This window comes from Setaria viridis, chromosome 5 (genome assembly GCF_005286985.2).
Source record: "Setaria viridis chromosome 5, Setaria_viridis_v4.0, whole genome shotgun sequence".
Lineage (NCBI taxonomy): Eukaryota > Viridiplantae > Streptophyta > Magnoliopsida > Poales > Poaceae > Setaria > Setaria viridis.
The window spans coordinates 27021731-27092178 of record NC_048267.2 but is presented as its reverse complement, the minus strand read 5'-3'; the positions used below and the strand labels follow the sequence as shown (position 1 = coordinate 27092178).

Below are 70448 nucleotides of genomic sequence, written 5' to 3'. Positions count from 1 at the left end.
TTTCATATTAGTCCGCAATATATTATTGACCCATTGAGAAAGGTTATACATCTCAGTACCCTTGGCCCATGGAATGTAAGCAACTCCCAGGATTTGAGTACAATAGCCCATTATATAGGGTTCAGATGAGCAAACATGCCAAATTGGAGATGAGTACAGAAAAGCTCTAGTGTTTCAGATGAGATTATACAAGTCTGAGAAAATAAGTGTCACGTTTAATGCCAAGCTACCATCAACTCTGCAGTGATATGCATTCCCATGCATTTATATTATCCTAAAAGTGCACAGCCTACTGATGCTGTGAAGCATCAATGTAACATAAAAATTAAAAACTATTTTAGAATGGTAAAAAGCTAGGCCAGGGCCACAGAGAATAGGCAGGGATGCTTAGCTCTATGCAACTCACTGGCCTTAATACTTAAGATAAAACATGTACATACTTCTAGCCCCACAAAACTTCCAACTTAAAAATTATACTGGGAATTGCACAATGAGATCACACCAAAGCATAATCCTTTGGTAAAGCATAAAAAAGGTGAACACAACAGAATATAGAAAAAACAAAGTATATCATAGAAAACTCACACATTTAGTAACTTTGAAGGAGCGGCATGTAGAAGAACTAATGCCTCCTTCCAACTCCATTGCCGCTCGGAAGGAGGTTGAAGGCGTTTTAGAACAGATAGACGCCAATCTAAGTCTTCAATGGAATGTTTGGCATGTTTGAGCCTCCATTCTAATGCTTGCCTACCAGCAGGTGACAGACTAGTACTGGACAGGTGATCCATATCAGGGCCTTTCACTTGGAGATTATGACTAAGTATATCAAGTAGAAGCCCAACAAAATATATCACCATGTTCTTTCCCTCAGATTCAATATTACTTTCATGGCATTCATGAGTGACATAGCACTCAGAAGGGACTGCTTGAGACAGTTTCACACAGTCATCCATATGTAACAATGATAATATAATGCTGACCATGAAAATCTGCAAAACAACATGGAAAAGTGAAGCTCAATAGCATAGGAACCCCATTGAAATTGCAGTTTGAGTCGGCATGATCTTCAAAACTAAACTTTTACCATCAAATTCCCTATAGCCTATTGTTCATATCAACAAAATCATGAAGGGAAGTGCTTTCAAATATGAGTTCAATGATGCCAATCAAAAAGTCAACAAATTGTTAGATTTGTTATTTATCAAAAATCATGAAGTCTGAATCTTGAAAAACATAAGCTCCTTTTAAAGGAAAAAGAATAAATATTAGGTTGCTCCTAAGGTATGTAGAACTGATAATTCCATGGCTTTGCTACTTTGAGGAATAAAAATATGCATTTGCCAAAAAAAAACATGCACCTGAATAAGAACATATCACAGAAGACCCAACCTTTCTTGGAGTACTTTTGATAGCCTCCACAAAATTTTGCATCTCCCTCAGATATGATAACGCTTTATGATAATAACACTCATTCCCATCAGCTGCACACTTCTCCATCTCTCCTAGAGCAAGCACAACTGACTGAAGAGAATATCGCATGTGCATCAGTTCAATATCATGCATCCTGTCACACGAAACAGACCGCTCATTGGAAAATAAAGCCAAACATAAGTGAAGAATACACAAAAATATTTCATTCTTCTTTTGGCGTAGTAGTATTAAGAAAACTTCTAACATGGCTTGACCGCTAAAGGCATTAGCAAAGTGGACAAAAGGCAACTCAACGACTGCTCAAGAAGGTTAAATATGGGAAGAAATTTATGCATCAGGGAGCATGAAGCATAATAGTTGAGATTACATTGCTGATTGTATAAACCCCAAATAAAGAAAATAAAACATAGCAGCCAACAGAAAATCGCAGCAGAGATGTTTATGAACCTCTTCCAAGCTGCAGTTGCTGAAGGAAGTGGCTGCATACCAACAAGCTCGATTGCATCTTGAAATTTTATTCCTGGGACTACGTCAAATAGCACCTGATAGTTAAGGAAAAGTAATTATGAAAGAACATCACGCCATCAGCTAGGAAAAGAAAGGTTCCTTTCGAGCCAAACAAGACACAAGAGGATAAATGATACAATCATACAAAAGTACTAAATAGGTAATATATATGCAAATGAGCATGCAACATGTGAAGCACATGTATGAGATGAGAGAGAAATTAGAACTCACTCTCATGGGAGTCTGAACAGCTAGCCGCTCAAGTATCAAGTTCTCGACAAAAGGGTCTAATATTTCTGCATTGTTAACATCTGAACCTTGATCTTGTTGGGGAAACAATAACGAATTCCTCAAATTCCATGGGTGGCCAGAATTCACACTTGAAACAAAACATGCAAGATCCAGATGAAAGCATAAAAGATCACACAAGTACTCCTCGCAGGATGTCTGCAAAAATAAATTGCCACAATCCTCACATATCAAAGAAGAAGAAGAAGAAAATCAGTGACAGAGGAAGTACCTCATCTGTCTGACTACGGTAATTTGAATATTCCTGTAGTCGTAGAGCTTGGGATTTGCTTGTCCAGAACAGCTGCATTAGCTTTCTCCGTAGAGCTGTTTTACCCTTCAGAATATCCCACCCCAAGACAGCAACCAATGGCTGGAGAAGGGGGAACAACGAAACAACCTGCAGAAAGCCACTTGCCAGAAGATACTAATGAGGCGACTAACTGGTGGAATTTGATATGAAATGTTCATAGCAGAAGGAAAAAAACCATGGGGGTATCCCGTTGAAATTTGACATACATCAACAGCTTCTTGAAGCTGCTCCCTCTTAATTGATGACAAAGCAGTTTCCAAGACAACTTCAAGCATATGCTTTCCAGAGAGTCGACAATAATGGTAGAGATCTTTCTTGCAGGATGTTATAGCTGCATCCAACAAGGTCCTGTCATCTGAGTCAGTACCCCTCTCCAATGACAATGTTTCCACAAATTTTGTGAAAGGGAGAGGCATCCCATTAGCATCAGAGACATTATGATCTTCAATTTCTTCAGAAACAATGTCATCCAGAATGAGCTAGAAATAATATAAACGAAAATTAGCATCATCCAAGAGTAAGCATGCAAAAAAATGCAATCTAGAAGGTAATAATTGATATTATGTTAGAGGCAGTGGTATTGGGGTCACAAGAAACCTGGAATTTCAAGGAATAAATTCAAAACTGTGGCCATCTACATCTAAAATTTTGGCCTAAAGTACAAATAAATATCATAAGAAACAAACAAAAAGGCACTCAGGAGTCAGGATATGTGCTATTCAAGGCCTAAAGTGCGTATGAAAATGTTAAAGAGCCAAATTTATGTCACAAATGGGGGAACAGAATGGTTATATGACACGAGGTGCAGGTTATCAATCAGGAAAGGAAAAACTGGAAGAAATTGAATAGGCAAAGGGGTTCATAGTGAAGAATGCCAGCAAGAGATGATAGGAGAATTTGTAATTACCTGAACGAGTTGCACCAGCTGGGGACTAGTAGACTGAAGAGCTGCGCCGTACATTTTAGTTATTCTATCCCGCAACTGAGACCACCTTCCACCATAATTGGATGCTTTTGTCCAACCCTTTCTGAAAAGCTCTGATATGATAACCCTGTGCACGAAGAAGTTGATTTCAGCAATCTATTAAGTGTATCCATATTCCAGATCCATCACTAAACTGAGACCAGTACACATGATATGTAATTAGATTGATCGTTTTCATGTCTTAATCTGGAACCAATTGAACATGTCTAATCTGAAACCAGAAACATGAATGTGATGGTTCTTTCTCAAAACCTACAAATGTTATAGAATGCTGCTCTGCATGGCTCTAGCCATTACCAGTTTACATATGCTGCTACTAATGGCTGTAAAACGATATTAAATCCTGGCCAACTCCACTACGAAACACTAACTGTAACTCAACGCTACTACTGTCCTTACTATTTCCACAGATGATTCTACATGTTTATTAAATGCTCAAGTTGCACTAGCTAGTGTTGAAATGTTACTTAAAAAGATGTATACTCGATTAATATTATTTAGAGATTACTTGTAATCATCCTCCTCCACGCCATGATCAAGACAAAGAAACCGGAGATGACCAGCAGCACCGTCAAGATCATCCTCTGCAAGGAGTGTCTTCATGGAGTCCAAGTGGGCAAGCTGCACGTTCTGCCGCAGCCACAGGAGCACGTCCGCGCCGAAACCCCCGTCCAAGCCGATCTGCCTCGATATGCCCACACACAATGCGTCAAGCACAAGGGCGTTATCGAGGAACACCCCCCACAGCCTCCTCAGATCCTTCTCGGTGACAGGGGCCTCCTCGACAATAGCAACGGCCTCCCCTCCGCCTCCCTCGACCTCGCGCCTCAGCCTCACCACCCCCAAATCAAGCAGCCTCGTGAGGGTCTCCCTGGCCTCGGCGCCAACGGCGGGGTCGTCGGCGATGGGCTGGAGGAGGACGAGGAACTCGGCCTTGAGGCGCAGCGCCTCGGGGTTGGGGGTGGAGGGGAGGGCGGCGAGCTCGAGCGCGGCGAGCCAGGCGAGGTGGGACGGGGACGGGCAGGCGGGGGGCGCGGACCAGAGCACGCCCGGGACGCGGCCCCCCGCGGCGACGACCGCGCGGAGGAAGTCCGCGGCGAGCCCCGGGTCGGCACGGCGGCGGAGGCTGAGGAGCGCCGCGCGCAGGGCCTCGAACTGCCCGAGGAAGAGGTGGTTCGCGGCCACGCGCGCGAGGAGCGCGGCCTCCCGCTCCGACGCGGCCATGGCGAGGAACCCCCGAGAGCGGCTAGGGCGCCCGGGATCACGATGCGGCGGCGAGCATGTCGGTGCGCCCGTGGGGATAGAAGCGGCAGTGAGAAGTAGTAGAGAGTTCGAATTTGTGAAGGGCCTGCTTGCTTGTGTGGCGCGGTTTTGGGGAGAGACGGAGGAGGAAGAAGGCGATGCGAGAGACGGGAGCGAAAGGCCTGGATGACTGGATCCTCAGGATCTGTGCGCGGTGAGCCTGTGCCGGTCCTTCCTCGTTTTTTTTTCCTTTGAATTCTTTTTCCCCTTCCATGGGCAAGAAGCCAAGATCTGCATATCAACGGATGGATGTCTCTTTCTGGTACTGGATGCCAGCTGGGGCAATCGCGGCTGTTGATTTGCGGATGTTTATGGGAGCGCACCTTCTATTGCATTCTTGATACTTTGAACTCCAATTATAATTTTACCCTCATTTTTATCGGCTTTGTGATTTTACCACCTTCTTTTTGAATTTGAAGAGAAAGTTTACCCCTACTCCCTTAGCAGCATCTAACGGTGTCGAAAGAGCTGAGATGAGACAAGTTTGCCCTTGCGAATATGCCTCTATTTTTTTTTAACTTAGTGATTTTACCCCTATTTGAGATCAAATATTTAGACAATATTAGAATACTTGAAAAACAATCCCTACTATCCAAATTACCATCACTAAACTTTAAGTACACTCGGTTGCTTGCTTAGATTTGGCCCATGAACTCTTCTGTGATTATCAAAACTCTAGAGAACTAAAGTTAAGATGTGCTGAGATTCTAGAGAACTCTAATAGCCTTCACCCTGAAAAAAAATAGCGGCGCCTTCAGATTGCCCATGCGCTGGCCTCGCACCGCGCCAAATCCCCCCGCCTGCCATGCGCCCAGGACCCGGCTGCCCGCGCCTCGCGTCCAATCCCGCAGCTGCCCATGCGCGTAGGACCCCCGCCGCCCGCGCCCCGCGGCCCATCCCCCGGCTAGCTGTGCGCCCAGGCCCCCGGACGCCCACGCCTCCAGGCCGCCTGCCCCTCATGTCGTTCGCCGCTCTCCAGCCACTGGAATCAGCCTTGGTCGCCTGCTGGCCGCCGAAAATCCCGCCGTCGGCCGCCCTAGTCGGAACCACAGCCGCTGCGGCTGCAAGACCAAGAGAGAGACGTTGGGAGAGAGACTGGGAGAAAGTGAGGCATCGAGAGGGGGGACGGGGAAGAGAGGGAAAAAGAGGCAGTTTTGTCTTTTCAACATATTATGAAGGATTTTTGTAATTTTTTTAAATCGTTCATTCTGAATGCAGCTAAAAGAGTCAGAAATAGGAGTAAATAGAGCGTTCATTTTGAAAAAGCAGGGGTAAAATTACAAAGTGGACAAAAATGAGAGTAAAATCACAATTGGAGTTTAAGGTAGGGGTAAGAACTAAGTACTCCCTTCTTGAAACGGCTGTTGATTTGAGACTAACGCTCTAGTTTTCCCTTTCTTCTTCTAACGAAATTGAGGCTGAAGTTATAGATATATAGGATTTCTGAAAGTTTTGTTGATTCTAATTATGAGTACTGGACTTTTCTTTTACATGTTATTAAGTCTAGTTTAAGAAGTTAAGAACTAAGATTACACACATTTCTGCCTGTACTATTGCGGTTGTCAATTACAAGTGAGCCAAGAGCATAAAAAGTTAGATAAACATCAGAGAAACCTCTATAAATTTCCCCATTATAGTAATATTCTATTTATTTGTGATCACATATCATTCAACACTAGGTGCCATTTAAAATTGTTTTGCATACAAGTATACAGCTCACACTATGCAACCTGGACGTACCCTTGTTTTCCCACTTGTTCTCTGGTCATTGGGTGGATGGTTTGCAGTGATGAAAAATTACTAACGTAGGCATTTCCAACACGCCTTTGAGTTAAAGCTTAGGCCCCCTTTGGTAGGGCTTCCTGACCGGCTTCACCACCGGCTTCTGGTCAAGCCCTGCCAAAGGGCTAGAGAAGAAATGGCTTCACCATGGGAGCCCTGCAAAATGCGGTGATCGGAGTCGTTCGATCGGGAGGAAGCCGAAAAAAGTGGCTCCCCATGGCTCTTCCCCGTCCGCGGGGGCAAAGTTCCAGCTTTGGCCCCTAGAGTAGGGAGGCGGGGGCGGAGGCGGAGGCGGAGGGGAGAGGGCGAGGTGGTCGCTAGCCGACGAGCGTAGTCGCCGACAGCCGATGGGGGGCAGGGGAGGCCGGACCCGGCGGATGGCCGGCACAGCCCGCGTAGGGGAGGTGGCATGCCGGCGGGTGCTGGGGAGGTCGGACCCGGCAGTTGGCCTGTGCAACCGCGTAGGGGAGGCCTGACGCGGTGGCCAGCGGGCGCAGCCGCGCAGGTGAGGCCGGCGCAGGGGAGGTGGGAGGCTGGCGGGCGCAGGGGACGACAGTGCAGGAGAGGCGGCTGGCGGGTGGAGAGGGACGACGGTGCGGGAGAGAATGGATAAGAAAGAGAGAGAGGATGGGAAATATAAGGAGGGAAAAATAATAGGAAGGGAAAAGAAAAAAAGGGAAAAGAGATGAAAAAAAGAAGAAAAAAGAAAAAGATACGGATGCTACGGACATTTCACATTTATATCCATTTTAAATAGCAAGGAGAAGTCATTTTGCCATACATTTTTCCAGCCACATAAACCGGAAAAAACCCGCTCCATCAGAGAAACCATAGCCACAGAAGTCATATGAATTGATATTTTAGTAAATAATGATATAATGCAAGAGAAATTTAGAGTAAAAAAGTATGTCTCTAAAGACTTTTTATATCATAATACAACTACTAATATAAAAAATTAGACTATATTTTCGAACGAATGTAGTAGAACTGTACTCCAAAGTCAAAGAGACAAAAAAAAGATCATGGTTCTTGATGCATCGAGAGCACCCCCTACTCAACTATACCTTATTGTACTTCCAATAATTTAGCATGAAATATGATAAAAATGGCAGTAGTAGACTAGTACTCCTTCCATTCCAAAATATATATAGATTTTGATATGTATCTATATATAATATATATGTAGATCCATAGTAAAAATTATGTATACATATAATTTGAAATGTACGGAGCAGTATAATTGTTCTAATGGTAGGCGAGGATCACTCGAACTAATTTTTATTATATCAGCAGTAATTTACGGTTAAACATCCCACATTTTACACTTTTGTGGGCGCTTTTAACAATTTATTCGTAGGTCTATGATAATTTTTTTGAGGGGGTAGGTCTATGATAATTAAGCATGAAAAAAATACTTTTGTTTCTTTAGCACACAGAGACTCTTCTCAGATCCTTAAGCCAAAAGTGAAATAAGGTTTTCCTTAAGAAAGAAAATGTATCAGATTTTATTTTGAGTAACACGGTAATTGCGTCGCGGGCCTTGCTAAGTTTCTGTTCAAACCCCGCTTCAAAAAAAAAAAAGAAAAAGAAAAAAAAAGAGAAAGGGTTCTGTTCAAACCGGGAATTCGGACTGCAGCAGCCCCTGTCCGTGCGATGCGGCCCATGTGTGTGGTTCCGCGACCGTCCAACAACGCCGTCTCGGCCTCTTGGGTGACCAAAACCCCTCTTCCTCTTCGGCGCGCACTCTCGGACTCCTTCCCTCGCAAGCCTTGCCCCATTCCCGCCCACACCTCCTCCCGCCGCCGCCTCTACCGCCTCCGGCGGCGAAATGCCGGTCTACAGCATTCGCGGCGTCGATGTCGACTTCCCCTTCGATGCCTATGACTGCCAGATCACCTACATGGATCGCGTCATCGAGTCCCTGCAACAGGTAAGCAATCCCCCCCGCTGCCAAATCCTCCAAATCGACGCGCTAAACCCTACCAAAAATTTGGCTCGGTTCTGACTGCTTCGTGCTCGCGCCTCCCCGCCGGATCGATGGCCAGGGGAAGAACGCGCTGCTGGAGAGCCCGACGGGGACGGGGAAGACGCTGTGCCTGCTGTGCGCCTCGCTCGCGTGGCGCCGCACCTTCGGCGAGTTCCTGCGGGGCGGTCGCGGCGGCGGCCGCGGCGGCGGAGGGAGCCAGCAGCTGCACTACGGGAGCCAGCCGCTCGGGAGCCAGCAGTCGGGGGACCCCGAGTCTCAGCAGCAGCACTCGGGGTACCCCGCGTCTCAGCAGCAGCACTCGGGGTACCCCGTGATCATATACGCCTCCCGGACGCACAGCCAGCTCCGGCAGGTCATCAAGGAGCTCAAGGCCACCAGTTACAGGTCAGCAACTGAACTTGTTCTTCAGTACCCTGTTCTTATTTGAGAGCTAATTGTGTCGGACTGTGTGCTGTCAAGTAATTTCTCATGAATGCCATGGAGCTGAGGGCTGGAACTGTCTTCAATAGTTGCAGTTGTAGATTGACTGATCTCAGAACCTCTGATGGCTCATAATTGATTTGGTGATTTGGTGCATAATGTTTCACAGGCCGAAAATGGCAGTGCTGGGCTCCCGCGAGCAGATGTGCATCCACAGCGAAGTGAGCAAACTCCGTGGAAGAGCACAGAACAATGCCTGCCACTTCCTCTGCAAGAAACGCCGGTGCCAGCATAATAATGTTGTCGCTGGTAATTGCAACAGAATTGTTCTTTATTAGATAAGCCATAAAATTGGCCCTGCAGGCTGCACACCAAGATAAATGGCAACCATAAAAGAAAACACACATGCATAATTCTTGCCTGTACCTTGATCCATTCTGATTGATACAAGGTGTATCTCACTGAATACCATGATTATTATTTGATTCTTGCAAATGACTCTTCAAGTGGGAGACCTGTCCACCTTTAGCTACTTAGTTTTCCTTCTTATTCTAAACAAAGCAAATGTCATCAATTAACCATATATTGCTCATGAATGGCACTTCCTGCAGAGTTCATGAAAAACAAACCTGAGCTTGGGAGCAAGCCTTTTGACATTGAAGATTTGGTTAATATTGGGAAAGGGAAACCTAACGGCCCGTAAGTTTCATATTTTTTCTCTGTAATTTCCATCTTTATAGATAAATGGCAAGCGTGTTTATGTATTTTTTTGACCCACTAGTGGCATCTTTTCTTTATTATTTTAGATGCCCATATTACATCTCCCGGGAACTTTCGAAGTCAGTTGACATCTTGTTTGCTCCATACAACTATCTTATTGATCCGGGAAACCGTCGTTCCTTAAATAGCATACCATGGGACAATGCGGTACTTATATTTGACGAAGCACACAACTTGGTAAGGGGCTCCTTCTGTTTAATTGGTTACTGAACTCTCAATAATGGCCTTAAATTGAGAATTCTGAATGCAAAAGCAGCCATACTTTGGACTTAAATTTACCATAACTCTTTTATGCAGGAGAGTATATGCGCAGATGCAGCCTCTTTTGACTTACATCCAAATAACTTAACTGCTTGTGTGGCAGAAGCTCATGAATGCATCAAACTGTGTTCAGCAAAGAGGTCCATTGAAAATTCTGCTGATAAACAATTTGACCCTGAAAATTATGCAATCCTCAAAGGTGAACCAAAATTCTTTCAACTTCTCGAAGTTGTACTTGGATCCACGTGATTCTGTACTCCTATGCCTTTATTTTGTTCTTATGTGGAAGCCTGTACCTTTACTTCGAGGATTTTGACAGTGATCCCCTGTTGGTACTATCAAAACATTCTTTCCAGCTCTCTTAATGGCACTTGAGAAAAAAATTGGTGAGTTGGTAATTGAATCCAAGGAGTTGGGTTACACAAAAGCTGGGAGTTACATATACGATTTTCTCTCTGAACTGAATATCACATCAGACACATCCAAAAAACTAATTGAGACAATTGATTGTGCTTCACTACTCCTAGAGGAAGGTAATTGATTTTTCTGGTATTATTCTTTATATTACAATACACTATTATTCTTGATAATTAGTGGGGGTCAAAGTTGTCCATTTTTGGGAGTTCTGTGCCTCTGTCGTGTTAGTTGAACACATTGAACTTTTAACAAATATCTCGATGGTTCATGCAAAGTGGTTCAGTAATGTGTTTTGGTCCTGCATATTTAGGAAATTCCGCTGAAACTGGACCAGGGGTCCAAGCAAAGACCACAGTGTCTAGATTGGAGTCGATTAGGGAAATTTTAGACATAATTTTTAGGGGCGGTGGTCAAGACCATGCAAAATATTATCGAGTAAGTTTCTCTTCAGTTCTGTGTTTCTCTCTGATCGCATAATCCATTCATTTTCAATGTGTGTTCATCCAATTAAGTTATTTCCATCCAACCCTCTCTATTTGTATTTGCAGCATAAGCTTTGCATACTTTACTGTACTCTTACGATCATACTCAATCTTTCCAGTTTCATGTGAACGAATTTCAGCAAACATCTGGAGACGCATTGAAAGTTCTGGGTAAGTTCAAAGTTGATATGTAACATATGTTCTTTATATGAACGAAAAAGTCTGTAATCCCTGATACAGTTCATTGCTCACTATGGACAGCATGCATAGTATTATTCCACTGACTTCTTCCAGATATAGTTGATTATTTAAAGGAAAAAACACATGTGATACATGGTACATTTCATTGCTCAATTCTAAACTGCATGCTTAGAATAATTACATTGATTCCTATCAGACATGGTCCCTTCAAATAAGATAATGTGTACTCTTTACTTAGCCTCCTCAGCAACTGAATAACTATACATCCAATTGTCTACAATTTTCTTGTATTCGCAGGTAAATCTTCAAGAACCCTTAGTTGGTGGTGTTTCAACCCAGGGCTCGCAATGGAAGAATTTCTCAAGTTGGGTGTTCGCTCTATTATATTAACTTCTGGCACTTTATCCCCCCTGGATTCACTAGCCATGGAACTAAACCTGTAAGCAAATCTATTTAGTTAATCGTTATCGTTGACTTATAGCTTTGTTGGTTGCTTATCGATATTGGTTTCTCTATTTGATGTTGATTATCAAGATAAGTTTTCCATGAATCCAGTGAATTCCCAGTTAGACTAGAGAATCCTCATGTCATTTCCCCAGATCAAATCTGGGTTGGAGTTGTGCCTGTGGGCCCTTCTGGACATGCACTTAATTCTTCTTATCGCACGCGTGAGACTATACAATATAAACAAGAATTGGGTAATGCTATAGGTAGGCCAATAGTAACAAAATTCAGTTGCTTTTATTCTGATATAGTTCTGCTGACATATTTGCTCATTTTACAGTAAACTTCGCACGCATTGTGCCAGACGGACTCCTTGTTTTCTTCCCTTCATATTCTATGATGGATAAGTGCATCGAATTCTGGAAAAATAGGGTATTCCTAATTTCTGACTCATAGTTCTAATCACTTGAAGTACTTATCCTTAGACATTTATAATTTAATCTCTTACAGAACCATTCAAGTTCAGCAGCTGAGAACACGATATGGCAGCGAATCTGTAAGCACAAGCAGCCAGTTATAGAGCCTAGGCAGTCATCAAACTTTCCAAATGCAATTGAGGTTATGAAATATGTTACTACATACACTTGAACTTTAAACACTTCATATGCTCATATAATTGTGAACCATTTGATTTGCAGGATTATGCAGCGAAATTAAATGATTCTTCTACTTCTGGGGCAATATTTTTTGCAGTTTGTCGTGGCAAAGTTTGTTCTTTTTCACCGTAACAGCTTCCTTTGCTTTCTGTTCCAACTTCTCTTGATTTTAGGTTCACTTTCAATGTTCTTGTGTTGAATGATTTTTTTTGCAAGTCTGTATGATTCAAATTTATTTTTTATAACTGCTATGCTTACTTCTTTTTTTGTCTGCTGAAAGATAAAACATGCTTAACAGCATATAGTAAATCTTTGGGTGCTGTAATGATGATAAATGCATTACATTTATAAAGCTAAAAATTTCGTTAATGCTCTGCGGAAAGGATGAGTACGAGACCATGAACACAGAAGGCTTATTTCTGATCTTATGAGTAAAATACAAGTCATTGAGCTATAGAAGTAAACAATGGCGGGGTCACAAAAGAATTGATGACGAAAAAAGGACGGGGGTAATTTTCTAAGTCAGTTTAATTTGATGGCAGGGGCCAAATAGTGTACTAATGGAACAAAAAAGTCTCAAATTATGGCAGGGGCCAAATAGTACAATTGTGTGGTGTTGTATGGGTTCCAAATCCTGTCTTCTTGTTAATATAATGATACGTAGCTCTCCTGTGTGCTGGGAGTACCACTCCCAAAATGTTTCTTTTTTCGCTAATCTTTAAGTTTACCTCCCTCATTTATGCATTTTTGTACTTTCACAGGTTAGTGAGGGTCTTGATTTTGCTGACCGTGCTGGGAGGGCAGTAATAGTTACTGGAATGCCCTTTGCTACCCCAACTGATCCTAAGGTTTATTTCTATCTGTATTATGCTGAATTGTCTAACTAAAACTTTTCTAAAAGGCAAGAATGTCCCTTTTGTTACTTTCCTATTGGTGCGTTTGGCACTGGCAATTATGTACCGAAAATATTCAATTTTGCTGGCTTTGTATGTTGAGCTGGGTTCATGTGTAGATATTCACACACACATACTTCATTGGGTTTTTGGATAAGTTGAATTAATGCTAAGTCTGGAAGGATTTTGTCATCATTTTTTGGGTTTTCTTCTGATAAAATACTTTTTTCTTTGCTTCCTTGCTCATTAACCTGCACGAGCTTTTTACCATATTGCACAAACTTTTATGCTCTTTGGCTTTCGGCAAGAGTAATTGGCCTAGTTAATCTTGCAATTTTCCTTTGTGTCTGTTCCAGGTTCGGCTGAAGCGTGAGTATTTGGATAAGCAGGGCGCAGCATCTAATAATAACACAAAGGTTCAATAATTTCATAGTAAATTGTCAAGCGGACCTTTGCTGGTCAATTTTACAAAAAGTTCTTGTGATTGTTTTGTAGATGTTGACAGGACAGGAATGGTATACACAACAAGCAGCAAGGGCTGTGAATCAGGCTGTTGGACGTGTTATCAGACATCGCCATGACTATGGAGCTATTATCTATTGTGACGAAAGGTAGGCCTAATTATAGTCCTCTAAGCAAGGAATCTAAGCATTGTTGGTTTTGTGCTCGACTTCCACAGAAATCTGTTATTTATTGTGCTGGGCTGTCAAATATTTCTTGATGTTCCTGGTGTAGTAGATGCTAGCACAGTCTTTGATCTCAAAGGGGATCTGCTATAATTTCGGTCATGGTCGGCGCAACCTGCCGTGACATTTCACACATAAGGAGTTGTTTCTTGGTTTTGTCCAGTCATTATAATTTGATTTTTTTAGTTAATACTCCCTCCGTTCTTAAATATATGATACCATTGACTTTTTTTCTCAAACTTTGACTAACAATATTTATTTAATCAATTAGTTAAATAATGTAAAATGGGTACTCTACTGCTGGATCTATCATCGAAAGGACTTTTGGTTTAACTTGTAGATTTACTATTTGCATAATTTTTTGTAGAAAAGACGAATAGTCAAACTAATGAAAAAAGTCAATGGCATCATATATTTAAGAACGGAGGTAGTACTAGATACAGAGAGAACATTAAGGGCAACTATAGCGTATATCCTTTACACAGGGTGCAAAGGGAGGCAGGTCAGCAGGTGCTTTGAAAGTAAATAAACGCTCCAGCGTTTGGTTTGCTTAAGAATTCTAAATGTGGGCCCTAGTAGAGATAAAATACTCTTCCCCCATCAACCATGCGCACTATCTCTCTCTGTTTGCATGCTGTGGCGGGTCCCGTGCTATGCCTTTTCCGCTCACACTGGGTGCATATTCAGGCTCCGGTGCTTCGTTAGCTTTACCCGAAGAAAAACGCTCCAACGTTTGCACCTCCTCAACCATTTTCTCTCTCTTCTTCGCACCTCCTAAAATCGCACTCTGGAGCTGCCCTAAGGAGTCCTATTGAAACCAAGAAAGAGTTCACTTTTTTTTTCTGTTATTCATGTATGTTGCAATCAGTGTACTACACTTTAGGTTCCATATTGTAATCCCTAGAGTGATACCCAAAAAGGATCAACACTTTAAAAATCTCAAAATAGTCTTTCCATTTTTTTAGCTAAGTATGCAATTTTAAGGAACATGTGGTTATGCACAAGCTTTTGCATCTCGAACCATGTTGCTTGTTTCAGTCAAACTTCTACAGAACAATTAGCATTTCAAATTAACAAAGTTGCTTTACATTGCATGTTGGCTATAGGTTTGCGTGGTCAAATTATCAATCTCAGATGTCGTATTGGCTCCGACCTTATATAAAGGTGCATTTATTTACTGTCTTCCTACAATGCTCTTTGCTGGTATCTTTACTATGCTTTATATTCTTTCTGCAGTGCTACTCAAAGTATGGGGAAGTAGTCCAAGGATTGACCCGTTTTTTTCGAGATAAAGCTACTTCAGATCCTTTAAAGCTAAAACAAACAGATTGTAATGGTAAAGATATAGTTTTGAATAGTGTGATAGACTTCTTTATCTGTTTCTATCTTTTTTATACACAAGTTCACATACACTTAAATATTTTAAGTAATTTCCTTTTGAAACTTAACCCAGTGTGCTTGTTAATGATATTTGTTAAGGGTTGTAGGAGGTTACCCTGTCAAACTTGAGATAACAGTCCACAACTCCATGTTAGTATTAGTAGAAGTGCCATTAATTCACTAGCCATATGTTTGTAAGGGCCCATTTAGATATATGTAGGAAGTTTAGGATCAAGAAAATAGCAGTGAGCTAGAAGGGCTTGATTTACAAACTTGAACAGAACGGGACTAAATCAACAAAATTCACCTACAGTGGCTGCCTTTTACCAAATTGATGCCTGTGGGCTTACACTCCTTTCTATTTTCTAGCAAGCTGTGGGGATTCAAATTTTGCATCTTGTATGCTTGTAATTTAAAATGCCATTTTTAGTTCCTCATGATGTGCTTGTAACTGAGAAGGATTTTTGTCAAATTTGAATACATAATTTGAACAACATTTAATCTAATTTATAGCTGTGCAAGGTACGAATCAACCTATGACTCAGAAGAAAGAATAATTCAATTCATGATTATACATATTTCAGTTTCTTATATTTATGATCCCAGCAAGAGTTTCTCTACAGATAGAAACACAGTGCCAGCTCTACTCCACCGAATGGTGTTGATTATGTTTTGAATATCTACAGCATGAGTTATGTGATCCAAACTGTGTTTTTTTTTGTATATGCAATGCAACTATATAAAAGGACAACCAGAATTTTGTGCAGCCTCACTTGATTTGTTTAATTTTGTTGACAGAATGCAATATGGAAATTTGGCATTTAATTACTTCTCTTTGTGCTGCTTTGCTATTTCTCTTAGCAATTGTTATTTATGTGCTACTTGTTTTGAAAATGTTGTTACATGCAGATTGTATAGCACCAGTTACAAACAAATGCATGCCTCAAGAGAATCTATCAGATTCGGTAAATCCATTGCATTGACATAGCTGAGCATGATTTAGTTTAATGCCCCTTTGGCTTACAGATGCTGTCTTTCTTGTGCTAGGCTGCCAGGGCACAAAATGAGTGCCCACAAATTACATTATCAGTAAGTTCGACCACGAAGAGGAGTAACTTTATGAAGTTGGCTCAGATCACTCCTGCCAATCGTTCTACCCTTACTACAAAGCACAACTCTACATCGATGTCGCAGCTCTTCTCTGAAGACCAACTGTCACAGGATACTAAGGTTGTTAATATGACTGATGATGTGGCAGTACATGGGCATCTGAAGGAACATACCTTCAAACCTTTAGGGCTTAAAAAGGCTAAACTAATGGATAGATCCAAAGATGCTGTTGGCTCGGATGACATCTCTGCCAAATCACCTCAAAATATTGAGTCAAGAACTTTGGCCAGATACCAGGGTGAAGGATCTACACCTCAATCAAAGAAATGTACCACAGAAAAAGCATGTGGAAAGAATGAGGGTATCTGTGAAAAATCTGAAGGCCAGGAATCTAACTCAGGGACAGCCTTCTTGAGGCTGGTATGCTGCTCTTTCACTGTACTTGGATCTCATGTCATGCTTTGTAGAATAAATGCTATATTGTTAATATGATAATCTTTGCATCATTTACATTGTTGTTCCTTCAATTTGGGTATGTTTACTAGGCTCGAGAAAAGCTTAGTGGCGCAGAGTACAAAGAGTTTGTTGAATTTATGAAGGCCTTAAAATTGAAAACTATGCATATCAAAGACTCACTTGAAGCAATAGCAAAGCTTTTCTCCTCTCCAGGAAGACTTCCACTTCTTGAAGGGTAACATTACATTTCTTGGCATTTTCACTTGTTATTGAATCTTCCTTTGCTGTTTGTTCCCTCATGCTACTGCACCTTTGTTTATACCCAATTGTTCCCCTTTCCTTTACAGGTTCAGGGTTTTTGTTCCAAAGAACCATCTTCCATTATACGAGCAGCTTGTTCAAAAATATAGTGTTTGCAGTGCATGATGACAGCCTTTTCTCTTGTATAAAGGCACTTCTGTTGTTTATGCATCATATTTTTATTAGTGATAACTGCAGGGCTAGTTGTACTTGACACATAACTATTTGTCAACAGAACATGCTCACATTCTTGAGATGCATGCAATTATTTTTAGAATGTGATATGGCAGTTCTGGAATCCGAGGAAAAAAAAGCACATGCCAAAATCCACTTTAAGCTTGTTAAGCACATAAGAAGAGGATCCATTGACCTTTTTCAAATATAATGGGAATTCAGGCTTCCTATACCTTTTCTGGTTACACTCTTGCCATATCATCCTTCATGTCTATGCCCGCATGAAATTTAATTTTCCCCTTGTATTCCTGAGAAATAAGTCTATCAAGTTCCTCTGACAAAAGATCGTCCTGTTTTTTTTATCAAGCTGAATTGCAGACAATTGCAGGTATATTTATTAATATGATAAACTTCTGATCGGCAAGGTTTAGCTTATTCAATGTAAAAAAATTCAGATCCAGTGCTGTATTTGTTTATATATTACTTGTCTGTGGCTGTATTTTCTTCTCTTCACAGTTGGAATTATGCCTTCTGGGTAATAGAAGTATGCTTTATGATATGTCACTCAATGGCTGAAACAACATGATGGCATCCTGTGATACTTTGCTGTTAAACGCAGAATACCATGAGCAGCCTCCCGTATGATGATTGGATCATGAATCAAAGCATTCTTGATGTATGCTGTAAAACTGTTAGGAGGGTTAAGTTAGCTTCCTCTTTTTATCTGCCTGCTGCTCAAATCTGATTCGCCCCCCAAATTGATTCTCTTCTGTAGTATGGTCAGTTGACCGAGTGTCCGGAAACTTGAAGGTTGAAATGCAGCATGCTGCTTGCTGTTTCATGCCTGTACCCTTGAAGAGCAAGCACAAAACACTGAATGGATGTCATTTCTTGCTTTTGAGTTGTACAATTTCTGAATTAACAGTTACCATCCGTCCATCCGAACTAACGTTTCCTACTCCTAACGCTCTTGTCAGCCCACTGGGCTTTTCCAGGGGCTGAACTGCCCTTTTGATGAGTTCCGGCAGTCAAGTCAGCAAAGGCCTTGAGGATGTGCTTGTGCACAGCCTGATCGTTGAGCTGCAGGTAGTAAAAGAGCAGCTCCTCAAGGAAGTCCCAGTCCAGTGGCTGTGATATGCGGCCATGGTGCATCTTTATCATGTTCCCCATGGATCTCCGGAAGTCTGTGTACGGGTCCATGGAGAACACCACTATGGCCGTGTTGTCGCCGCTCTCCTCACCTGCCCTGCAGGCTTCCTTGTTGATGTCTTCCGCGATCGACTCCGACGAAGACAACGTCTCTGCCTTTGGTTGTGTCTCGTCGGCAAGCGATGTGGATGTGCCTGGCGACGATGACGGGAAGCATGGATCTTTGTTGTTGTTGTCGTGGATGTAGAGGGACCGGAAGTTGTCGAAGAGGAAGCGGTCGACGTCGGAGAGCGTTGCCGCCTGCTCCTTGCCGCTCTCGTTAACGGCGGCGGTCGTGGCGGCGGTGATCACGCCGCCGTCCATGTCCACCGACGCGGTTCTTGGGAACCTGCATGTGGAGAGGAGGCGAGCGCCGGCGATGTTCGCTGGAATGGCCGAGCTGGGGATGTGCATCGGCGGGATCTTCTTGAGCGTCCTGCTAAGGTAGAGCTGCAAGGATTTGCGGAGCTTGGTTCTCTTCCTCTCATCTTCCATTTGCCTAGCGTGTGGTAGCGAAGGGAACAGTGAGGGATGTGAAGCTGCGTTAAACAAGAGGCACGACCGGTGGCGCCTGCCCTTTTTATCGTGCTAGTGGGAGTTACAACGGGGTGTTTTATGGTGGATTGAATGGACAGGGTGTTCATCTGGGGCTGCTTAATGGGCCCCGTTTTCCTCCCCTGAAACGTATTTCCCTCCTGTGTGTGTACCCACCGCTACACAGATGTGGCATGTCGTGTCAACTCGGCGAAGAGGCCATATCATATTCCTAATTTAGCCAAGCCCAGCAAAGACTCCAGAGGAATTTTTGAACAAAAAATCTGACCCCAAAGGCTTATTTGTTTTTTAATACAATTTTACGATGCTCCATTTATTTCTAGCGAGTACAAAAGTTGAAATGTAGAATTATATTCAAGCTTTCAGTAGGTTATGATGTCATGATGTAGTCATATTGCAAATGCACCATTACAATTATGTGAACTCTTTAGTCGAGTCATCTATATTTCTCGGGGATCTCTGTACCAATCTTCTTTTTGTTTTTTTTCTCATCTAATAAAATTCGCAGCAAATCTCTTGCCATCCTTTCGGAAAAAAAAAACTATATGTAGCAACTAGGTCCGTCCACAGTAGTTCCTTGAGATGCCTTCATCACGAATGAAGTGCATATTGCATGAAAGACCAATATATAGTCCAATACTTACTATCTTTTTTTTTGAACGAATGGGCACGGGACAATGCCTATTTCATTGATAGAGTAGATGATTACAGAAGTGTTTCAAAATTTGTACACTCGTTACACGATTACTCTCTAGATGAAAAACCCGCTAAAGCTTTTGCTCCTGCTAGTATCCATGCACCGGCTTCCTCCTTGATTTTGGCCACCAGTGAGAGTGCTGCCATCTCTTGTCGGTTGAATATTCGCCTATTCCGCTCCTTCCAAATTTCCCATATAACCAGCAACGCCATGGAGCATGTTCCCTTCCGAGTAGCTTCGGTTTTTGTAGTCATGTTCATCCACCATTCCAGGGTGTTGTCGGTTGGACGCCATTCTGAGGGTTGTATGCTTGGCTGCGACGTCCATGTGGCTACTAGGCTCCATATTCGCTTGGTGTATCTGCACTCAGCCACTAGGTGATGGGCCGTCTCCTGTTGTGCTCGGCATAAGGGGCATGCAGGGGAGTGAGGCTATCCTCTTCGCGCAAGTCGATCGGATGTCCATACACGGTTTTGGAGGATTAGCCATGCGAAGAACTTGCACTTCGGGGCGCCCAGCAATACCATATTGTTTTGTAATGTGGTGCATTAGTGGATCCTAGGAACTGTGCCTTGTATGCTGAGGCCGCTGAATATTTTCCGGTGGACGTGAACTTCCATCGAATTGTGTCTTTCTGTTGCGGTTGCAGCTGCACCATTGCTGCTAGACGCCAGAGTGTTACAAATTCTTGTAGATGCCGCGTTGTCAGTCCTCCGTGAATGTTTATGTCCCTAACCCAGCTGTTGTCGCATAAGGCCTCTGCTAGCTTTCTTTTTTCCCCTCGGATAGTGCATATATGTTGGGCGCAATGTCCTTTGGTCTAACACCTTGCCCCAGGCTGAATGCCAGAAGCTTGTTTTGCGTCCATTACCCACTGTGATTGTTGTGCATGCCGCGAACAAGCGATGGTCCGTGTCGTCGCATGGTGTCCCTGTTCCAGTCCATGTTTTTTTGCGGTGACTCCCACTCGTGCCAAAGCCATCGCAGTCTCAACGCTTGAGCAAACTTGTGGAGGTTTAGCACTCCTAACCCGCCATTTGCTTTTGGTAAGCAGGATTTGATCCAGTTGACCTTGCATTTTCCACCTGTGAGCGTTTTGTCTCCGGCCCAGAGGAATCTTTTCCTTATTTTGTCTAGTTCGTCTAGTACTTTGTTTGGCATTTTTATTACCGTTAGCAGGTATAATGGTTGCGCGGAAAGCACCGCTTTGGTGAGGCAAACCCGTCCTGCTTGAGTAAGGTTGTGTCCGTGCTATCCGGAAAGCTTATGTGCTGCTTTGTCCATTAGGGGCTGATAATCTAGTTTCTTTAGGCACCTTATCGCAAGTGGTAGTCCGAGGTATCTTATTGGGAAGCCTGTGCGAGTTACCGGCAACTCTGAGAGAATTTCTTCGAGGTCCACGTTATCGCAGCTGATGGGAGCCACAATTGTCTTTTGTAGGTTTGTTTTTAAGCCCAGTTGCCTCTCCGAAAAGGTTCAACAACTTTGCTGCGTTTGCGACGTCCGCTTGTGTCAGTTTTATAAATATGACCGCGTCGTCAGCATACATGGAGATGCTTGTGCGTGGTGTACGTCCTCCGAGCTTGTTGAGTAGTCCCATTTCCGTCGTCTTGTGTATTAGTTGGTACAGTGGGTCTATCGCAAGGATGAAGAGGAAGGAGGATAACGGGTCTCCTTGTCGTAGTCCTCGTCCATGTGCGATTGGGTTGGACGGGAGTCCATTGACCAGGACTTTTGAGGTGGATGTGGCCAGTAGTGCAGTTATCCAGTCCCGCCAGCGCTTGGGGAAGCCTCTATGTTGCATTAGTGAGAGTAGGTAATCCCAGCGCACGGAGTCAAAGGCCTTGAGATGTCCAGCTTCATTAGCAGTGTTGGCGTTCTGTACTTGTGAAATCGGCGCACCATGTTTCGGACATACATGAAGTTGTCATGAATGCTTCTTCCTTTGATGAAGGCGCTTTGGCTTGGTGATATCAGTTCCTCCATATACGGCTGTAGTCTTATTGCAAGGATTTTGCTATTGATCTTTGCAATGGCGTGTATGAGGCTTATTGGTCTAAAGTTCCTGATGCTTTCGGCACCCTCCTTTTTGGGTATAAGGACAATGTTGGCTGAGTTGACTAGATTGAGGTCCTTGCATCGGACGCTGTGGAAGGCGTTTACAGCCGCTATGACATCACCTTTGATTATGTTCCAGCACGATTTGAAGAACAGACCAGTGAAGCCGTCCGGTCCCGGCGCTTTGTTTTTTGGCAAGTCAGTTATTGCTTGTAGTATTTCCTCGTCCGAAAAAGGGTTGTCAATTCCGTTAAGTCCACCTCTGGGAATTGCAACTTGTCCCAATTTATATCTTTGGCGCGAGTGGTTGGCATGGACATCACGCTTTCGAAGTGATTTTGGATTACCTGCTGTTTGTCTAGGTGAGTTACTGCCCAGCCGCTTTCTTTCTTTAGCCGTTGGATGAAGTTTTTTCTCTTTCTAGCGTTCACCTTGAGATGGAAAAACCTTGTGTTAGCGTCGCCCTCGCGCAGGTAGGTTATCTTGGAGCATTGTTTTTTCCTTATTTTTTTTTAGGGCCGCCCATCCCAGGAGCCTTTTTTTGAGCTTGCTACGCAAGTCGTGTTCCGGTTCAGTGAGTGTTCTTGTTTCCTCAGCTATATCGAGGTGCAGGATGACTTCTTGGACCATGTGCATTTTTAATTGGGCATCCGAGATGAGCAATCGGCTCCCGGATCGCAGTGCTTGGGCCGTTTTGTGCAGCTTGTGTCCCAGTCTGTGGAATGGTTCAGTGTGGACCGTTGCCTTTGACCATTCCTGGGTGACTACTTCATAGAATCCTAGTAAGCGCGGCCAGAAGTTTTCAAATTTAAAAGGCGTCAGCTTACGAGGACCAGATTGTTGTGCCAGTAGCAAAGGGCAGTGATCCGAGTGTGAGGAAGAGAGGGCGTGTAGGACATGATCATCGAAGTTTAGGTCCCAAGGTTCGTTGCAGAAGACTCGGTCGATCAGCGATAAGGTTGGTCGATGCCTTGCATTGCTCCAGGTGAATCCTGTTTTGTAAGTGTATTTCTTTGAGGCCGCAGTGATTTAGCGTTGCTCTGAAACTCCTCATTAGCCTCCGGTTTAGGTTGTTGTTATTCTTGTCTCTTGCGCTGTATATTAGGTTGAAATCGCCTAGTACGAGCCACTTGGCGTCATCGTCAGGTCTCATGGCCCATAGGTGGCGTAGGAAAGTAGTCTTTGCCGAGTGTCGTGATGGGCCGTATACCGTCGTGAGTCGAAAGTGCATGTCATAGTATTTTACTGTTGCTGTTGCTGATATAGAGAAATGCCCCCGTTTGGATGTTCTGCATGTCGAAGACCCTGTCATCCTAGAGGAGGAGGATTCCTCCCTTTGTGCCTGAAGCCGGTTTGTATGTAAATTGATTTAAACGAGGTCCCCCCAGGAGGTTTGCTAGGGCCGCGTCAATATTTTGCAACTTCGTTTCTTGCAGACATGCTATGTGGCACGTTGTCGTCGCAATAGTTTCACGGATTGTTAGACATCTAGCGGGGGCATTTAGGCCTCTCACGTTCCAACACATAATTTCAAAGTTGCCGATCATCTAGGAGATTTTTGGTGCGCTTGCTTTCGTACGGCACGATTGCGGTTGAGGAGCATTTGTTATGGCGTTGACGCTGTAGGGATACGAGGTAGGCTACGCTAGCGCAAAACAAAAATCTACCGCGTATAACCAGGAAGAACTGCCGTATAAGGATCACGGGATTACCACTCGACGCACTACTGGTGCGGAAGATGTAGATATGCGTCGGTGCAGTGAAGACGATCACGTAGTCGTACGTAGTCGAACAACGTAGTCGTACGTAGTCGATCACGTCCAGCGGCTCCTCAGCAGCTCGTCCACGTGCACAGCAAGATCGCCTCCGGTGCCGCGGCTCGTCGTGGCTCGTCGGCGGCTCGTCGATGGCTCGTCCAAGTGCTGCAGGCGCAACACCTCCAAGGTATCCACACGTGCAGGGAGGAAGCGTCGCAAGCCGGATTGCTAGATCCGCGAGTTGCAACAGGCGAGGGCGTGGGAGGCGCGGCAAGTGTGTTCAGCCAAAAGGTGTAAACCCTAGGGCGCCCCCACCCCTCTATTTATAGAGGTTCCTGATGGGCCTCTGGATCCGAGGCCCATTAGCACTCCTAAACCTAATCCAACTCGGATCAGATCCGAATTGGGCTTCCAGCCCCTTAAGTGTGTGACCCTATGGGTTTGGATACGTATAGACATGGCCCGAGTACTCCTACTCGGCCCAATAGTCGGTAGCGGCCTCTAGCAAGACGTGCCAACTCCTATACGCATACGAAGATCATATCAGACGAACCATCACAACATAATATACATGCTATTCCCTTTGCCTCACGATATTTGGTCTAGCTTCAAGCTGACCGCTCTTTCTCGATCCTGTGATTCGGAATCCCTTTGTAGGTTAACTCTTAACCGTACGTAGCATGGCCATGCATTTTCGGATCCGATCACTCGAGGGGCCCAGAGATATCACTCTCAATCAGAGAGGGGCAAATCCCATCTTGATTGACCATGTCTCATAGCATGCTTCTTGACAAACCCGAAAGCTACCTTTATAACTACCCTGTTACGGCGTAGCGTTTGATAGCCCCTAAGTAGGTCGATCCACATCTAGAATACATGCGACAATCTCAGGTCTAAGGACAAAGCGTATATGTTGTTTAAAGAGAGAACTACTTCTCGTGTTGGGTCAGTCCTAACACATGTCTCCACATGTGTCCACATTATTAGTTCAACATCTCCATGTCCATGACTTGTGAAACATAGTCATCAACTAATACATGTGCTAGTCTGATATTCATGTGTGTCCTCACATGAACTCCGACTAGGGACAACTTTAGAATAACCATACAAGTAAAGAGTTTCACATACAATTCACATAATTGCAAATCAATTCAAGTAGCCTTTAATGGATATTCAATGAACACAATATACAAATCATGGATACAAATGGAATATCATCATCTCTATGATTGCCTCTAGGGCATACCTCCAACAGTCTCCCACTTGCACTAGAGTCAATCTAGAAGGTACCTAATACCCATAGCTCTTACATGCGCATCATGCTTAGCCTGCGGGAGTGGTTTTGTCAACGGATCAGAAATGTTCAGATCCGTGTGTATTTTGCATATCTTGATCTCACCCCGGTTAATGAAGTCTCGAATGAGATGAAATCGCCGCATTACGTGTTTGTTCTTCTGGTGGTTCCTTGGCTCCTTTGCTTGCGCAATTGCCCCATTGTTATCACAGTAGAGATTCAATGGGCTGGACGCATTCGGGAACACACCAAGCTCAATGAGGAAATTCCTAATCCAAACACCTTCCTTCGCGGCTTCCGAAGCCGCGATGTACTCGGCTTCCGTCGTAGAATCGGCCACCGTCTCCTGCTTGGAACTCTTCCAACTAACAGCACCACCATTCAGTGTGAACACAAATCCTGATTGTGACTTTGAATCATCTCTGTCGGTTTGGAAACTAGCATCGGTGTAACCTGTTACAACGAGCTCCTCCTGACCTCCATAGACGAGGAACATATCTTTAGTCCTTCTCAAGTACTTAAGAATGTTTTTCACCGCTGTCCAGTGACTCTCACCTGGATCAGATTGGTGTCTGCTTGTCATACTTAGCGCATATGAAACATCTGGGCGAGTACTTATCATTGCATACATGATAGATCCAATAGCCGAGGCATATGGTACTCTACTCATGCGATCCCGCTCATCAGCAGTCGAAGGACACTGAGTCTTGCTGAGATGTATGCCATGTGACATAGGCAAGAACCCTTTCTTTGCCTCTTCCATGCTGAACCGCTTCAACACTTTGTCAATATAAGTATCTTGGCTCAAACCTATAAGCCTTCTCGATCTATCTCTATAGATCTTAATGCCCAGAATATATGCCGCTTCCCCTAAGTCCTTCATCGAAAAACTATTTTTCAGTGAAGTCTTTACGGACTCAAGCATAGGAATGTTATTTCCAATCAGTAATATGTCATCCACATATAAGATTAGAAATACTACAGAGCTCCCACTAACCTTCTTGTAAACACAAGACTCTTCTTCGTTCTTGGTGAAGTCAAACCCTTTGACCACTTCATCAAAACGAATGTTCCAACTCCTAGATGCTTGCTTCAATCCATAAATGGATCTCTGAAGCTTGCATACCTTTCCAGCATTTTTCGGATCGACAAAACCCTCGGGCTGTATCATATACACGTCCTCAGCTAGGTTTCCATTCAGGAAAGCTGTCTTGACATCCATCTGCCATATCTCATAATCAAAATATGCAGCTATAGCTAGAATAATCCGAATGGACTTAAGCATCACTACGGGCGAGAAGGTCTCGTCGTAGTCAACTCCTTGAACTTGTCGAAAACCTTTTGCGACAAGTCGTGCTTTATAGATGTGAACATTTCCATCCATGTCCTTTTTCTTCTTATAGATCCACTTGCACTCTATGGCTTTAACACCATCAGGCGGGTCAACCAAGTTCCAAACTTGATTGTCTCCCATGGACTCTATTTCGGATTGCATGGCACTCTGCCATTTTTCGGAGTCTGGGTCCATCATTGCTTCTGCATATGTCGCAGGCTCATCATTGTCCAACAATAATATTTCTCGCATTTCGCGGAGCCTTGCCGACCTTCGTGGTTGTGGCGGTGCTTCTCTTGCCATGGGTATCTCAACTTGTTCTGCTACGTTAGCATCACTCATTGATTCTTGCCCGATTGGCTCATCTTGAACTTCTTCAAGATGCACTGTCTTTCCACTCTTTTCTCCTTTGAGAAACTCTTTCTCTAAGAAAACCCCGTTCCGAGCGACAAACACTTTGCCTTCTGATCGGTTGTAGAAATAATATCCCAAAGTTTCCTTTGGATATCCCACGAAAATGCATTTATCCGACTTGGGTGTGATCTTGTCCGACTGAAGTCGCTTGACAAACACTTCACATCCCCAAATCTTTAGAAAAGACAAACTGGGAACCTTTCCAGTCCATATCTCATATGGTGTCTTAACTACGGATTTAGATGGTACCCTATTTAGTGTGAAAGCTGCTGTTTCTAGAGCGTATCCCCAAAATGACAACGGTAGGTCCGACTGGCTCATCATTGATCGAACCATGTCTAACAAAGTTCGATTACGTCGCTCGGACACACCGTTTCTCTGAGGTGTTCCAGGCGGCGTAAGTTGTGGAACAATTCCGCAACTCTTTAGATGATTGCTAAACTCGTGGCTCAAATACTCGCCTCCACGATCAGATCGTAAGGCCTTAATTTTCTTGCCACGCTGATTTTCAACTTCATTCTGAAATTCCTTGAACTTTTCAAAGGTTTCAGACTTGTGTCTCATCAAGTAGACATAGCCATATCTACTAAAATCATCAGTGAAAGTTATGAAGTATTGGAATCCTCCTCTAGCCGTCGTGCTCATTGGTCCGCATACATCACTATGTACGAGTTCCAACAAGTCTACTGCTCTCTCAGGAAATCCTGTGAAAGGCGTCTTGGTCATCTTGCCTAGCAAGCAAGCCTCACATGTCTCGTATGATTCAAAATCAAACGAAGTTAGAAGTCCATCAGAATGGAGCTTCTTCATGCGCTTTTCACTTATATGACCCAAACGACAATGCCACAAGTAGGTAGGACTCAAATCATTAGGCCGAGGCCTTTTAGCACTTATATTACAGACAAGTGAACCATCAAGATTTAAAACAAACAATCCATTCACAATGGGTGCAAAAGCCATAAACATATTATTCTTAGAGATCACACAACCATTGTTTTCACTTGCAAATGAATAACCATCCTTCATCAAGCATGAAGGAGACAAAATGTTTCGACTTAAACTAGGAACAAAATAACAATTATTCAACTCCATAATAAATCCTGACGGGAGGTGGAGTTGCATCGTCCCGACGGTCAAAGCAGCAACTCTTGCATTATTGCCCACGCGGAAATCAACTTCTCCTCTTTCCACGCTTCTACTTCTTATCATTCCCTGCATCGAATTGCAAATATGAGCAACCGATCCGGTATCAAATACCCAAGAATTAATAACTGTATCAGCGAGAAATATGTTGTCTATAACATTAACAACAAGCGTACCTGAGGTAGAAGTACTCTTACTTCTGCCGTTCTTCAACGAAGCTAGGTACTGCTTGCAGTTTCTCTTCCAGTGACCAAGTTCATGACAGTAAAAGCACTCTTTATCTGGAGCAGGTCCAGGTCCAGCTTTAACCTTGGGCGGTGGGTTTGGCTTGGACGTTCCAGCCTTGCCCTTCTTCTTCCAAGAATTGCCCTTCTTTTTAAAGCTGGGCTTGTTCTGTATCGCCATCACATGGCTGGTACTAGCGCTTTTCTTGATGTCAGCCTCTGCTGTCTTGAGCATACCACACAGCTCATTCAATCCCTTCTCCGTCCCATGCATATGGTAGTTCGAGATGAAGTTCCCATAGCTAGGCGGAAGAGAGGAAAGAATGAAATCAGTGGCCAACTCTTGGCCCAGTGGGAAGCCTAGCTTCTCCAACCGTTGAGTGTAACCAACCATCTTGATCACGTGTGGTCCTACTGCTGCGCCTTCTGCTAGCTTGCTCTCAACAAAGGCCTTAGACACATTGAACCTTTCAGTCCTGGCCTGTGTTTGGAACATGTCTCTAAGCGCCACGATCATATCGTGCGCCTCATGGTTTGTTTCGAACTGCATTTGCAGCTCGGGTTCCATGCAAGCAAGCATAAGGCAGCTTACTTCAAGGTTAGCATCACATGCTTTCTTGTAAGCATTCTTAGCAGCAGCGGGTGCATCCTCAGCAGGTTCTTCTGGTAGTGGGTTGTCTAGAACATCTTCCTTTTTCTCAGCCCTGAGAACAATTCTCAGGTTGCGGATCCAATCCGAGTAGTTTGTTCCATTCAACTTGTCCTTCTCAAGGACCGAACGCAAAGCAAACGATGTGGTGGTGTTGCTAGGTGCCATTTAATCTACAACAAAAGTAATGCAAAATACACTAAGACAAACGTATCCATGATAGAGCAAATTACATTAAACTATTTTAACAGAATCTACTCCCACTAAAATCAATATCCCTCTAACTTAGTGATTCAGAATCCACAACTAACAAGTCTACTAGTGAGCTTTAGCATCACCGCTAGCAAACGAGGTAGATCGGTAAGCAACTTTTGCTAATCATATCACATATGACTCCTGTTGTTGGGTGACATCTGTATGTCTCGGCGCCCAACCTTTATGCCCCAAGGTCCTTAACCGTTAAGATGACCTCGTTAAGCAAACCAACCCTTATGCGTGTAAGTGTCCGACACAAACCCATCTAGTCAAGGAAAACTAGTGGCACCCTAATTTCATAGACCCACCACTAATTGTACAAGACATGGGACGGTGCAAGTTTTAGTTGGGAGGGCATACTAACTTAAAATTTGCGAGGGATCGTTCTACTTCTAACATCACAGCATGCAGAAAGTAAAACATAAACAGAATAGCATTCACACAGCTTGTGACATAGTATGGCCCGTTTTCATATGGTGATCTCCATCTCCATAGAACCTGTTCACCATGGTGATCTCCATCTCCATGTTCCATGTGCGCCATCCTCCTGGTGATGAGTCCTCCAAGAACTAGAGCATGCTATTACGCCTAATAGCTAGTAAAGAATCTAGTAATGAAGATTACATAGTTGCTTGGATCATCACAGATTGGTACGCAGACCATTAAATACAATAAAGTGACAACACATATGGCTCCTGCCGTGTTGCCGTACGCGCGACACGCAGGTCACGAATTAGTTACACACATGCATCACATACACAAGGGGGCCATACTGATCACAAGATACATCCTGCAAAAGAGAGTTAGGCGTCCTAACGTTCCAAACTTGGGAGGCCCGAAACTCCATCTTCCAAGCCGAATTTGGCAAATCTAATTTCGCCGAAAACGGCGAAGCGGTTGAAATTCACGTGTAACTTTTTCTGTAGATCAATTTTCGTATAGAAATCGCCCCGATCCGAGATCATACCGAAAAGTTACGGCTGATTTACCGAAGCATGCGCATACGGCAAAATCCCGACCCCGGCAGTAGATCCCATCTACCATTGCACATCTAATGCGCCTGGCGTATGACCCTGGATCTCGATTCGACCAATCATATTGATCTTCCCTTCACTGCAACTGGATTTACGTGTATCACTTAACTCCGATGGTGGAAACCGACCGGTAGGAGTATGTCGTTACACTACCATTGCAGCAAGGGCACGAAACCAGGACATAGATCAAACAGAAAACTCGCATATCTCCATATGCACACATCCCGAATTCAAAACTAAGCAGCTAAGGCTCTTGATACCACTGTAGGGATACGAGGTAGGCTACGCTAGCGCAAAACAAAAATCTACCGCGTATAACCAGGAAGAACTGCCGTATAAGGATCACGGGATTACCACTCGACGCACTACTGGTGCGGAAGATGTAGATATGCGTCGGTGCAGTGAAGACGATCACGTAGTCGTACGTAGTCGAACAACGTAGTCGTACGTAGTCGATCACGTCCAGCGGCTCCTCAGCAGCTCGTCCACGTGCACAGCAAGATCGCCTCCGGTGCCGCGGCTCGTCGTCGGCTCGTCGTGGCTCGTCGGCGGCTCGTCGATGGCTCGTCCAAGTGCTGCAGGCGCAACACCTCCAAGGTATCCACACGTGCAGGGAGGAAGCGTCGCAAGCCGGATTGCTAGATCCGCGAGTTGCAACAGGCGAGGGCGTGGGAGGCGCGGCAAGTGTGTTCAGCCAAAAGGTGTAAACCCTAGGGCGCCCCCACCCCTCTATTTATAGAGGTTCCTGATGGGCCTCTGGATCCGAGGCCCATTAGCACTCCTAAACCTAATCCAACTCGGATCAGATCCGAATTGGGCTTCCAGCCCCTTAAGTGTGTGACCCTATGGGTTCGGATACGTATAGACATGGCCCGAGTACTCCTACTCGGCCCAATAGTCGGTAGCGGCCTCTAGCAAGACGTGCCAACTCCTATACGCATACGAAGATCATATCAGACGAACCATCACAACATAATATACATGCTATTCCCTTTGCCTCACGATATTTGGTCTAGCTTCAAGCTGACCGCTCTTTCTCGATCCTGTGATTCGGAATCCCTTTGTAGGTTAACTCTTAACCGTACGTAGCATGGCCATGCATTTTCGGATCCGATCACTCGAGGGGCCCAGAGATATCACTCTCAATCAGAGAGGGGCAAATCCCATCTTGATTGACCATATCTCATAGCATGCTTCTTGACAAACCCGAAAGCTACCTTTATAACTACCCTGTTACGGCGTAGCGTTTGATAGCCCCTAAGTAGGTCGATCCACATCTAGAATACATGCGACAATCTCAGGTCTAAGGACAAAGCGTATATGTTGTTTAAAGAGAGAACTACTTCTCGTGTTGGGTCAGTCCTAACACATGTCTCCACATGTGTCCACATTATTAGTTCAACATCTCCATGTCCATGACTTGTGAAACATAGTCATCAACTAATACATGTGCTAGTCTGATATTCATGTGTGTCCTCACATGAACTCCGACTAGGGACAACTTTAGAATAACCATACAAGTAAAGAGTTTCACATACAATTCACATAATTGCAAATCAATTCAAGTAGCCTTTAATGGATATTCAATGAACACAATATACAAATCATGGATACAAATGGAATATCATCATCTCTATGATTGCCTCTAGGGCATACCTCCAACAGACGCTGCATCTCGTAGAGTATTGATCCCGTGGGTGCCGTAGGTGCCGTAGGTGGCTATCGTTGGTGCTTTTTGTCGCTGGATTATGGTCGTTGGTGCCTTTTGTCGCTGGAGTAGCTGTTGTCCAAGTTCTAGGTTGATAGCTGGCGGGGCATAGTTTATAGTTCGCAAGTTTTGCCCGAAGGTCACAGCCAGCAGGGCTAAAGTAGAGTCCTCCCCGAAGGTCGCAACCAGCAGGGTGAGGTACAAGAATAGGAAATACATAAAAGTAGCTATACATGTAGCATTGATAAAACACTTGATGTAGGTGCAGTGTCATGATGATCATGTAGCCGCATGGTCATCCTGCTGGAGCTCTCTTACAGCGTCGCCTGCCATCTGTAGAAGCGCGTCGTTCATCTGCTCGGCGGCGTCGTCGTCGAGGTTGAAGAGAGCAGTCATAGCTATTATGATGAAGTCCGGCAGCGCCCCTGAAACATGTTAAGGAAATCTTGCAGTACTTGCTCAATTGGCGCCATCTCATCATCACCGACGCCTAGTTTCCTCCAGAGGTTCCGTTCTGCACGTTCAATGGCCGGCATGGCTGGCTTCTTGGCCAGACGCGCGCTCCGCTGCACCTTGCTCATGTCGAAGGTGCGGCTCCGGCGCGTGCGCTGCAGTGGGGGCTGTAGCAGTGCTGGCGGCAGCAGGGTTGTGAAGAGGTCATCTATTTTTGGGGTAGGCACAGCAGGGGCAATCACTGGCATTGCATCGGGCGACTAGTTCGTGGGCATGTGTTGCTCTGGACTGGAAGTCCCATTTGTTGGCCTTGCAAGATGGCTGTCGTGCGGGAGCAGGCAGGCCTCAGGTGGTGGTTGTGTGCGGGCCGCCGCTTGCGGTGGGCAGGTGGCCCCGTTGACGGGCCTAGTGGGCATGTTTCCAGGAGGCGACGTGTTGAGCCCGGCTAGGGGTGTTTCGTGGGCCGCCTCACTTGTGGTCACTGCTGAAGGCACCGCAGTTGTTGTGGTTTGGTGGGCCTACCTCGGCCCAGCGGATACCTAGCCACCAACCTTCCGGTGCAGCCCAGCCATGTCGCCTGCTGGGGCGTCCCGTTGTGGCTCTTGCTCCTCAGCTCGGGCCGTGTTGATGGCTAGCTGAGCTGGGGCATTGCCCGCGGCCATCTGGGCTGCTGCCTGCGTGTGGCATTCTTGGCCCATGTCGCTTGCGTCTTCCTCCGCCGCGCCAATGCACAAGATGTCCAGCGCCCGGTCGACGTCTTGAATCGTCGGCGACGCCATCGACGGAGCCGGGAGGAGCGCCGCCCGCAGAGTGTTGAAGACTCGCGGCAGCGGCACCGGGTCGGACCAGGCCTTTTCCCCTTGCACAGCGTCATCGATGCCGAGGCGGTCGGCGAGCCAACACGCTTTACGGATGTATTCATCGACGCCGGCGTGCCAGTACCGCTTCCTAGCATCCAAAGTGAAATTGTCAGTCGTATCAGGTGCCTTGATTACCTTCTCCTGCATGTAGTTCTTCAGCGTCTTGGCTTGCACCACGAACAGGGCCTGGAGTTGTGCCGGGGCTAAGTTGCTTAGCCCCAGATCGCCAGCTTCATGGCACCATCCTTACAGGGGTGCGTAGTTGCGCCGCGGGGGGGGGGGGGGGGGGGGGAGGGTCTCGTGCGGTCACGGCGCACCGCACCCGCACTGCCCCAGTAGTCGTCGCCGAGGTTGCGTCCCTGCCCTGGGTGGTTGTAGTCACCGTTGCCGTCGTCGTCGTCATCTCCGCGGCGGGAAGGCCAGACAAATGGCCGGTCGTTGCAGTGCTGTCTGGCCGCTCGACGCTTGGTGTGATCAGCTTTCTCATGCGGATCTTGACGAGCTTGCGCGCCACGCCTGCTCCCACCGTCTCCATCGCCGCCCATGGCCCGGGCGCCTTGTGCAGCTCTAGGAGCGCCTGCGGTCTCGTGTCGTCCCCTGCTGTGGTCAGCAGGGTGAGAATCCCCGCCGGTCGGTTCCCACGGCGGCCGAGGCAGGCGCGTCGGAAAATGCGATCTTGCATCCGGCAGCGCACCGTCGACGAGGCCGTAGCACCATTCGAAGCGCCGCCGAGTTGGGGACACTTTGCGGGTTGTCGATGGCCTGCTGGAGATCGCGTGCCACCGCCGTGTAGTCCTCCAGTAATGGCATGTGGATGAAGACTTCATATCGGGCCCCTTGCTGCCATGACAGCTGTGGGGGCTCGGCCGAGACTGCAAAAGCAGAGGACTTGGCTGCCGGGTTGTGGGTGAAGGCGAGCCATACCTTCTTTGGGATCTCGCTCGGGTCCACCGTCCATGCCCAGAGCTCGATGTGCCTGGAGTCCGCCGGTTGGATGAGGTCGGTGACGATGTGTTGCAGAGCGCACTTGTGGCCGACGACTCGCTCAACAATCTCCGGTGTCTAGGCGTGTGACGGGATGCCGTCGAGGCAGAGCCGCACCCTGTAGAAGATGCAGAAGCCGAGGGCGTGCGTGAGGCTTCACCATGTGCGGAGGCAGATGTCGATGCCCGCACCTGTGAAACACCCACGGCGGCGCGCCTCCGCCGCATGCGCCGCATGCTCGAACCGGATCAGATATGGTTCTGGCTGGTGTAGCTTGACGGTGAAGTCGCCGGGCCGCAGACGGAGCTCTCAAGTGAGGAGGTTGGCGATGTCCCGAGCTCCGGCGTCCGGCGGCAGGTGCAGCGCCCACGGGACGAGCGCGCAGGCTTCCCAGTCCCGCGCATCATGCTCAAGGTGGAAGGAGCTGGAGACGAACACTGTTTCCACTTCTGGTCGTGTGTGAGGGTCTCCTATGGCCATTTTGGCTGTGGTTCTTGTTGGCTCAGATGGAGGGTGGCGGACGGCTGGACTCAAACGCAGTCGCGGCCGGCTATCGACGGAGGCCGTGTGGTGTGGTATTGCAGGGGGTTGGCAGCGAGTAGAGGTTGGGGCTTTGTGGGTCGGCGGGTGGCTGGCTGGAGCTCTGGCGCGTGGCTCTGCTGGTGGCGCGGCTGGTGGCGGTCGTCAGGTGACTGGCGGCGTGGTGCGAGTGGTCAGCCCGCGTTTGGCGGTTACCTATTCAGCTGGTGCCCGCGCCGCCCTGCACGCGCGCTCTCTGTGTCCGAATTGCCGGCACCGGAAGCAGCGCACAGGGTCGCGGCATGCCGAGGCGAGGTGGTCTGTGGCAAGGCACCGGAAGCAGCGACCCGCGGTCTCGCGCTTGAAGGCGAGCAGCGCCTTGGTTGGTGGCCTCCTTGAATGGCTTCTGCGGCTCCGGTCACTTCCGCCGTCGCGTCGCAGCATCTCGGGCGGTGCACGCTACCGCGTCCTTCGGCGCCTCACTGTCTGCCAGTCATGGCGCGCCGGGGTGTGCTGAGGTGGTTGCTGTACTTTGCCGTACCGGGGCCCGGAACATCACACCGTTGACGCTGGGTCTTGAATGCGCCGCGGAGCCGTTTTGTCATCGGAGTTACTCCCTCTCCCATGGGCTGTAGCGCTTCCTTCTCCGTGGTGTCGTAGGGAGATTGGGACGGTTGGGGAGTTGAAACGCCAGCCTCTGACGACCTCCGCGTAGGACAACACCGCATCCTCTTTGGCAGTGGTAGGTTTGAAGTTGCCAGGCCTCAGATCTTGCAAGGGGATCCTCAGATCCGGCGATTCCGGCACCCAATCTTCCTCGAGTAGCGGCGGCCGGCCTCCCCGTGGAGGTGGCGGTGGGGAGGCGTTGAAGAACTGCTCCCAGGCTCTCCTTGAATGCGGGATGATTGGGGATGGGGGGTGTAGGTTCTGGTTGGTTTGTGGTCCTGCTGGAGCTCTGCGGGGGTAGGCGGGGGCTGTCGCCGGTGGCGGCGGGTAGCGCGGTGGCGGAGGATGGTGGGGGGCTGGCGGATGGGAACGGGGGGCTCTCATGGCACACAGGTTTTTTCCCTCTACAGATGTCTGTTGCTAGTGCGGTGGGTTCCAATACTTACTATCAAAAGAGAAGAAATGGTTGATGAAATTGTGCAGCTCAGGTTATGAGAGCCTCATGCGCATTGCACACACAAGAACCCCCCCCTCTCTTCTTGCTCTCATCTCCTTCCCTCTTCGCGACCTCTCTCATGTCGACTTCTTCATCTTTCTATTCTTCTTCTGCGCATTGCACACACAAGAACCCCCCTCTCTCTCTTCTTGCTCTCATCTCCTTCCCTCTTCGCGACCTCTCTCATGTCGACTTCTTCATCTTTCTATTCCTGTTCATCTTTGAATGGACCCTTAACATGGTAGGTCGTGAGATCCGACGGATCGTGGTGGAGCGGCGGGCGGCGCAACAGCTTGCCCATGTCCAGCTTGTTGACGAGGTCGAGCTGGCGGTGACCGTCGATATGCAATAATCTTTCCTCTTCGTCAGGTACATAAAAAAGCTTCTTCTAGTTAACCGGTGCTTTTGATTTTTTCTTGTTGTGCGTACTTTTTTTCTAGTATCTGCGATCAGCTTGGGAGCTGAAAATTTTGTAAAAACATGGCTGTAAGCGGTCGAAGAGGCCGGAGACAATTCATTTTTCTAAAAAAAAGTTAACTGCTGCTAGATTCATCTTCTGCAGGGGCAGAGCTAGAAAATAAGGATGAAGGGGCCAAATTGCATAGAAATGATTAAAACTGGAATGCGTATAATTAGAATGCTGGGTGTTTTGAAATATGCAACGTGATGTATGGAAGCTATTAAATAATTAACGTGTGCAATCTGGAAGTGAGGTTTACAAAAGAATGCCAAGTTCACGTGAAGAAAAATTCAGAAATCCTCTGATTCCTGTTTTTGGGCTTAGCCTCGTCAATGATAAGGATCCTTTTTGGTTTTATGATCACTTGTGTAACAATTTCGTGTTACATTCATCCTATATTGATTGGCAGGGTCATATTGAGAAATGAGGACCATGTGCAGAAGAGTGGGGGAAGCGGGGATGGAGAAAGAGAGAGTGGTGGCATACATGCTTCCAGACCTGAGGGCTGGAGAGGAAGTATTGGATGAGGTGGAGTGCCGTGTCATTGAGTCAAGTATATTAGTAGTGTAAGGTTAGTCACTATAGGGTATTTGAGCACTGTGAACTTATTCACTGTCTCCAAGATCCTGTTTTAATTCGGTCAATGATAAACAAGGTAGTTACCGAGCACAAAATATGAAAATCATTGCAAAGCACGGACACTCTTCTAATCTTAATGAAAAATCACCTAGTTCTGCCACAAATATATTTTATAATAATATAGTTTAGAGCAAAACTATATAATGTTGTGAACTAGAGGATCATCATCCTAGAATAATGAAACCAGTTCTAGTTTTGAAACGTTAGAGCTTTCATTGACGAGAACAACCTCCTAGAATAATGAAAGCTCTGCCAATACACTTGTAGAAAACTAGAACTAGCAGAACATCATGCATGCAGATGAACTATACCGACCACACATTCATGAACGAATACAACACTGATGACAACTACGCTTGCAAATGAATTATTGGAGTAAACCTCAAAATTAATTTGGTAAGAACTAGAATATATTTTTGGGAATGATAGTACAAAGATGTGAGGTTTATTTATTATCAAAAGAACTTTGAAAGCGGCTAGATCAGCAAAAGCTTTATTAAGAAAGAGGGAGTATATAGGACTGAAAAAATCTTAGTTTTGCTATAGCTTAATGTTAACACTCAGTGAGAAGCATCGGGATCCGCCCCTGATATGAAGCCATTAATTAATGATCAGATTGCCGATACTGCTTACTGCCGATTATTAATTCGATTACACAATCAAGAAACCATGAGGCAAACACTGCCATCTTCGGACTTCCCAAGGAAAACGAGTAAAGAAACCATGAGTGCTCGGAGCTTTGCCCACTTGCTTGTTCTAAGTAGTCAACGAAGCCAGATGCAATTTAATAGTTCAGATCCAAAATCCTAGCCAATATATGCTACTATCTATGTAGGAGTACGTTGGAGGCAGACCAGACATAGTTCCTAACTATGAAGAACCGGAGCCTCCCTGCGGCATCGGCCATAGTCGCCGCCGCCATCGTCTTCTTCCTCTCTGTCATGGCCCTACCGGTGGCCGTAGCCGTCGTTGAGCACACCTTTGTTGTAAGCATTTTGCTCATTCATGGCTTTGACCTTCCCCTTTATCCATTCTGCATAATGATTATTTCCTTCTGAGTTTGAACATGGCAAAGGATAATCTCTATATGTATTCTTGATTTGCTGGAATACCTAGACTTGTACTGTATGCTTCATTCATTAGAATACGCTTGTGTATACAGGTGAGCCAGGTGAATATGACGCACTTGTGCAAGGAGACTCTGGTCACCGTGGTGAACGGACAGCTCCCCGGGCCACCGATCGAGGTCACGGAGGGAGATTCAGTGGCCGTTCATATCGTCAACGAGTCACCCTACAACATAACAATCCACTGGTAATTATAAGCTAAACATCTAATAAATTGACTCCTTTAATTTGCTGCAGAAAAAAAACCCTTCTATTAGTTACATTTCAAATAGCATAATTGTCCCTGTATTTTGACCCATCATTGTCATGTTTTATAACTTAGCATTGGTGCAAGCTCCTAAGGCGATTACTGAAAATACCACTACAAAAAAGAGTTCATATCAGATGCCTTATCTTTATGGTTTCTTTGGAACGGTATGAGAGTGTTTTTATCTTGAGTTAAGAATTGTGGAAGATGAGCCACATGGTTTGGAACCGTGAGAGATAAAGAATTTAGTCGGCTTAAAGAATTTTTTATAAGAAAATTGTAGATTATCACGAGATCTATAAATTCGTAGTCCATAATTTTTAATTTCAAGTCACTTAGATGCCAAATAATCATGCAAAAAATTTAGACAAACAAGGGCCAAAAGGTAACAAGCTTCACTTTGCCATTGGCAATAAAGCACAACCAAGGAAACTACACACGTGCAAATGTGTGAAGTGTGACACACGGCAATGTGGGTAGGTCAGCTCAGGGGTGGCCTTTGACTCTAAAATTACTGTGCCACGTGAGAAGTTAAGAATCTTGAAAACTCTGTATACAGAGCTTCATCTCTCTCTTCATAATTAGCATGTCATGTTATCAAAATTGCTGATGTATCGCATTATTAAATGAGAATGAAACTCCCACTAGGAATAGCCTAATAGTCGGATTTCCAACACTTATATATGAAAAATTAATTCCATCTTTGTATTCAGATTCTTTTCTTTTGACTTCTATATATGCGATAGGCACGGAGTGAAGCAACGGCTGAACTGCTGGTCTGATGGGGTGCCGATGATCACCCAGTGTCCCATCAAACCGAACCAAAACTTTACCTACCGGTTCAATGTTACTGGACAAGAAGGCACCTTATGGTGGCATGCTCACGTCCCCTGCCTGCGAGCATCCCTGCATGGCGCCTTGATCATCCGCCCGAGAAACGGAGCTAGCTCGTATCCGTTTCCTAAGCCTCACAAGGAGATCCCCATAATTATAGGTTGAGAATGATTTGGAATTTCATAATTGCACGTCAGTTTTTTTTTAACTAGATTCATTTGGAACTAGAAAAAAGATCTTCTGTTTCCATGGAATTGAACTTATTCTGAGTTTGGCATGGTTGCACATCTGGCTGGCAGAAGTGCAAAACGTTTTGGCAACAGCTTCTCAGCTCTCTAAAAAAATCTTTATGATGGCAGGGGAGTGGTGGGAGAAGGACCTTTCAGTGGTTGGCAGGAATATGAGGGATGGTTCCTTGGATGACGACCCTAGTGCATCCACAATTAACGGCAAGCTCGGCGATCTCTTCAATTGCTCCGGTAATCAATCATATCATATATACATGCCTGTCTCAAAAACAACGTACACTACCTGCGTTACTGAATGGAGTGCTTAAACTCTGAAGGGGCTCCAGAAGACGGGTACGTGCTGGAAGTGGAGCCTGGCAAGACCTACATGCTGCGAGTGATCAACGCCGCACTGTTCTATGAGTACTACCTCAAGATCGCCGGGCACAAGTTCACGGTGGTTGCCGCCGACGCCAACTACGTCAACCCCTACACGACGGATGTCATTGCAGTCTCGCCCGGTGAGACGGTGGACGCCATCTTGATCGCCGACGCGCCCCCCGGAAGTTACTACATGGTCGCCCAGCCCGTCAAGGCGCCATTGCCAGACACTCGGACGCCGGTATATGTCACGAGAGGGGTGGTGCAGTACAACAGCAACCGCAGCTACGGCAATGGCACAACAGAACAACAGAGCTCAAGCCATGGTGCCAATGAAGGCATTCCATTTGGTGACGCTCCAGTGGTGCCTGAGATGCCAGGCATGCACAACACCGTGGTATCCTTCGACTTTCACGGTAACCTGACAAGCCTGCGCCACCCACGGCGTCCCATGGTGCCATTGAGAGTTGACGAGCACCTATTCATCGCACTTGGCTTGGGCATGACCCCTTGCCGACGAGGCCAATCTTGCAATAGGAGAAAGGGTGATGAGAGAATCATTGCGGCGACAATGAACAACGTCTCCTTCCACCTCTCCTCAATCAGGACGCCAATTCTAGAAGCACACTACTACCATACCGGCGGTCGCAAGGACGATGGCACACTGCTAGAGCTCCCAGATAGGCCACCGAGGACATTCAACTTCACTGACCCTGCCTTGATCCCGGAGGGGGACAAGGAGGCGCTGCTGGAGCCAACGTCCAAGGAAACAGTAGCGCGATGGTTCCGCCATGGCGCCACGGTGGAGGTGGTGTTCCAGAGCACAGCTTTGCTGCAGGGCAGCTCCAACCCGATGCACCTGCATGGGCACGACATGTACCTCCTTGCGCAGGGGCATGGCAACTACGATGCAGCGAAGGACGTGGCGAGGTACAACTTGGTGAATCCACCAATGAAGAACACGGTGCATGTGCCAAATCTTGGGTGGGCTGCCGTTCGATTTGTTGCTGACAATCCAGGTAAGTACAAAGATTTGCTTGACAATTATATATGACTTACATGATTGGAACCCTGTTTATAGGTTCTAAACTGGCACAGAATAACCTACTTGACCTGATCTCGTTCGTAGCTCATGTGAATAACCTACTACATCAACAATTATTTTGAAAAATAACTCTTCCAAATTAGTTTTAACAAATAAAAAACTTCATGTAATTCATGTTTTCTGTACATGTACACCATATTGGCCTTGTAGTTGGATGCGAGAGTAACACCCACAAGATCTAATGTTTTTTTTATGGCGTGCAGGTGTATGGTTCATGCATTGTCATTATGAGTTCCATTTGTCGATGGGTATGGCGGCAATGTTTATTGTAGAGGATGGGCCAACCGTTGGCAGGTCCCTCCCTCCACCGCCTATGGACTTTGCAACATGTGGCAATTACGAATCCTACCTACAAACTAAGAAAAGTGAAGTCTCACACGTAGATGGAGTTTGAAATATGGTTTGGACCACTAGCTTCTATTTCAAAATGATCTTATAAATTATAAATAAACATTTGCATTCAAAGAAATGTGTGTACACATATAAATATACAATAATGTTAATAGCTCATAAAAATAATACTACGAACTTTGAAATTCCTCATTACGATTATCATATGCCAGTTGGCTAGTGAGAGGCTGCACCCCCTAGCATCCTCATCTATAATGTCCAAGAATAGAAGAGCATCAACAACATCATACCCCACCGCGATAATGCATGGAGCCTTCATGCCTAGTGGCTTAGCCGAGAAATATGTCACGGCACAAAGGGATGATGCAAACCATTGAGGCATAGTCCACGGAGCAGACCCTAAACGCATACTCCATGCGTCCAATTATGTACCTTGAGGTCATGAAGGATGCTATCAATCTCCACCATGACATTGTTGCTTTGGTGGTCAAGAAGGTCCAAGGCTATGACTGTCAGTGTTGGGAAATCCTCCTCATGATGTGGGCAAATGGGGAGAGTAATTGCTCCTAGTGAGCAGCCCCACATGTAAGGAAAATAAAGCCTAAGGTATGGACCAACTTTGAATGGTTTTAGCACATTGTGTGCTGCCTTACAATAGAAGGAAGAAGCCTCCAGAAACAGGAAGAGACATGTCCACGAAAATCAGAGTGCAACCTCCATAAGGAGAAGAACAGAGAGAGGGAGAAGAAGGGAGATTGGAGAGGAGAACTTGTGAGAGATTATTTGCTTACTGAGATAATTTGCTTCCGCTGCATGGTTATCCCAACATAAACTGGTATCAAAGTATAGTTACTGTTGGAGGTGAAGAACTCACATTGGCCATGGAAGATAGTGCCATGTCAAGTGGTATGATCAAATTGGGTGCTTCTAATTACTCTATATGGAAGCCCGTGATGGATAACTTGCTGTATTGCAATAATTTATATGAGCTAATTGTGAGAGATAAAATTCCCATAGGAGTCAAGGAGGAAGATTGGAGAGTTCTAAATCGGAAGGCAGTAGATATGATTCGTTTGTACATCAATGATGATATTTTCCACCATGTTGCTAATGATACAGATGCATTCAAGTTGTGGCAAAAGTTAAAGTCTATGTATGAGTGGAAGACAGCAGTGAACAAGATCTCGGTGATAAAGCGGCTTGCAAAGCTAGAGTACCGAGATAGCAGCTGTGTTATTGAATACTTGAATATCTTCCAAGGCCACATAAACCAGCTGTCAGCTATGAAGATAAATCTTGATGATGAAGTGCAAGCATTGCTATTGTTGAACTCATTGCTGGACAGCTGGAATACGCTTGTTGTGTCACTTAGCAATTCAACTCCAGATGGTAAGCTGACTCTTGAGATAGTGAAGAACAACCTGCTCAATGAGGAAGTCGAAAGGGAAGAAAAGGGCAGCAATATGCCATCATCTTCTGATGTATATGTGGCTGAAAATGAAGAAGAAAGTCATGGTCGATGTCAAGTTAAAATTCAGCATGGCAGAAGCAAATTCAGGGGGAGATCACAGTCATGTCCAAAGGCAACTATTATTTGCTACCATTGTGGTAAGGAAGGCCACAAAAGAAATCAGTGCAGATTTTATAAAAGAGAGCTTGCAACAAAATAAGGCAATAAAACCGAGGAAAAAGGTGAGACAATTCAGCACTAATTGCAGTCGGTGAGGACTATCTTATTATTGAAGATGATAGTTGTTTCAGTGATGTTTGTGATGATGATTTGAGTTGGGTAGTGGACTCAGGTGCCTCTTTCCATCTCACATCTCATAGGGAGTATTTCACATCCTACACTAGTGGTGACTTTGGCTATGTGAGGATGGGAAATAGAGATTCATCAGCCATTGTTGGCAAGGGCACTGTATGTATTGAGATAAGTACGGGCTGCAAGTTGATACTTGAAGATGTGAGGCATGTTCTTGACATTCGGCTGAATCTGATCTGTGATGGTGGACTTGATAGTCACTTTGGTGAAGGAAATGGAAGCTCACCAAAAATTCCTTGATTGTGGCTCGTGGAGCTAAACAAGAATGTCTTTATGTGACCAAGACCAAACTATTCAAGCAAGAAGTGAATATTGCTGAGATAAATTCTAGCATTGAATTGTGGTACAAGAGGCTTGGACATATGAGTGAGAAGGAATTGCACTCCCTTGCTCACAAGGACTTACTTCCTGAGGTGAAAGGTATGACTTTGAGACCCTGTGTAGATTGTTTAGCTGGTAAACAACATAGGGTTATTTTTCGTACATCCACTACTCCACATCACGCAAATGATATTCTTGATCTTGTGCACATTGATGTTTGTTCCATGATAGAGAAATCACTTAGTGGGGCTTTATATTTTGTCACATTTATTGATGATAATTCTAGAAAGATCTTTGCATATGTCTTGAAGAATAAATATCAGATGTTGGATGCTTTCGAGGAATTCCATGCCAAGGTTGAAAGGGAAATTGGTAGAAAGCTGAAATGCATCAGATCAGACAATGGTGGTGAGTATAGAGGTCCATTTGAAAGATACTGCAGAATGCATAGTATCCAGCAAGAGAAGATAGTGCTGAAGACACCTCAGCAGAATGGCCTTGCAGAGAGAATGAACAAGACAGTCATAAAGAGGGTCACAACTATACTTTCTCATGCAAAATTACCAAATAAGTTTTGGGCTAAGGCACTGATGATTGCAATATATGTGCTCAACCTATCTCCATGTGTTTCACTCAAGGGTAATATTCCACAGATGTTATGGTCCGGAAAGGAGGTATCATATAAACATTTGAGAGTATTTGGGTGCAGGGCTTTTGTGCATGTCCCAAAAGATGAGAGGTCAAAACTTGATAGCAAGACCAAGCAGTGCATCCTTCTAGACCACCTTGATGAGCAGTTTGGCTACAGATTTTGGGATCCAATCAATAGAAAAATTGTGAGAAGCTGAGATGTGGTGTTCTTTGAAGAGAAGACAATAGAAGATATTGTGAGGCCAAAGAAGCAAATCACTACTCCTTGAGTTGCTAATTTGGATCCAATTCCTACTTCAATTGTGCATAAAAATCATAGGGGAGATGATAGCCGCATTGAAGATGCTAGTCTAGAACAGGGTGATGATCAGCCATCTGAGCAAAATGATGGTGATGTCGACGAGGATGCTAAATTGATGATACTCCAAAAGAAGGACATCAGTAGGAGCAACTGAGGAGAACTAGTAGAGTTCACCGGCCCTCTACCAGGTATCCACCACATGAGTATTTGTTGTTGACTGATGGTGGTGAGCCCTCATGTTATGAGGAGGCTATGTCTGATTAGCACAAGGATCAATGGTTGGAAGCCATGTAAGATGAGATGAATTATGAGAACAATACATATGAATTGGTGAATCTACCAAAGGGTAAGAAAGTGCTGAAGAACAAGTGGGTGTACAGATTGAAGACCGAAGAAAATTACTCACAGCCACGATACAAGGCAACATCGGTTGTGAAGGGCTTCGGTCAGAAATAAGGTATTGACTTTGATGAGATATTCTTTTCTGTGGTCAAGATATCTTCAATCCGAGTTGTTCTTGGTGTGGCTGCTACAATGGATTTGGAAATTGAGCAACTTGATTTAAAGACAACTTTCTTGCATGGTGACCTCGAGGAGGAGATTTGTTTGTTGCAACCAGAAGAGTTTGAGATTGCAGGTAAAGAGCACTTGGTTTGCAAATTGAACAAGAGCTTGTATGGCTTGAAGCAAGCTCCTTGGCAGTGGTACAAGACGTTTGAGTCTTTTATGAATGATCTTGGTTACCATAAAGCACAAGCTAATTAATGTGTCTTTATGAAGAGGTATGCCGAAGGTGATTTCATTATCCTCTTGCTTTATGTTGATAATATGTTGATTGCAGGAAATAGCACAAAGAGCATTGCTCTCCTGAAGAAGACTTTGGGCAAGTCATTTGCCATGAAAGATTTGGGACTAGAAAAACAAATAGTTGGCATGAAAATCTCCCGTGATAGATCAAAGAAGAAGATTTGGCTTTCACACGAAGGATATATTGAGAAGGTACTAGAAAGATTTAATTTGAAAAATGCAAAACTAATTTGCTCTCCACTTGCAGGACACCACAAATTGAGTATCAATCAATGTCCTACAAGTAAAAAGGAGAAAGAAATAATGAAGAAAGTACCTTATCAATCTGCTGTGGGCAGTTTGATGTATGCCATGGTTTGCCCTAGGCCGGATATCGCCTATGCAGTTGGAGTTGTTAGCGGTTCATGAGCAATCTAGGAGAAGCATAATGGGCAATAGTAAAGTGGATTCTCAGATATCTCAGAGGTACTTCCAAGCTATGCTTATGCTTTGGAAGTGGTGATCCCGTATTGCAAGGGTTTACATATGCATATTATGCTGGAGATAAGGACTCTAGAAAGTCCACATCGGAATATCTGGTGATATCTGTAGGGAGAGCAGTGTCATGGCAATCAAGGCTGCAAAGGTGCATTTCCTTATCAACAACAGAAGCTGAGTACATAGCAGCAGCTGAAACTTGCAAAGAAGTGTTATGGATAAAAAATTTCTTGCAAGAGTTGGGCCATAAGCAAGAGAAGTACATTCTGTTTTGTGATAACCAAAGTGCCATTCATCTTGCCAAGAATTCAAGCCTTCATTCTCGAACCAAGAACATTGAGGTGCGGTACCATTGGATTCGAGAAGTGTTGAGTTCCAAGTTGCTACAACTTGAGAAGATCCATACCGACCTGAATGGTGCGGATATGATGACCAAGATCCTACCCAAGGAGAAGTTGCAAGTGTGCAACGAGGTAGCAGGCATGATGGTGCCCCCTCATGAGTTGGAGGGTAGATATGTTGGGAAATTTTCCTCATGATGTGGGCAAATGAGGAGAGTAATTACTCCTAGTGAGCAGTCCCACGTGTAAGGGAAACAAAGTCTAAGGTGTGGACCAACTTTGGATGGCTTTAGCACATTATGTGTTGCCTTACAAGAGAAGGAAGAAGTCTCCAGAAACAGGAAGAGACAGACCCAGGAAAATTAGAGTGCAGCCTCCACAAGGAGAAGAACAGAGAGAGGGAGAAGAAGGGAGATTGGAGAGGAGAACTTGTGAGAGAGTAAGAGGGATTCGTTCTCAAGGTTGAGAAGTAGTAGATCCTCATCCTTAGTGCCTCCAATCTGCTGTTTCACCACTTTATTGGTGAGGTCCTTCCATACCCTAGCTTATAGCCCCAAATCTTGTTGTAGCTGTCCAAGATGATGAAATCTTGATGTATGTGAGGTTCTAGTGCTATCTAGAGAAGAACTTGTTGTATTCCCATAAGCATATAGTGGAAGAAGATTTGACTGGCTTGGTCCCCGTGGTTTTTTCCTGATTTGGAGTTTTCCACGTTAAATCTGGTGTCTCTCTGATTGATGTGTTTGTCAGTTGCAAGTTGCAACTGGTGATGAGATTTGGTTGCAATTATTAATATATTCCTGCTGCAATTTTCTCCAAATATGTGTGATGCATATGTTGCCCTTCATGAATAGGTTGACATCCTGTGCTTGCTGATATTATTTTCTTCCGCTACGTGGTTATCCCAACAGCCAGGTCACCGTGATCCTTGGCCATCAGGCTCTGATTCTCATAATGAAGCACCGACACATAGTTCTCCTCATCAAAGTGTACTCAGTTTAGCAACAAGTCACTCGACATGTTCTTGCATGCCTCAACCAACAAGCCCTATACCTTGGGCTTGTTGTTTGCCTTGTCAATTTCCTTGCCATCGCCGCAGGTTGCTGTGGTGATCAGCTATATAGAGGAGCACAATGGTGAGGACAATGACAAGAATTGTTGGTTGCATTGCCATTGTTCTTGCTGCATTGGTGGAGAGATGATGGCTCCTTTTATAATGCTTCATGTGGACATGTGTAGGTACAAGTGGTATATGTTGGTTAAAGGATTTGATCATCAGAGTAGCGATTTGCTGGGGAACGCAATGCTAATGGGAGGCTGCATGGCTGCCCGCGTGAATAGTGACAAGTTTCACGTAGAATCCTCGTCGGAAGTCGATGGGAATTATTGAGCTAAGGTACATGATTCACGATGAGGAAACAATAAAACAAAGAGAGAGGGGGCGAGGCAGTGCTCACTTGGGATTCATGGGCTCGACGGCGACCGGTGCCGACTGCCGACGAAGTAGTTGACGAGGAGGGGCAGCTGCCTGTGCGTGGTAGGGGTAGACAGCCTCTGTCTTGCATCGGGGGATACTTGGGGCTGCATCCTGCGATGTGAGGAGATAAGCGAACAGAGGGTCAAGAGATAGAGGAATGGAGGGGGCGGCCGACGGCATGATGTACTGCACCACAGCGGCCTCCACGGTTGGAAGTAGAACGACGATGACGACGGGCTTGGTTTGGGCGGCATTGTGGAGATGTGAGGAGAGGTGGCTGGGGTGAAGGGTATAGTGAAAAAATGGATTGATGGAGGCGCTGCCTCTCCATTTTGGTTGATAGGAAGGAAGGAGAGGAGGAAGAGGATTGGGAGGGGGAAGCCATGGCAAAGGTGAGGGAGGAGGAGGCCGGCTTATGTTTTTCCTCGTGCCATCAAGTAGAGTAACTAAATGGGAAGAAAGGGAGATATTTGGGGTGTGGGCACCGTTTCGGTTTTCGGTAATGTTTATGATGCATATTTTTTTAATGTTTCAAGCGGTGATTTTTAATGTTGCAGCAATTAACTTTCAATGTGCGATGGAGCGTCCAATGGAAAATTTCCGATATGATGTCCGAGTGCTAAGTAACTCCATAGTAATAACCAAAACAATACAGCTTTTGCATGCCCAAGAACTTCCTCTCTGTTCTTATACTATTCAATGAGCAAACTAGCCATGTTACTCATCCCAATTAAGCTTTCCCTCACATGATTATGCCCTCACTCCTAAAGTGCCAAATTTGACAATGAACAGCAAGGAAATGCAAGATCGACACATGGACCATCTGAAAATTGAAATCCTCCCTCAAGATCAAGATGATTTTTTTATGGAAGATCAAGATGAATTGTTCACTCAGAGATGCATAACACAAGTCTATAATATATTTTTTCCTGAAATGGAAAGCACACGGTCTGTTACATGTTTTCATTGTCCATCAAGAGTTCGAGATTATGCTGCTTACAGTTACTTAAATTCTTATTGACTTTGATAAAGATATGAGCTCCCATCTCTTCCTTCTATGTTTGACAACGCTGTATATTCAGAGGCGCGAAGGGATCACAGATCCAGACTTTCCCTTGCACGAATCACGGACCCATCCAATCCGACCTGCCTCGTTGTCGTAGATCACTGTCCGCTCCTGCATTGTGATGGCTGCAAAAGCAGAATGCCAATGGGCATCATTAGAAAAAATTCATAAGACTCGTAGCTAGTTCCAGAGACTGGACCAGAGGATACACGTCTAAAATTCATACCTCCAATTAAGTTAGTCTCTCCTAGTCGAGGATGATCTAAGATGCCAAAGCATACATTGCCGTCTTTCTGCCGTAAACATGAAACAGAATATCGTTAGGGTTGTTATTTGCCTGGATGATTATTCGGTTGTTGTTTGTAATCTTTTGATCAGTTCTTACAATGACGAGATAGTTTTCTGGAGGGATGTCCAAGGTGGCCTTGTGGCCCTTGGCACCGCCACGGCCAAAGGTCAGGAAAATTGGCTTGAACAGTGGCTTGACATCGTCCACAGAATTGAAAATTTTAGTCCCTTTCCAGCATAGCTTGAACTCATTGTCACGCACCGTTGTAAGCGATTTGTGGAGAGAGCCTATCACCTGCAAGTTCCACGTATATGTCAGCTTGTGTTCCTGATATCAGCTTGTGACAAACTGACAAGGCTCTGTTATTGAGATATACCGCATCTTCAGTCGCTTTGTATGGCTGCCTATCAAAGTAGGTGTAGGTGGAACCACTGTCAAACACCACCTTCATTGGCTTCTCACTAATCCACTTCCCATTGAAGAACAGCTCTCCTAGGAGGACTGGTGAGTAGTGACCATGTTCCCTGGAAATACAAATGTTAGCGTTTCCTATATGTTCTAACATGTTTTACATGTATATGCTACCGTAATAATAGAGTTATTTGGATGATCACAAATATTCACTTCATGCTCATGTGGAAATGGTGCTTACGCATTCCGATCCATGGTGACCCACTCCACATTATTGGGGTGCTTGTAATCCCCGATGAAGAGGAAGCCCCCTCCCCTGATGCTGATACAATGGCTGATCACATCATTCTTGATGACATTTTGTTTCTTGAGCTGAAAGGCCAGGTTCACCGACGAGCCCCTGCCAAGCCCAATTATCCCATCCACAGGCAAATTCTGACATGGTTTAAAACCCTGCTGATTGTATCCGCACCTAAGCAAAAAGGAAGAAATTGTGGGTAACATAATCCAATGGACGTTAAATGTAGTATTTGGTTTAGTGCATGCCCTTAGGTTGAAATAAAAAAAAAAACGTGGCGATGCTTCAGTTTGCGGCATACCCGAAGGGAATGATGTGATGGGCAGTCCTCGCAATGGGGAGTGTGAACTTGTCACGGATGAGTAAGCCGTGTGATACCCCCTCCACGTAATCTATGCTGTACTCGCATGTAGATCCTTCAGGATTTCCTGGGTGTTGAATCAGCTCCACACAGAGTGGATCCATGCTTGGCACCAGCTTGTCATATTTTAGCTTGTACAATGGGTGTTGCTGTGGCCACTGTAAAAACCAAAACCAAGACAAATTACATCAAGCGTCAAAATTGTACATCTAGTTTGCAAAGCCAAACATTCCTTGAGTGTTCTAAAAAAAGATGACACACATTTGAAGAACTGAATTGCAGATCTTACAGTCTTTCATTGCAAATAAGAAAAAAAAAAGAATGATGGCATTCGAGTTGCAACAAAGCGCCCATTGATGGATTCAGATCATGTTATAAGATCACATATGTTTAATATTCACCTTACCGTTTTGCAGGGTCCCTGGCAATTAGGAATGTGGCACTGCAGCCATGTGAGGATGCTACCAGTGTCGACATCAAGATTGTACACCTGATCTCCAATTCTCATGCTAACGTAGATGCAGCTGCAGAAGTGCAGGAAAGTGTGTCAGACACAGCACAGGAAGTTGATAGAGGAATGTGCAAATATAGTTGGACAAAGTTTTGTAGAAAACCCCATAAAAAGAACTATGACTTGCAGACTGACACAGAGAGGAACAGTGATCATATGGGTATGAGACATCAACTTACCCAGAAATAGTTCATAAAAATGCAGCATTTCTTAGGAAGAGATTGCACGCAAGAAGAAATAAATTGATGAAGTTAGTTCTTAAAGGATTCTAATCTGTATTACAATCAAGACAGATTCTTTCATCATAAACAACACAAGTGCAAAGACGAAGCTACCATAGGAAGAAGTTGCCTGCACGTACCCTCCAGGGTAGATGTTGCCATGGAGGTCGAACTTCACGTGGGAGGAAGAAGACGGCACGACTAGGAGCAGGAGCAGGACGCCGGTGATCGAGGCCATCCTGGAAGCCATGGCGTGTGGGGGCGAGGTGGAGTTGGCGGCAAGAAGGTCGAGGAGTGAACTTTCAGGCTTCTGCCATTCTTCTGAACTCGGCTTCTCTGTTGTTGAGAGAAGGGAACCTAGCACAGGATTTTATAGGCGTACGTTGATCTCTGTGACTAGCGCACTGTTGGTGCCACTTTCATTAATTTAGTCATTTCGATTGGTATTGTTTTGGGTTCCAGTGTTGATTAACCTCTAGTATCTGTGTTGTCCTGTGTTTCAGGACTTCTGCAGAATCAAAAATAGTCCATCTCTAAAATGTTTTTGTTCAATGCAATTTGCCAATTTCTCTAGGTGCATGCTTCTGAAAATCGTAATATTGAATGGTTTGAGGGTTCTAGTTGAAATGCCAAACAAGACATTTCCAATGGAAATGGGAATTTCTCAGGTTTCAAATACACATGGAAAGAAAAAAGAAGGGAGAACAAAATTCATAGTATATGCTAACAGTCTGCATCACTGAATGGTTGGTAGAAAATTAGTGATGACGATTGCATCCCATTGCAAATCCGATGTGGTTTCCTGTAGGAGATAAATCATCCCGTGACAATACGTGATAGTAGATATCGTGTCCCCAGTCTTGTTGAACAAGCTTCCTCTAATTCACATTTTTTGTAGAACAGGCGTGCGGAGTTGTCAAGCAACAATAAGTGGGTGTTCCAGATTTTAGATTCCATAAACAAAAATAATAGATTATGTTAAGATAATTATAATGTTAGTGCAGACAAGCAAATATTTACTGTGTAACAAAAAATTATGGCTTAGTTAGCAAAGATTAATGAAAAAGACAAATTTAGAATATGTCTAAATAAGTCTTCTAACAGAAGAAAATTATGTAAATATAATTTCAAAAACTTCCAGTGCCATGACCTAACCTCTGATTAAAAAAATGAGTTAGGCTTCAAAGATGAGCCAAGAGCAAATTAAAAAAATGTCCACCTTTTCTATTCTACAGTAACTAATTGAGCTGTCATTTGTCGAGTGGGTGGCTATTTGCTTATATATATCTTCATTTGGCCAAGTCCTTTCATTCCTCACCCTTCTTGCTTTATGTTCTTCATCCCACTCCCAATTTATTCATAGATTTCAGATGTTGAGCTCATATCAAGCACTTTTTTTTATTTTTAACCCTTTTTTTTCTTTATTTTTAAAAATAACCTCAGCGAGGTTTTATTTGCGCGGCCTAACCCTTTTGGCCGCGCCAGACCGCCTGGCGCGGCAGGAAGATGCTGCCGCGCCACATGCACTGGCGCGGCAGCCCCCTGCCACGCTGGCGCGGCGAGCCGCGGCGCCAGGCGGGCGCTGACGTGGGCCGCGCTTTAGCCGCGCCGGCCCGCCTGGCGCGGCAGGGCCAACACTTAGGCCCCGCGCCGGCTCCCTTCCTCCTCCCTCCCTCCTTTCTTCCTCCTCCAGAAACCTTCGAGCCCGAAGCTCCTGCGCCGCCCCCCGCCGCCCCACCCCCAAATCCACCCAAAATCCGGCGTTTTCGGTGGGGGAAAGTAGTGGGAATCGATCCCTGCTTCGTGTGGAAGGTATTCCCCTACTTATTCTCGTGTTTTACCGTTGCATTTGGTAGATCGGAGGATGTTTAGGTGACTTAGGGTTAGGTTAGTGATTTGAAATTTCAATGAAATGCAATGATGTTTTGTGTTAGATGATACGTAGTTCATACGCAATTGAGTCTCTGCCCGCGATATTGACGTGTAGAACTTATTGATTTAAGGATATATTCATTGAATCGTATAGTGCAATGTATATGTGTATTTTTTGTTTGTAATTTGTCCAATATTGTAATGTGTGTAGTTGATATGTCGAATATGTGCAATGTGTAGTGTATATGACATGGTGAAATGTTTGTATTTTGTAGATGGATCGTTTAGTTCGATTTTTTCATGGTGGTGTTGTGAAACAAAATGGGGAGTTAGAGAATATGAATGAGTCAATTGAAATATTTGATGGTCCTCCAAGTTTTAGTGATTTAGTTGACCGTGTAATGACGAAGTATGGATGTAGAGTGGATGAGATAAGTTTGAGAGGTCGTTTTGATTGTGGGAAAGCTAGAGCTCATTATGTTCTCATGAAGTTAGCATCCGATGCGAATTGGAAGCACTATAAGGATGTTGTGCACGAAGCTAATGTTGCATGTTTGGAGGTTATAGTCGAAATTGTTCGTATGCCTGGCCCAAATGTTGTCATGAGGGAGGAAGTGACGGTAGTGAACCATAATGGTACCCAGGAGTCAGAAATGTTGCATCACGTGTTAGGTGAAACAGAACGTGATTTTGACTTGGCTATTGCCAATGATGATTTTCCCAATAACATTTTTGAGAGGGATGAAGCAAATATAGATGTTGATAATGTCTCTATGGGTTCCGAAGATTGTGAATTGGAGGAAGATGGGGTAGTAGGTGAGGAGGTAGAGGAGGAATCTGAGGATGATGACCCTACGTATGGTGAGGAACTCGAGATTTCTCACGATGAGTTCCACCTGTGACTCAGACGCAGGGAGAGTCCAGCCAGGTATATTCAGAAGTTCCTCCAATTTCAATTCTACATTTTAATGTTCGCTCCCGAAGTGTCATACAAATTTTATGATTTGTGCCCAATTATTCAATAGGAACCTGCAACTCATACCCGGTTGCCACGCCGACGTCGTCGTTCCCGGGACCACACCGACGTTGGCAGCGCCAATGTGCTACCCACGCATCCAAGGAGGGAGCGTCGCCCAAGAGATCCTTTTAGCCCTCCGGATGAGCGGCGGTCACGCCACTGAACCTATCATGTGCCCAATTATTCCATGTCACGTTTATTCATGTCACGTTTGTAAAAGACTAAGTTGGTAAAAGACTAAGCATGTTAGGTTTATTCATGTCACGTTTGTAAAAGACTAAGTTGCTTGTTACGTTTTTTTATGTCCGTACAATTATATGTTTGCTCCATGATGTTTAGCACAAAAATACGTTTCGGCAAAACCTACTGAAATTGGCTCCGCCGCGCACCCTTGCCGCCACCACCCCCCGGCGAAACCTACTGAAATTGGGTTATATTTGGCGCGGCAGCGCACCCCTGCCGCGCCAGGTGGCCTGGCGCGGCAAGGCCTCCCACCCGGCGCAACCTACTGAAAGTAGGTTGCGCTTGGCGCGGTAGCACAGCACTGCCGCGCCAGGCGGCCTGGCGCGGCTTGGCGCGGCAGCACAGCCCTGCCGCGCCAGGCCGCCTGGCGCGGCAAGGCTGGCCCCCGGCACAACCTACTGAAAGTAGGTTGCGCTTGGCGCGGCAGCACAGCCCTGCCGCGCCAGGCGGCCTGGCGCGGCAAGGCAGCACCCCGGCGCAACACTCACCTACATTTGACCTGACTTTGATAGTCAAACGATGTAGAGGAACGGGCGTACCTGGAATCACGTTTCCTTGACCTCACTTCGTTTCTCATCTCATCAACCACTACGATAATCTTAGGATAGAGGGAAGGGGCGAGACCACAAGAAGCCAAAACCACAAGAATTATATGACACGGCAAACTTTGATGCGTTTGAACATAGTTCTCTCGGAAATGAAAATAGTTTTTGACAACTAATTGTAGTTCCCAGAATAAACATAAACATAATGTTCTACATTGTTTTCACAGCTACAGAGAAACATGATCCAGCTACATCAACACGTTCATCTAGTCCGAGTCACCTTCATATAGTAACTCGTCGTCATCATCATCATCATCAACATCTCCGGCAACAACAACTCCCTTGCCTTTCTTATCGACATTAACCTTACCAACAGGTAAATCGGCAACAAGAGCCTTCATCGTCTCCATCTGTGCCTCTTCCGCTTGTTGTCGTAACTCTTCCATTTCAAGCCTTCTTTTTCTTGCCGCTTTTTGTTGCAAATATTGTTCCCATGAACCCTCAGGGTATTTCACATTCGGATCAACCACATAACCTAAGCGATCTCTTTCCTCCATCAACCTTTGTTTCTCCAAGTCCCTCTCCTCCTGCAACTTCCTCCTATTTTCTCTCTTCTCATTTTCAGTTAGAGGTCGTGGATACTTGGATCTATTTTGCCTCCAATACTTAATAATAGTTTCCCTTGCATAAAATCCATTAGGTTTCACTCCAGTCTCATGCACCATATCTTGATATATTTTTCCCCAAAGCAAGTCGTCGTCAGGAATAGGCACATCATACTTTTTCCTAATCTTTTCTTTAATTTCTTGTTCTTTCCTTAACTTCCATGGTTCCGATGTATTTCCCAACTTTAATAACAAATCATATCGACCACAAAAATCTTCCCAATCACATGTCCTTCCCTCCTGCAACAACAATTCATTATTCTTACAAATTTGAACCAAGTTACAACCTTCATAAAACATAAGAGACGAGTATTTACTAACCCAGTAATCGCCATGTGCATTTCCACAGAACGAACCATATCCAAGTTCAGAAGGCACCACACCTTCTGTTGCCAATATACCACACTTGCATCTATCACTAGGAGAGGACACACACGGCCACGGTGCATTTTCACTTTCAAACTCCCGCACTTCCTCCTCTGTTGGCCACATTGCCATTGGGCCGTATATATACTCATTGAAATCACACAACGGCCACCCATCCTGCAAAAAACCCATGACGTGAACTACTCAGATGTAAAGTAACTACAAAACGCTTCTCCAACTACCAACGACATACTAATATTCTCGTAATATACTTACATGAGTCTTTAGGGAGCATCGAAAGAATGGAGTAAACTTAGGTGGATCCCCTAAGTTAGGACGCATAAGCTTAGCAGGAACACCACACTTGCACATGGGAGGATCCCTCACACGCCTACAAGCAGCCTCCTGCTTCTCCTCATCGGTCATCATAGGTGGGTTTGGTGGAGGAGGAACCCAACGCCTAAACTTATGGTATGGTTTAAGCTCTGTGCTATGATATGGGAATAGGCGGATCCTAGGATCATATTTGTCGGGTCCATCGATCCACTGAAAGAAATCGCAAGGTGCGGCAGGCAATGGATCAAAAATCCATTTGCATACATAGAAGGCTCTTCCGGCTGTCTTTGGATGCCTTGATTGTTTCACCTCTGCTTGCGCGCCACATCTACAAAGTGGTACCGGAAGAGCAGGAGGTACGGGACCAGCAACATTGGACTCGCCCACATAACGCACATACCACCTACGCCGTTTGTATTCAGAACCAAACGACGCCATCTCACCTGTAAATCAAGTGCAACAAATTTAATACACAAATAAACTTTACACACGTAATCCATACTAGCTACATACATCATTTTGATAAAATGTAAACACTCGATCTACAAAATACAAACACTGAAACAAAAATGAGACTAATTAATTGAACATATAAAAAAAATACATGTCATGTAAACCACACAATTGGATGAATATATACCTAAATCGAAGCATTCAACAAGTTCTACACGTCAATATCGCGGGCAGAGACTCAATTGCGTATGAACTACGTATCATCTAACACAAAACATCATTGCATTTCATTGAAATTTCAAATCACTAACCTAACCCTAAGTCACCTAAACATCCTCCGATCTACCAAATGCAACGGTAAAACACGAGAATAAGTAGGGGAATACCTTCCACACGAAGCAGGGATCGATTCCCACTACTTTCCCCCACCAAAATCGCCGGATTTTTGGTGGATTTGGGGGTGGGGTGGCGGGGGCCGGCGCTGCAACGTGCTGCTGTGTGGTGTTTCTGGAGGAGGAAGAAAGGAGGGAGGGAGGAGGAAGGGAGCCGGCGCGGGGCCTAAGTGTTGGCCCTGCCGCGCCAGGCGGGCTGGCGCGGCAGCTGCCGCGCCAGGCGGGCCGGCGCGGCTAAAGCGCGGCCCATGTCAGCGCCCGCCTGGCGCCGCGGCTCGCCGCGCCAGCGTGGCAGGGGGCTGCCGCGCCAGTGCATGTGGCGCGGCAGCATCTTCGTGCCGCGCCAGGCGGTCTGGCGTGGCCAAAAGGGTTAAGCCGCGCAAATAAAACCCCGCTGAGGTTATTTTTAAAAATAAAGAAAAAAAAGGGTTAAAAATAAAAAAAAACGCTCATATCAACTGGAAGACTCAGACACCATATATTGCAGCTAGTAAAAGTTTGAGATCTTATTTTTACAAGTAAGAAAGACAGGGTCCTCTTTTTATCAATCCAAGAGTAAAATCACTAGCTATTGTCTTAACAATATTCATGTGTGACAACTTTGCGAAAAAAAGAATCATGTGTTACGAGTTTGATGTGAGAACTGCACCTTTCAGGTAACATATTCATGTGTGAAATTTTTGGAAGTGTATGAGAATCAAAGCTGGTTTATCTATCTCTATCAACCAAGAAATTTGTGGAAATTATTTCCCATCATCAGAGTAATCAAGATATCTTGGGCATCTTCATACAGAACAAGCGAAGTCTTGCAATAGTATAGTAGGAAAAATAAGGAAGTGATGTCTTGCCATTAAAATATATGTGAGCAGTAGCAGGCATGGCTCATTTGATATGGATGCTCTTTTGTGCATGAAACAATGTCAGCAAGTTTTATCACTCACACTATTCTGAGAGCCATCCACTTCTAGGCTGGATATTGGCAGACATGGTAGTTTGCACAAATTTCCATATGACCTTTATTGTATTTTGAATAATCAGGGATACATTTTCTTCAGAGATACAGCTTGTGATATGATTTGAATATCCAGTGTGAAATTGTGCTGAAAACTTTTACTCCTGAAAACATCAGCACACAAATATATGGTGTAAGCAATATAATCATTTTTTTTCAACACTGACATGGAGCCACACATCTTTCCAGTAAAATAGAAGTGAAAACCTACACAGACTTCACCTGCCGTATATCACATTGAGTAGCTCAAGTAGATATATTACAAACAGAGATTGTACCCACTTTTTATTCCATTTCTTTATATATTCAGTTTTTCATAATTACTTGACACATGCATATTATTCCCTATGGAAACTAGCTAGTGTGCAACAAATTTGTCATCTACATGATGCATAGGTGGGATAAGCTTTGTTCATTTATAAGGTAGAAGTTTCCACTAAAATAATAGCGTGACGATGTCTAGCAACTCATGGTAACATATAATTTTGTAATATGACTTAAATAGACGCTGCACTCTATTTTCTCGTCTGGCTTATGCAAAATATGAAGGAAAAAAGAAATACTCTTTCTGCAGACAAAGAAACAAAGCTGTTTTCCATCTGAATCAGCCAACAACATGTCAGAAATTATTCTCAACAACACAACGTGGGGGCATCTTCATATGGAACTTGCAGTGCATTGCCATAACACTTCAGGTTTTGAGTAGTGCAGAAATTAGGGGAGATGTGTTTTTTCCTCTACTGATAGCTAGCGAAGTACTATACACCAAGGACTATCAGGACAAGCAAAATAATTACCAATGTTATTACAGTAATAACACCATGAAATTCATTTGATATTGTTGTTTTTAAAGGAAAAAAGGCAATGAGTTTTGAACACATTCTTTTTTCAAACTAACTACTTTTTAAATGAAATGACACTAAGCATCATATAGCTTGCACACTTATTCTTGAAATACTTGGGAATTTCTTGGTGTTATTAAATAGATCATACTCGCTCAAAATGTATATAAACATAGGTGCGCGTGGTTAATCAACATCAATGTATGAGTTTACACATGGTTGCAGCTACAGTTCAAAAGGTACAGTGATTATTGCAAAATATGTAACTATGAAATTCACTATAAACTTTGATTAGACATTTTCAAAATCCCATTAGTTCGTAAGGTTATGCTTTACATCCATTGCACTGGTCATCACCTAAGCAGCTGCTAAATGGAAGTGGCAAACCTAAGGCAATATGATTAGGCCCTGTGTGGCGGACTCCAGACTGGCAATGCTCCTTTTCGTCCTCCAGTGGTCTCGTGGTAGCATGCATTCCAGTTTTGTGCTGCAGACAGACTAAAGGCCTGTTTGGATCCCATGACTAATGGGTGAAAGTGCTAAAGTTTAGCACTTTTATGCATTAGTCTATCCAAACGGAAGGGCTAATGGGAGGGCTAAACTTTAGCCCACCTCCAAAAAGGTGTCAAAGCATTAGCTAGTGGGGAGGAGCTAAAAGATGCTAATGGCTTGTGAAAAGACAAAAGGGGGAGAGATAAAGGGAGGAGGTGAGGAGATAAAAGGGCAAAATAACTTTCCATGAATTTTAGCTCAATCCATTAGCTATGTCTCCAAATGGAAGTGCTAATGGGTGGAAATGCTAAACTTTAGATAAGCTAAACTTTAGCGCTTGCTAAATTTTAGCAATAGCATATCCAAACAGGCCCTAAGTGGCCAACTGGCCATGCCTTCTAGAGATTTCTGCATGCATTCCAGTTTTCAAACAGCTACACACTATGGTGTGCCTTGCAAGCTTCTTCTATCCCTTTTCCATCTGATTGCCTGATTTGTCAAGATAATAAGGCTTCCCTTTGCCCTTTCCTCTAGGGTGCAGGCCGAATACAGAGACCAACAATGGCAACCACGCCTTCAACGCCAGTCAGCTGGATGATCTTCATCTGGCATTCACAGTGGAATACTTGATCAGTACGTCTTTGAAAAAGAAACTAATTAAGATGATAAGATCTCTTTTAATTTTTTATATATGTAAAGAACTTTGGTTGCTTTGTTACTCAGACGTACTATTTGTTCACGAACACCATGCCTTAAGATGGTAGCGATGTGTACTGTATCCTGCTATTGGGATTTTTTTCGTATTGTTGTGCCCTGTGAATATGATGAACTGGATGCAATGAGCATCAAAGTCAAAGCACCATATTGCAGTTTCCACTAACCCAACTTAGAATATATACTACCTCCGTTCGTGAATGTTTGTCGTTTCGGACAGGAGTTTTGTACTGGAAATAGGCTAAACTTTTTGGTCTGAACGTCATTTAAAAAGGAACGGAGGTAGTGCATAAGAGCAGTAGAAATGTTCACCTTTTTTTCCACAATCATTATATATAGAAACAAATTGTCCAGTGGAACAATTGACATTATTTGGATTGACAAATAGGAAACATGATCATCTCTTAAAGAGGAGGAATAATATGAAAATAGAATTTGGTTTCAGTCTCCATCACCCAATGTATTTGTGGAAAGTGCTGTCTCCCATCACAATATGAGACAGCATGGGGCATCTTCACTTGGAAGTTGCAGTTTCTTGCTATAGTACATCAGTTTTGGAATACTGGGAAAATTAAGGATTAGGTGTCTTGCCATTAAAAGGATATAGTCTATCAATGCACTATAAATGTTACAGCAGAATGTCAAGAAGTTTTGTACACTTGCTCAGCTCATGGAGATGAGTGATTGGTCACTCGCATGATCCTGAGAGAGACGTCCATTTTCAGCAATCATGTCTGTCAAATGCTGTACTAGAAATGGCCAAAACATGGTAATTTGTACAAGTTCACAATCTGATAGTACATTGTATTTATTTCCACACAATCTGCATATTTTTGTAAGCGATTTTGTTAATTGCAATAGTGTAGGATGGACCAATAGCAGACACGTCCCTCTCCCTCCACTGCATGTAGTAAAAATTCTGAGAATTCAGGATTGCATTCTTTGCAGAGGGCGTAAGCATTTGGTCCATGCTTAGAATGATCACTAATTTGTAGTTCTTACCTTTGCAAGAGCATAGGGGCAAACTGATACATTGTTCCCTGTGGTAAAATATGTTAAATTTTAATACATGGCAAGGCTCCAGTAATTAATCATCCTATCCTGAGTTTTCCAAAAAAAATGTAAAATATTTTAGAAGTGCTTTTCCTATAAACTTACTACATTCTCAAATTACAAGTTGTAATGGTTTTGTTGATGGCACTTTTATTTTTATGGGCCCTCAAATATGTAGGATATCGCCCCAGACCAATATCAAACAATATAACTACCAGATCTCGTAACTAAAGATCTGTCAAGGATGCTTTGCAGGTCGCAGATGGATGCAAGACATAAAAGGGGCACTCACTGTTCAAGTTCTCGTCCAATATTTATGTCTTTGGGACCGTCTCCAAGAGGTGCACCTTAACAGTGGGGAACATGACCATTTTATTGGAAAGTGCTCAGCTAGTGAAGAATACTCTGCCAGTTGCAGTCACCTTGCCTTCTTCCATGGTCGCACATACTTGCCTGGCGGGAAAACTACTTGGAAGACAGGCACACCAATGAACCTGAGTCGGTAGGCCACCTCTTACTGGTGCTTTCAGTAGAAAGTGCCGGTTCAAGGTGTTGCGTATCTCAGGACACCAGATGCCCATGCTTGTTCCAGGGCCGGAGCTCTTAGATTGGTGGTTGCAAGATCGAAAATTGGTGGCCAAAACAATTGACACTCTAGTTGTGGATAAGTTTGGAAGCTTTGGCTATAAAGGAATGATAAGGTGTTCAGAGGCTTCAAGTGTTATTGAGGACGTCATCGACGAGGCGAGATGCTGGATGATGGCCGGCATGGACGCATGGTGGACCTGGCGTTTTTCATCCCTCCAATAGGTCGTTTCTTCTTCTTTATGGTATTGTAATTGCTTTCTATTTTTGTTTGGGTTTGAGGTCGGGTACGCTCTGTAAAACTCTAGCTTCTTCTTAATAAAAAGCTTGTCCAGTTCTAAAAAAAGAAGAAAACAAATATATATGTAGGATGTCAGATGTACTGCGAGTGAAACAGATCGCACGGAAGGCATGGGTTGCAGGACCAGGTCAATTTTGTCCTGCCGTTTTCTTGCGCTGCCTCTCCCTGAAGATTTCTGCAAGGGACAATTCCATCCACCCACGGCTTGGCATCCAAAAAGCCATATCACTGAACTGAACTGACGCAGATCGTGCAAAAGTGGGCTGAAATAGACATTCAGAAGACAAGAACCGGCCTTGCAAATGCAGTGGTTGCCTGTCAAAATCTCAAAAACATATGACGAGATGTTTCAAAAGTCCAGTCAATCCTGCCGAGCGAGACAAACAAATTGACCGACTCGTACCTTCAATTTCTGCTCAAAAGTCCTGATCAAACAGGGCGTGCAGTTCACCAAGCTTTTCCTGTCGTTCTGCCACTATAAATACGTAGAGCCACGGATTCCTCTGCATCGCCATAAGCATCAGAGAGTAGCACATAGCAGCAACTTCCTCACTAGTTATTCAAGGATCACAGTTCCAAGAAGCTGCGATATAACTTTCACCTTCAAACACTCCGGCTAGCACAGCGATAGAACTAGAAGATGGCGGCCGTGAAGGCGTACGTGCTGCTGTTCACGGCCTTCTTCTTCTCCGGGCTCATGCAGCTGTCCATGGCGGCGGCGCAGGACAAGCCGGCGGCGGCAAGGGTGGTCGATCCAAAGGCGATTGATCAGGCGATCGCGTACCTGCTCATGTTTGCGGCGCTCTTCGTCACCTATTTTGCGCACTGATCGGGTGTTTATTAGGTACTACAGATTCGTGAGTGGTCTAAAGACGGGCAGGATCTTTGGTTCTGTAATGCCGGCAGTTCCGAGATCTGACTTCAGTCTTCAGTAACGTATCATTAGCTCAGTTCTTTCTGATCAGTTTGTTGTCGATTTGTTAGAAAAGAAATGTACGCGAGCATAAATGATGTATCCTGATATGAGAAAAGTCTCAGTTAAATATGGTATATTGTTTTGCGTGCATGCACCAATTTGTTCACCTTATTAACTCGGGAAAAGGCGCACAATATATATGCTTCTTACGAAAATCGTGTTAAATATAAACTTCAACTCTCAACTTACTACCGAGAAAATAGCCATATGCTTAGAAAACACTCCAAATCAACTTCACATATATTCACGCAAGAAAACAAATAAACATACTCATTTATATGAGAGCTGGCTCTGGTAACACTGGTAAGGGAAGATAGAGCCAACAAGAAAGATCAAACTAGCAAAAATAGCAAATAGTTTGATCAACAACGCAAAAATTGTGGCATCTTCAGGCACATCAAACATGCAAATTGACCCATCATTACGTCCCACACAACAAAAAGGGAAAATGGGATGAAAATGGTCTCTCATAAGTTAAATCAGTAATTCAGTAGTATACTAATAGCATACTTATGAATCGAGTATTTTTTTTAGGGCAGTCACGAATAGAGTATTGGAACAGAGACAACAAATCAAGAGTTGATACCAATAGTATGTGCATACCCTCATAGGAAAATCCACGAACAATAGCAAGATGAAAGTTCTAATAAAAAATTGAATAAATATTCAAGGTTGTAGCTACTCGGTTCTTAAATGTATGTCGTTTTGAATTTTCTAATACATAGATTTTGCTATGCACCTAAATATACAGTTATGCGTAAATACATAGCAAAATCTATGTACCTAGAAAAACCTAAACGGCCTACATTTTGAAACGGCAAAAACACCACAAATCCTCCCAAACTTTACTCTTAACATATCCCTGGGAAAAAATATATCTCGTCTCATGCATTTGAGAAACAAAATGTTGTAGAAAGTAGCTTTGCATAAATTAAAACATCTAAGCTTATAGATTATTTATTATCTATAATTCAATTCCTAGCCTACAATACAAATTCATTGTTTCTATTGTATTACCAAATACTAAAGGACAAATGCTAAAATAGGATCTAAATAAAACATGATGTGTACCTATATCTCAGTCGAACTATTGAATTTATTTATTTAAGTCTTTATCAAGGGAGTTGCATTAACCGTCGACCATGCATGACATGTTTGTGCTTCTCACATTTGCTCGAGCATATAGAATAAATCAGTGTGCTTCTTGATCTAGTACGTACAAACAGAAATGACATTTGTCATGACAAATCCTCCCAAACTTTACTCTTAACACATCCCGCAGTATTCTGTCAGAAATGGTACGGTTTACCTATATTGCAAAACTACTTTCAATTTATTTTTGAAGTACAAGTCGTTTAGGTATCATGTTCTACGATCTTCTGGGCCCTCAAATGTGTATGGCGTACCACGCGAGCCATCCATGCATCTACTGTCCACTAACCAGATCGCATGAAGGCAGGGCCCAGTCAACATTGCTCTGCAGTTTTCTACGCCGCTGATTACTGAATGTTTCAGCAAACAATACCGTTCACAACTTGCCCAAGAAACAGCGACCATCTCATGCTCTGAACTGAACTCATGCGGACCCTGCAAAGTAAGTATTTCAGCACATTTTTATGACGATGGAGATGGTTCAACTCCTTAGTCAATCCTGCCGAGCCAGGCAGACAACACACACTGACCGATTCATCATCGTCTATTCAAAGTTCAAATCTTTCCTGCAGTCGTGATCAAACCAAGAACACTGAGAGTTCATCGCCCCTTTGCCCTCTAGCTCTCTATAAATGCATGACCACCGATTCCTTTGCACCACAAAGAAATAAGAGAACTTTGCAAGCTTGGGCAGCTGTAAAAAAAATGGCGGCCGTGAAGGTGAACGTGCTGGTGTTCACGGCCTTCTTCTTCTCCGGGCTCATGCAGCTGTCCATGGCGCAGGACAAGCCGGCGACCCTAGCGGCGACGGCGCGCGTGGTCGACGCGAAGGCGATTGATCAGGCGATCGCGTACCTGCTAATGTTTGCGGCGCTGTTCGTCACCTATTTCGCGCACTGATTGATCGGTGCTTTAGCAGTATAGAATCATTAGTGGGCTAAAGGCAGACAAGCCCCTTGGTTACCTAGAGTGGCTGTGACGAGTGCTCACTCATTTCGTGCATCGGTTCAGTTCTTTCTGATCCGCTTGTTGTCAATTTGTTCAAAAATTGTACGTGCACATGACGATGTGTCCTGAATATAATTCCTGATAAAGTTCAAAGGTTTTTAATTTCTTTAGAGAAATGTCTCGATTATCTACGATATACAGTATAGCTTAGCTTGAGTGATGTGCAGTGTAGAGAAAAAAAAAGGTACATATATTGCTGTCGAGATAATGTGACAATATATTTTAATGACATTCATTCCCATCAAACTTGCACAACACTTGCAGCTTTTACAAATTTACAGAACATCGCATACAAATAGTAGATGCGTTTTCGATATGAGACCTAGCTCAAGTAGCAGGTAATCAAACTATAATAGACTATTAAACTCATAATTAAGCTTATCAGGCACATCAAGCATGTAAATTTGAGTGACTATATACTTGGAACAATCACCTCACAACAACATCAATAGGCATTTGTTGGGGATCGCCCAAAAAGATGATCACCCTCGAGGTCGTTCTGTTTAGTGTCAATAGCATAGTCCATTGAGATATTTAACCTCGGGTAAGACCCTTGGATGGAAAATATAAGGCTGAGAAGCAACCTTAGCCTTGTAATCCTAAAATTTGACCGGAAGCTAGGAGACTTTTGCTGGTCTTTTTAACTAACTCAGTCTGACCTCGAGCACTCGAAGCTAACCACAAGTACCGAGTTGTCCGCTGTCTTGTGTAGGATCGCAGTTTTGGACCAGGGAGCAAAGCACGAGGTTGTGCGTTTCCCGGATGCGAAGCTAAGGCGATCCGGGCCCCTGAAGCTAGGCTGGCTTCGGACGCAAGGTCATGACTTCAGACGCGAGGTCAAGAAGCGTGGAAGTGTTGAAGCAGTCAAGGCAGAATCCACGAAACTATGTGAGAGCGTGATTCCCGGAGCTGTCGGGAGGCGTGAGAAGCGTGCTCTCCAAAAGACTTCCGTGTAAAGCATATTCTAGGAATGTAGTGGTTGGGTAGGGGTAAATGTGGAATATAAAGTGCTCTCCGCAACACTATAAAAGGAGAGTCTTACCCCGTTGTAAATTTTACGTTCACTCTTTTATGGAATGAAAGTATAAGTGTTCTTCGTACCCTATTGTGTCTGAACCTTACCCAACAGCATCATTTCAGCCATATAAATGACTAGAAAATTGAGCCATAGCATGCAACCTCGTGAATCAACACGCATTGGAAGAGAGAAGAATCACGAGAAGATACCCAAATTAAAAGAACTCTACTGCAGAAAACATGAAGTATCAACTATGTGATGTATCACAAATTTCAGTCTCAATATATTGACTATTCACTGGGGTCCCATGGATTTTAGTATTGGAATGAAGTGTAAAATGGTTTAAACATCAGTTTTTCCGAATAGTACAAACTACAAAGCATATAGAATTATTTTTTAAAAGAAAAACAAGACCATAAGTTCCCCTTGGCACCTTTGATCGTTTTAAATCAAGAGAATAACAAACCCTGTCTGGTCAAGAAACTCGCTCTCAACCAATTATCATAGCAATCAGTGAGCACCTGAATTTGAGCCTAGGCAGACAACCTCTCAACGCCTTAACCAACTGTGTGGCATCATCTGGTTCTCAAAGCTTACAGATTATTACCAACAATTCTATTTTCATTCTAGTATACCCATTGACATTGTTTTGATGTTTTTTTTTTGAAAAAAGAGGTCTAAATGACCATGACAACCAGCCATCTGACTCAAACAATTGAACTTGTTCGGTCACCACGCAAGACTATTATCTTCAAGTCAATACTGCCGAGCGAGACAAACAGATTGACCGATTCAATTCCATCGTCTTTTCGGAGTTTTCCTTGAAGCCCCCAGTTCAAACAAAGCACACTGGCACTTCACTGCTCGTTGCTTGCTCTACCCTATTTATACTCGCCAATTCCTCTGCGTTGCTATAAACACCAAATTACAATCATCTCTGGCAAATCATTTCCTCATCCTTTCAGCTCCAACACTGTAGCAAGTCTAGCGAAGATGGTGGCCGTGAAGGTTTACGTGCTGCTGTTCACAGCCTTCTTCTTCTCGGGGCTCATGCAGCTCTCCATGGCGCAGGACAAACCGGCGTCGGCAGCGACGGCGGCGCGGGCGATCGATGCGAAGGCCATTGATCAGGCGATCGCGTACTTGCTCATGTTCGCGGCGCTGTTCGTCACATATTTCTCCCACTGATACACCGGCATGCAGTACTACGATATTATTAGGATGGGGAGCTCCGTGAACAAATTAACGAGCAAGATCCTTTCTCAGAAACTGCAGAACTTTTCTTTTTTTTCTTTTTTGGGGGGAATGGATGGCAAGAGCTATTCACCAAAAATAATGGAGAAGTCACCAAGGGAAGAAACACCAACTGCACACCAAGAAGCTTCTGAGTTTTGACTCTGTTAATGTATAAATTTGTTTTTTAACTATATGATCGGTTTGTTGTAAAATTTTCTTGGTACTGTGCCTGCGCATATGATGTATACTAAATCATGCGCGCTAAGTATAAATGTTTCCTTTTAAGAACAGTTCCTCAGTCGTGTTGACAATTTTAGTGGTAATAAGCGAGAGAATTTATCATGACAAAATTTAATTGACTTTTGCTAAATATCTAACAGATTTGTTCCAAAAAAATCTGTCAAATTCTGGTACGTATATCTGTGCTTTGAGATGTGTGCATGTTCTATCTCGTTTCCCAGTCGATGCGGGTTCGTGCTGACGATTGCGCGACCGTTGAACCCGTTAGCTGAATCGCGCAGTTCCCACTAATTGCTCGTTCCCCATCCCAATCCCCATCCTTCTTCCTCCTCTATCTCCCCTATCCTCCATCTCACAGTTTATAGATTGTGAAGTCTGGTTCTATTTTTTATAATATCTTGATGAGGCTGTTACTTTACTGCTTATGTCTTTCTTAGAAAAAACTTTTTTCATATTTATCTCCTAATAAGCAAGCTGGCCGGAATTCTGTGTTGTCTTTGCTTGTGAATTGTGACATGTTTTCTTAATAGTAGTTCAAAATTTTTATTATTGTAACTTTTTACACTAAAAATATGTATTGCAAGTTGATTTCATTTAAAGTAATTGCTTTATCATTTATCCTTCTGCAGCTATCTCTCAATATTAATTTTACGGATTTGCCTCACCAAATTATGTATTGAAGTGTGGCCCGTATCCTATGAATTGACCCTTTATTCTTTATGTTTTGGTGTTTGTATTTTTTTTGTTCATGTTCGAGGGTTTTCTCTCCTTCCCTGAATGCCCATTGGAACCCAAGGTTCGTTCCATGATTTGTCTCTCTACCTGTGATGATATGATTTGTCTACCTGTTCCCACAAATGGTTGATCCGTTGAATGGAACCAATATTTGATCGGCATGTCCTTCCATGTTTGATATGTGTGTAAACTAGGGTGTGTATGGTGAGATTTATCAATCCATGTACTGATGCTATGATGATCCTGCAAACCCTCCTCTCTTTGATTAAGTTGGAGGTGGTGGATCAGTGACGGCATGGAAGGACCGGCTAAAATGAAATTACATTATGAAACCCTCGATTTATTCTATCCAAAATGCTACCCTAAGTTATTGTTGATTATTTTTCATTTAGTTGTCAGGTTCCATTTGTTGCAGATTAGGCTTGAATTTTTGCTTTGTTACCTAACTATATTTGTAATCTGATTTGAGTTGAGAGACCATGTATGTGCAAGAGGGTGGGAAAGCATGCTTATTGTTCTGAATGTAGGTGTTATTTTGTTGTATTATGTTTATTATACATGCATCAAGTGCTATCTTGTTTGCATGTGTGTTCAAGGTATGTGTTCTCTTATCATTTCATCATCCTTTTGAAATACTTACATGCTTTATTTGCATATGTCCTAGTGTTGTCTGGTCTCTGAACCAGTGTTGTCTGGACTGTTGATGCAATCAATATGTAGTTGTAGACAAATTTTAGTTATTTAATTGTGATATAACTTGTGTGAAGTTTTATAGAACTACGGTTTTGAAGCTGAATTTGGCCACTTTATCCGTCTCTATTGGCTGTAGCAGTTCTAGTTTGTATTTAGGCTTTTATCTCATGCTTTGTACTGAATCACATGATTTAGAAATTCAGATTGTCACTATTGATATTTTTTTATCTTGGGTATTTTCGTACAAGGATAGTTCCAGATAGCTTTGAAAATTGCAGCATGCAAATTTGTGCTTGATTTGTTTTCCATTTAGATGATTAAGATCCCCATAGGATTTTGATAGGTAGTTTTAATTGCAGCTGATTGCACATGTTTGCACAGTGTGACTTTGAGGATTTTGAGTTAATTCGTTGTTAAAGATTGAAATTATTAGAACTGGTCGTTTTTGTTGTTTATATGTATCATAGAATTATGAATTTCATGAAGATAAATATGACTCGGTTGATTATCAAATCCACAGTACTTAAATATGAGATATGTTATTTATCTATCAACAGGTATTTTAAGAGTAATCTGTCAAATTGTAGTCCACATGACATTGTTTCGAGATTTGTGCCTGTGTCCTCTAGGTTGTGTTTTCGTGCACCATTTATTTAGGGATTTGTTTTTATTCCCAATTTACCTCATTGTGTTTATCCTTTGTTGCTATTTAGTTATAGCTATTTTGTTAGGTTATCTGAATGGGTACATTCTTTTTGTTGCAACTTATTCTTCACATATATCTTTAAGTCCAATATTTTACTATAGCTTGAAGTTTTCTTTATGAATGCTGTCACTAACAATAATTTGTCTAAATTTTGTATGTCTGTTGTCACTACCAATAATTTCATATCGATGTGGGTTTTTGTTGGAGTTGTGGTATGTATGTGGTGCAATCTAACTTCGTTGCGGCCACTAGAAGTAGATATGTATTTATTTCCATTGTAATTAGTGTTAGGAACACAAGCTAGCTGTTGCATGCATACGTCAGTCGATATATTTTTTTAATTGTGATATATTAGGCAATGCTGTGTCAATATATGTTTTTTTCCATTTAGCTATGCCAGTTCCACGGTGTATTAATGATAGATTTTTCTAATTCATGTCAGTTAAGTTTAGATGGAGGAATATGATTTTTTTATGTAAAGAAATAAATGTAGATCTCTTTGCTAATGTGTAGCATATAGATTGTCTTTTTACTATGAAATGCAGGTTGTGTAAAACCTGACCAATCAAATATGTAGGAAAGTATTGCTCAACTTCGTTATTTTTTTTTGTTTTATGAAGGTACTTCACGATAACCATTGTCCTAATTTTTCTCACCTCACCACTTGAGTCGAAGCCTCGAAGGTATGTTGAGTATGGTTCCTATAATCTGCTCTAGCCATTGACTGCAACTGAGTTCCAGGATGTCCAATGATGTATTTGTTACCAGCATCGAAACCACATGTTATCGATATTGTTCATTTGTAGTACCTATCATTTGTATCCCAATTTTAGTCAATATTACATTATTTCTGAACATTACCTTGTGTGTTGTACTTTAATGTTTCTTGTATTCTGGTTCTTTCTCTTAGCTTGTTTATAGTCAGCTGTTATCTTTTTTTTATGGAACAATGAGTTCTGGTGACTCATTTAACAATGTTTATGCAATTCCTCTATCTCACAAGGTTGTATCGTGATGGATTTATTATTTCGAATAATATTACATCAGAGTTGTTCCCTTCTTTTAATTGAGAATTTGAAGATACAGAAGAAGGTGCAGGTTGTTGGCGGTAAAACTATCTTAGTGGATTTTTTTGGTTGATTTCAGGACCTGTTAAGCGATATGTAACATGTTAACGAAAGTTGACAGATTTTTGTTCTATAAATCTGTCAAGTTTTGCATGCTGATGCGTCAGCACCTGATTTGTCAAAAAAAAAATAGATAGAATTGGACAGAAGTAATCTGTCGATAGATATATAGATAGTCCCAATTTAATTTGCCTTTGATATGGTACCTCGACAGTGGATTACGTATGGGGACAACAAAACCTAACATAACCTGACCCTATCACAGAAAAGTGGAATATCACAATGAATTGAGAGTAAGTCTATAACTTAGTTGGTTGGCTTCCTTGTTGTGGAACCTATTCATATGGTTCTTGGTTCTATTCTCCAACTCACCCGGGTGCTCTCATGTTTGGCAAATTATT

The 70448-nt window shown here is 43.9% G+C and overlaps 5 protein-coding genes across 8 annotated transcripts in view; 2 read left to right on the top strand and 3 right to left on the bottom strand.

The window, feature by feature from the left end:
- Positions 1-4961, bottom strand: part of LOC117858330 (uncharacterized) — a 21850-nt gene extending 16889 nt beyond the window's left edge. The window contains exons 1-8 of one of the 2 annotated variants that reach the window (XM_034741378.2): positions 4033-4961; positions 3447-3591; positions 2746-3018; positions 2459-2626; positions 2170-2385; positions 1879-1973; positions 1390-1564; positions 586-989 (exon numbers count right to left, since the gene is read on the bottom strand). In XM_034741378.2, the coding sequence (XP_034597269.1) occupies positions 586-989; positions 1390-1564; positions 1879-1973; positions 2170-2385; positions 2459-2626; positions 2746-3018; positions 3447-3591; positions 4033-4748 (2192 nt within the window). In that variant the 5' untranslated portion in view covers positions 4749-4961. Of the gene's footprint in view, positions 1-585; positions 990-1389; positions 1565-1878; positions 1974-2169; positions 2386-2458; positions 2640-2745; positions 3019-3446; positions 3592-4032 lie in introns of those variants that run through there. The other variant, XM_034741379.2, reaches the window with a different exon arrangement.
- A 3370-nt stretch (positions 4962-8331) lies between these two features.
- LOC117858053 (regulator of telomere elongation helicase 1 homolog) lies at positions 8332-17379 on the top strand. Of its 3 annotated transcripts, XM_034741036.2 has the most exons (23): positions 8335-8538; positions 8654-8979; positions 9185-9324; positions 9627-9714; positions 9822-9972; positions 10093-10255; positions 10413-10589; positions 10784-10908; positions 11075-11126; positions 11454-11595; positions 11712-11866; positions 11941-12032; positions 12111-12218; positions 12299-12367; positions 13018-13104; positions 13506-13565; positions 13645-13760; positions 14942-14999; positions 15072-15171; positions 16125-16180; positions 16263-16745; positions 16871-17016; positions 17129-17379. In XM_034741036.2, the coding sequence occupies exons 1-23, from the start codon at positions 8437-8439 to the stop codon at positions 17205-17207; spliced, it is 3075 nt and encodes a 1024-aa protein (XP_034596927.1). In that variant the 5' UTR covers positions 8335-8436; the 3' UTR covers positions 17208-17379. The 3 variants fall into 3 exon arrangements, 2 of the variants coding, with proteins under 2 accessions (XP_034596928.1, XP_034596927.1); XM_034741037.2 differs by lacking the exons at positions 15072-15171; positions 16871-17016; positions 17129-17379 and having other exon boundaries at positions 8332-8538; positions 16263-16356; XR_011898159.1 differs by lacking the exons at positions 14942-14999; positions 16263-16745; positions 16871-17016; positions 17129-17379 and having other exon boundaries at positions 8332-8538; positions 16125-16181.
- A 687-nt stretch (positions 17380-18066) lies between these two features.
- On the bottom strand, positions 18067-19021 carry LOC117858054 (transcription repressor OFP14). Its single transcript, XM_034741038.2, has one exon. The coding sequence runs from the start codon at positions 18936-18938 to the stop codon at positions 18201-18203; it is 738 nt and encodes a 245-aa protein (XP_034596929.1). The 5' UTR covers positions 18939-19021; the 3' UTR covers positions 18067-18200.
- An 18359-nt stretch (positions 19022-37380) lies between these two features.
- On the top strand, positions 37381-41105 carry LOC117855857 (laccase-15). The gene is made up of 6 exons (XM_034738257.2): positions 37381-37627; positions 37804-37955; positions 38762-39009; positions 39209-39328; positions 39415-40476; positions 40766-41105. Exons 1-6 carry the CDS (start codon positions 37514-37516, stop codon positions 40954-40956), a joined length of 1887 nt encoding a protein of 628 aa, XP_034594148.1. The 5' UTR covers positions 37381-37513; the 3' UTR covers positions 40957-41105.
- A 7083-nt stretch (positions 41106-48188) lies between these two features.
- LOC117856368 (aspartic proteinase Asp1-like) lies at positions 48189-50517 on the bottom strand. The gene is made up of 8 exons (XM_034738749.2): positions 50408-50517; positions 49942-50059; positions 49476-49693; positions 49118-49348; positions 48842-48989; positions 48562-48759; positions 48403-48469; positions 48189-48301 (listed from the first exon to the last, which is right to left on the bottom strand). Exons 1-8 carry the CDS (start codon positions 50515-50517, stop codon positions 48189-48191), a joined length of 1203 nt encoding a protein of 400 aa, XP_034594640.2.
- Positions 50518-70448: the final 19931 nt, after the last annotated feature.

Bases quoted from the DNA above. Each gene is read 5' to 3' on its own strand.
- LOC117858053 (XM_034741036.2), top strand. From the start codon at position 8,437: ATGCCGGTCTACAGCATTCGCGGCGTCGATGTCGACTTCCCCTTCGAT. The intron at 8,539-8,653 runs GTAAGCAATCCC...ATCGATGGCCAG, and splicing joins TCATCGAGTCCCTGCAACAG to GGGAAGAACGCGCTGCTGGA. The intron at 10,256-10,412 runs GTGAACCAAAAT...CATTCTTTCCAG, and splicing joins AAATTATGCAATCCTCAAAG to CTCTCTTAATGGCACTTGAG.
- LOC117858054 (XM_034741038.2), bottom strand. From the start codon at position 18,938: ATGGAAGATGAGAGGAAGAGAACCAAGCTCCGCAAATCCTTGCAGCTC.
- LOC117855857 (XM_034738257.2), top strand. From the start codon at position 37,514: ATGAAGAACCGGAGCCTCCCTGCGGCATCGGCCATAGTCGCCGCCGCC. The intron at 37,956-38,761 runs GTAATTATAAGC...TATATGCGATAG, and splicing joins TACAACATAACAATCCACTG to GCACGGAGTGAAGCAACGGC. The intron at 39,329-39,414 runs GTAATCAATCAT...TAAACTCTGAAG, and splicing joins CGATCTCTTCAATTGCTCCG to GGGCTCCAGAAGACGGGTAC.
- LOC117856368 (XM_034738749.2), bottom strand. From the start codon at position 50,517: ATGGCTTCCAGGATGGCCTCGATCACCGGCGTCCTGCTCCTGCTCCTA. The intron at 50,060-50,407 runs GTACGTGCAGGC...GCACTTCTGCAG, and splicing joins GGCAACATCTACCCTGGAGG to CTGCATCTACGTTAGCATGA. The intron at 48,302-48,402 runs GTATGAATTTTA...CTGCTTTTGCAG, and splicing joins AGAGACTAACTTAATTGGAG to CCATCACAATGCAGGAGCGG.